This window comes from Pangasianodon hypophthalmus, chromosome 3 (assembly GCF_027358585.1).
Source record: "Pangasianodon hypophthalmus isolate fPanHyp1 chromosome 3, fPanHyp1.pri, whole genome shotgun sequence".
Taxonomy (NCBI): Eukaryota; Metazoa; Chordata; class Actinopteri; order Siluriformes; family Pangasiidae; genus Pangasianodon; species Pangasianodon hypophthalmus.
In genome coordinates, this window is record NC_069712.1 from 5202326 (window position 1) to 5274414 (window position 72089).

The window sequence follows — 72089 nt, forward strand, 5'->3', positions numbered from 1 at the left end:
GCTGTCAACTCCAATCAGCACCAAAGCATTCGATATTCTCTAAGGACCGCCCCCCTTTCCATTTTGTGTTCATGTTGATGTGTTTCTTATGTTCTGGTGTGTTTTTGGTTTGTTCATGTGATTTTGCACTTACATGCCACCGGACTAATGTTTTGTAACCTTCAGTACCAGTGGGATCATTAAACAACCAAGCACACTGACCAATTCTTACAGTCCTGTTATGTTTAATGGTATATAAATGATATGATATATCAAGGTATAATGTTATACGCTGTGCCAGACATCCGTGCTACCCCGATAACAGTAGCCAATAACAGAGGTGTACAGCTGTAAGACGATTACTCAGTGAATAATCATGTGTTGGACTCGGTTTCTGTTCTGCATCAAGCATCGGGAAAACGACACAAATGAAGACAGGAACGTCTGTCAGGCAGGTCCGAGAACATCTGTCTGATGGTGATTTAGCATCTTCATTTTTCCCCCAAGATCTCCCACGAATATAATTTGGATGTAAAGTCAGTTCTTTTCAAATTAAATTTTGCATTAATGTGCATATATATATATATAGATTATATAATTTTATATTATCTCTCATATTTTTATTACTTGGTAAACAAAACAAAAAGTAAAAGTACTGACTTCATTTCATTTCATCTTTCTCTATTAAAGCTTATGTTCTCATTTAATTCAACTTTCCCTCATTTTCACCCCAAAAGTCATCTACCAGCCAAGACATGCTTCCTATCCAAAATGTAATATTTATATTTCATTTGTACCAGAGCTACAAGGCTAATGTCACTAACAAGTAAACACTGGTGATTCAGTAATAACATTTGTACCAGAACTGTTTCATTAAATAGCAGAATAGTTCTGTATTTAATTAAATACTTAAGCTTAGTTAACATCCGAACCATGTCTGACACTTAACTCCGCCTTTATGCTGTAGACCACACCCCCTAACTGAGGCTGATGCTCACTTTCATACCAAACTTGGTCCTGAGACAGAAAGTCATTCATCTTCCAGACGATGCTACGGCTGTTTTTAGCTCTTTGGTGTCCTTTTGTATATTTTTCTGCCACTTCAGAATTTGGTTTGATTCTAGTGTTAGTCTGGAGGATATGCTTTCCTCAATCGCAGAGGTGCCGACACTGCTAACAAGAAAATTCAAGCAAGCAGAAAAATCAGCAATGCTAATTTCAAGTCCAGGGTTACGCTACTTAAATATAACAATCTCCTCCATTCTGTACTGGACCAAAAAGTCCACAGTCCCACCTTCTTGTTTTCTATTGCCTTGCATGACTGAGGTTGGCGAAAGTCAGTGCGGAGTGAAATTAACTGCTATCAGAAGCTATTGTGCATCTTTCACATCCATACATCCTTTCCCCTTCAGTGAATTGCTGTGCCTCCTGTATTGCTCTAGTACAGGGACAAAATTTGTAAATGCTACAGCTGAACTGCAAATTAGTTGTTAGCAACATTAACCTAGTAGCAAAGACACGTCTTGGCTAATCAGCTAAAAGGAACCTTTTCACTTTATAGCTGTACAAAAATTTCAGGTGTAAACTGCTTCATTTAAAATAAAACAAAAATTAAATAAATCAACCATAAAAATGCAAAGAATATAGACAGAATATCCCTCTAAGGTATTAGTATTTAAAAAAAGGAGCGTAACAGGAAATGAATGTGACACATTTGCTCAGAGGCTGAGAGAAAAAAAGCTTCATGCATTTCGAGTATATTGTGCACTTCATAAATGTCCTTTGCACATTGTTCAGCTTTTTCTCTGGCTTAAAAAAACAGAGCACTTTGGCACACTGTGTGTGTGTGTGTGTGTGTGTGTGTGTGTGTGTGTGTGTGTGTGTGTGTGTGTAATCAGCAAACACTGATTACATCATGACGTTTTCAGTCAACAGATTAACTGAGACACTAATGCCACAAGGACACAGGGTGACTGTTTAAAATATTAAAACATGCATTTCTGCAGAGGAAGGAACAGATAAATAGTGTGAATAAACTGTTTTGCAATTTACAAAAAAATTAATTTAGCTGTCTTAAAAGAACGGATGTTTTTTTTTTTTTTTTTTTTTTTTGCATGAGTCAATAGAAATGAAAAAATCATTAGATTTTCTTAAAATTGATAAAAACCGGGGTGAAACAGGCTGACTAAAATCCCCAGTGTGCCTTTTTAACCCGCCGCTCCCAGTGAATTAGTTACTGGGAATAACGTGAACAGCGTTCGCGTGTGTTAAGTGATTTTAGCGTACTGTGTGCGCGCCTGGTTTTTGGGATCCCCGGACAGCACGGTGGGGGTGATGTCGTCCACGTCGTCTACGTCTCCCACCCAGGGTGTGGAGCAGAGTTCGGCGGGGGCCGAGCGAGAGTGAGGGGGTCGGGTGTGTCCCAGACCCTGATAGTGGCCTGATGGAGACGGAGGAGTGGAGGAAGCCTCAGCGACGGCGGCGTCCTGAGAACCGGAGGACAGCAGCCCTCTGTGTTCGTCATGCTCTGCGTCACGGGCGAAGTAGCTCTTCCTGGGCCGGCCCATAACTGTTCGGCCTGCGAGAGAACAACCAGATGCACGATGAGATTAAAAACAGAAGGAAATATAATTTCCTATTAGATAACCTTATATGTTATTTCTTGTTTCATTCACTCTCTTGGTTGCTGTTGATTGTGGCTTTCATTGTACAACTAGATCCTTCCATCTTCCTTCTTTCACCCATCCATCCATCCATCCATCCACATGTGCCTATCTATTTACACACTTATCGACTTTGGACCACTTCTCTATTCATCCTTCTGTCCATAAATCTATACATCTATTATCCTGTCTTTCCATCCATATATCTATACACCCGACTATTTACGCTTCTGTCCTTCTAACTTTGTATCAATATGTTCATGAATTTATCCATCCACCACTTATTTTTCTGTCTATTACTTATCCTCCATCTTAATATATCCTCCATCTGTCCACTTAGTTACCCATCCATCCATCCATCGATCCATCCATCAATTTATTCAACAGCATCTATCCACTGTCTATCCACTTGTCCACACACATCCGCGCACCAGTCCATTTATCACTGTCATTACGACGTGCAGTTAATGTCCAGTTCCAAAAAGCTGCTGTCAGGAACAAATAACATTAAAACTGACTTTAATAACAAAGAAATAACAATTAAAACTAGGTCTGCACGATATATATCGAAATTATCAAAATGTCGCAAACGTAAATATCACGATAAGCACATCACAAGGGCTTGTGATAACTGAATGATTTTAATACTTCAGTCAAAGTCAAAGTAGCAGAGAATGCTTTCTTTTCCTCAATAAGAAATATGTATGTTACTTCTGTCATTTTCAGTTTTTAAATATATAAATATACATATAATTTAAATTGATTTTAGCATTATCATACCACATATCGCATTATTTAAGTTATCGCATATCGCATTTTTCTTCAATATCCTGCAGCCCTAATAAAAACAGAGACCTGCTCAACTGTTTACAACATCTGTCACTTAGACCTGAGGCAAATCAAAGCATATAAAGAATAAAACACGATGGAGAACTAAGTTAGTTTAAAACTGGTGCTATGTAACATTTCAGTCACTTTTCAGATAGTAAATAAGGAACAAAATGCTTGGACGTGTGCAGTTTTAGGAAAATAATCAGCAATGAGATGGTGCGCTGAAGTGTGGTTACTGTTCATTATTTAACATGTTGTATATTTTATCTGATTATAGTTACATTTAATGTTGTTAAGTGTCTGTGAAACAAGGTACTCTTTCCTTTTTTTCCTCTATCTCTATAAGTTAACAAGACAAAAAAAGGCCACTTGTTAGAGAGAAACCGCAATGCCTTGTGTCAAGAAGACCTTCCCTTTGGCAGAGAACTTTACAGCTTTAAATTCTGTTAAATTGCGCTGGCACTGGAGACTCCTTCCATAAATGTTAAATTCAATTCAATTTTATTTGTATAGCGGTTTTAACAATGGACATCGTCACAAAGCAGCTTTACAGAAATAAATGGATTCACAAAAATAACCATTAAATAACTGTCTCCTTCCAGAAAACATCACCATACCAACAATTACACTCAATTATGTTAAAGTCTGTGTGGATGATGTTACTATAGAAACAATAACGTATTAGAACGAGTGCATTAATAAACTGGTCAAAAAACTGTCAGAGCTGCTGTTATAGAAAATTAATCAACACCCTCTGATCAATCAGATTAGAGAATTCAACAGCGCTGTGGTATAAGACACTTTACGAAGCTCGTCAGTGACTCACCGACATTGCGCACTTGCTCGGAGATGTCGGCCCGGATGTCTGACATGTCCCACATGGCCAAAAAGGAGTCAAAGCATGAGCCTTCCTCTGCTTCCTGTATATATGGCTTGTAGGTGAAGCTGAAGTGATGAGCAATGGCTGCCAAAAACATCTCCACACAGATGATAAAGTCCTGGAACAGAACCACATCATGTTCAGGTTTATTTACGTAGATGTAATAGAGAGACTAATACATGGAAGAGAAATCATCGTGTACCTGCAGTCCAGTGGCCACGGCCTCCACGCTGTCCCAGTCCCAGGTGTGAGAGTCTGAAATCACTCCAACCTTCACAAGCAGAGCAATGAGCACCGCCTGCCTGTGTGTGTGTGAGTTATCAGTGTGTTCAACACACAAAGTGACAACGTAAATTTGAGCTGCACTCATGCATAGAATACAATCACACTCAGTCTACACTAGAGCTGCACAATAGATCACTTGTTCATCATGTACTGGTCATGTTGCAGGGTTGCGTCCTCTAACTAATCCATAAATTAATCCATAAACTTCGTGTGTGTGTGTGAGAGAGAGAGTGAGAGTGTTGTGACAATCTTAACCATCTCATCACAACCACTCCAGAGGTATCCACTGATTTGGTTTGTATAATGTGGGCCAGTTTTTAACATTATCACATGCATAAATAATAATAATAAATTATATTATGTAATAATAATAATAATAATAATAAATAATAATATTTTTTATTTAAATTAAAATATTTTTAATAATAATAATAATAACTAAAATAAAAATTATAACCAAAAATACAAATAGATAAAATGTTTTTTTATCAGTGTAATTAACAGGAAAATCAGTATTGTTGGTAGTTTCATTGCCAAAGATATTTAATACAACAAATTCGTTGATAAATCATTAAATCGTTGTCATTATGACGCAGCACATGATTTAGGTCACATGACTGTCTTTCAGGACTTTAACAACATTTGGGTGAATCTTGATTTGAATATTACATAGTGCATGACGTAGGGTGGAGAAACCACCTACCTACGTCATTGCCTACATTTGTATAGGGAGCAGGAAGGTAAAGATGAAACTTTTGAATTTCACATCATAACAAATGAATACTCGAGTACTCAAATTATTCCGGCCAATCCTAGTAAACCGTAGGTGATGCTAGAATCCTGCTAATGCCATCAGGCTCGTCCAAGGCTACGTTATGATAACACGTTTATGATGTGTGATGTAATCGTTTTTCTTACCAGAAGGACACGAACACAACGAGTTTGACGCAAAGGAATTTGCCCACAGGTTTGATAGGGCTGAGTTCTTCTCTTAACGTTTTGTAGAACAGCACCAGGCAGTACATGGCAAACTGAGAAAAAAAAAAAAAACAGTGAACACTGTAATACACTCAGGTGGCAGAAATGATTTTTTTTATCTTGTGCTAGCTGGCTGTGAGCTATAAATAACTATCAGGGATGCTGTGTAGACCTCAAGCCTAGTTTTATGCTTTTATAACAGTTTTATAACACTTTCAGAGTTTGAAAAGTGCTTTGGAGGGGTGGGGTAAGTTGAGGCAGTTCGGGAAAAGTTACTTTCTGAAACATGAACGTATGCTCACTTGTGCAGTATTAGGTGTCTGAAGTTTGCTTCTGTAGTTTTTTACTGAAAGCAACAAGAACGTGGAGATTATGCAAGCTGAAGTAGACACCATTCATGTCTGTCTGTGTCACTTTGCACAACATTTTTTTGCATATCTCCAGCTTGCACAGAGTCGTCTGTAAGGCAGGGTGGAAAAATGACTTTCCAAAACTTTCTAACCATACACTACTTCCACAGAAGTTGTGTTTTTATCTGTTACTACCACACTATTTGATCAACATCTTGCTGATATCTTACAAGAACGCTTACAAGAAACATTTCTGATAATGATCTGATAGTTGTGGATTTGTAGATCTGTGACTCTATGACAATATCTTACAAAGTGAAAACATCAAGATAAACGTGTCTAATATTTCCAGTTACATGTTTATAAATGGTTTGGACATTTTTATTCATTTAGAAGTGCTAAGAAGAAAATCCTGACAGGTAGAAAGCATAGAATTTTACCACAAAACCCTACACTATACGGCCAAATGTATGTGGACACTTGACCTTCACACCTACATGTGCACACAATTGTTTAGAATGTCTTTGTATACTGTAGCTTCAGCATTTCCCTTCACTGGAACTAAGAGATCCAAACCTGTTCCATCATGCCAATGCCCAGAGTGGAAGAACTCGAGTGTCCTGCACAGATCCCTGACCTCAACCCCACTGAACACCTTTGGGATGAACTGGAACACTGACTGCACCCCAACATCTCCTCTCCCAACATCAGTGCCTGATCTCACTAATGCTCTTGTAGCTGAATGAACACAAATTCCCACATCCACACTCCAAAATCTAGTGGAAAGACTTCGCACAAGAGTGGAGGTTATTATAACAGCAAAGGGGGAATAAATCTGGACAGGGATAATTCAACAAAACACATATGGGTGTGATGGTCAGGTGTCCACAAACTTCAGGCCATCACAGCTGATAAATACCATGTTCTACCATGAGCTTTTACTGACCTAAGAGACCACAGCCCCGCCTTATTGTTTTCTCTTGATCTACAAAACCGAAGTTTGCAAATTCACAGGGCAACGTTCACATAAATAAAGTTGGTGTGACCTGAAAGTAAGCACTACCAGGACCAATATGCATCTTTCCCCTTCAGTGAACATTATTCACATTTGCTTTGACCTCTGCATTAGCTTAAACAACAGAACGAATAGCCTTCAGGTGACTCCCATACCATGGCAAATGTTCAAGAACTGTAAATGATACGCTTAAACTGTAGACGCTGACATGTTTTCTTTCCGGCGTTAATTTCAATTCATCATTTCAAACTTTAAATATCTGCCCAAAAATCTCTAGAAATAGAAATCACAAATTTGTGTCAAGATATTTTCACTTGCCAGATATTTCTTTTTTGCAGTGAAGAGATAAAACTGATGGTTTCTGCCAAGACATTTTATTTACATGCAGGTTTACTCTGGTTCTGAGCCGAGTAGTTACAACTTCTACAATTACTCAGGATCTAGAAATAGTATAATAAACACACACTAAAAAAGATTTATTGTTGTACGTATCTGTGTATTCATTCTGATATTAAATTTGGAGCAACTCTGTCCTTATGCATCTTTCTGTATTTCAGAACACTACGAATGATGAATAAGGAGGTACATACGAGCTGGGAGAGATTGTTCATGATCACTAAATAGGTCCAGGCATTTTTGGAGCTGAAGTTGCCTTCATCGTAAACCCCACAAAGCTGACAGATCCTGAAGATACAAAAAAAAACAAAAAAAACATCAAAAATACTGGCACGCTCATAGTTCATCATGAGGTTTCTATTACTTGGTAACTACATTAGCCTCAAGCCTCCTGACTTGGGTAAAGAGCTATACTTTCCTACAAGAACATTTGTGTAAGTGGAATTTTTCCGCTAATGTTTTCTCTGAGGTGTTACTGGAGGAAGAGTATCTGGTGTGTAAATGGGACACTCACAATGCGATGACTGTGGTGACGGGTCGCACTACAGTGTACTGCAGAACACCCAGCTTACATCTCAGCAACAGCACCCTGCACACACAATTATCACCAATCACACACTGTACACACACATTAACACATCAGCCTCTACAATACTACCTACATATAATAAAACTCAAACATGACAAGTGTTTTAATACGGACTAAAACACTTCGGGGTGTTCTGTTATAGGAAAATAATCATCGGTGGAGTGGTGTGATGAAGCGAAGTCACTGTTACCACCCCAAAGTCCATTATTTTCCTACAACAGCACACCCCAAAGTATTTTACTTCTCTTATACAAGAGATATATTTTACTTCTGCAATTTTTTACAAACTTGTTACAATTTTTTTTTTGTATTAAAATACAACACGTCATACTTTGGATCCATTTATACTTACATCCCTTAAATAAGTTAGTCCCTTTCATCACTTATGTTAAAGTAGCTATAAACAGTCATTCTTGCACCAGTCTCACTTTTTTCCTCTTTAGAGGTTAAAAGGCAAAAAAAAACAATTCGTCATGTTACCAAGAAGCAGCAGAGTCCTCCATCGTCAAAACTTTCCTATGTCTTAAAACATAAAATTACAGCTTTACGTCTGACTGTTACAAAGTGCTGACACTGGAGACTCCTTCCATAAATGTTTCCTCACAGAAAATGTCACCCTTCCAATAATAATATTTTTTTTTTTTAAATTCAAGTCCCTGTATAAGCTGTTACTATACTCAGAAACCTGAACACCTTCTGACCAATTCAGAGTCGAGAACAGTACTTTGGCGCAGTTGGTTTTAATAATAAACACGTTTAAAACTGCACAGGTGCATCATGGAGCTGTGGCACCAAACAAATGGATAATGTTCTTTGTGTTCATCCTGAGTTTGATTCTCATCAAGGAGAAGGAAAGGAGAAAAGAAAAGAAGAAACACAGACGTAGATGACCCAGAATCTCTCAAACACACAGATCCAATCTGCTTTCAGTCAGACAAATGTTACACATTACGTTGTTGGCCTGACTGAAGCTCATTTCAACCTGGCTGCGCTGAAGTGCAGCTAAACGTAGCCAAATGAGCCTTCAGAGCTGTATTTATCATCTAATGGTGCACCTTTGCCCTGAAAACGCATTGGCCTGGCTCGAAATTAGGTAGCACCTTGCTGTTGGGTGGAAAATTAAAGTCTAATTGAAAGTTAAACAGAAAGTGGCAATGAGACTGTAATAAATACAGCTTGTACGTAAAAATAATACAAAAAGCTTTTCCTAGTTTGTAGTGCAATGTCACACTGTCTCAAACCTGTATACCCGGATTAATAAAAATTCCACACGTGTTTGAGCAGTTTTAGTATTAAAAAAAGAGTCTAGTTCTGTCCAGTACTGTTATCCCAGAGTGCCCACTAAAGATATATTCTGAATTGGTCTCGAAAGAAGTATGTTCAGCTGCAAGGTAAAAAAAAAAAAAAAAAAAAAAAAATGCAGAAATAAAGAGCTGTTGTTTCAAAATGTCACGAATGTACATGTACACAAACACACATGGTTCCACTTTATAACCCTTCTGCTGAGAAACATTACAGCTACGCGTTACACTGTTGGCCTGAATGAAGCTTATTTCAACCTGGCTGCAGTTCAGCTCAGCTAAAGACGTCTAAAAAGCACTGCTCTCACACGTGCTAGCGGCAGTCACCAAAGAAGGACTATCTGAAGTCTGTTCCTGCACTTCACATAGTCTTACCTGAGACACCAGACACACGAAAGTACTATTCGGAGAGGATCATGCTGTTGGAGGTCATCTGTAGTAATGATGATTGATGGGTGTGTCTTGGTTGTCACTCTACCACTACCATGTGAACTACGTACGAACTGGTTAACTCTCCTTTATTATGAATGGCTTGTTGTATGGGCGTGGCCATGTAGGTTACGCTTGATCACATGACCATGACAGGTATGTAGGTTTTACCTGAGCAGGAGCTCTATAAAACGTAGCGAAAACACTCACTCTCCCATGGGCCAGGGCGGGCAGCAGCAGAGCGGCGGCAGGTGTTTCTGCTGTTCCTGCACCTCCAGCATCTGCACCAGGCTGGGATACTGCTTCTCCAGGTAGTTCAGCAGGAAGATCATGAAGTTGTAAATGACGTAGGCTTCATAGCACTCTCTGCACGTGTCCACGTAGATTGCGATGTTCGGGTACTTCAGCGCAATCCACTACAGCCAGGAAGAGAAATTTGGTCAAGTTAACACCATGAAGTGAGGAATAATACACTTGGGGGTGTGCTGTTATAGGAAACTAATCAATGATGGGATGGTGTGATGCTGCCTGGTGCAAAGCAGAGTTACTGTTACCAGGTTTTGATTATTTTCCTCTAACAGCATGTCCTTGTATGTTTTATTGTTCTTGTACCACAGAGATTTGCTAACTATTACATTTTTATCATTTACAGTTTATAAGTCAACATATTACTCTAAAGTATTCTCAGTCTCAGAACTGAGAATTCAGGAGCGCTGTGGCATAAATTGTTTATCGGAACAAACAAAGAAGACTGTTTGGCTCCAACAAACAACAACGAGAAGCACGTGACTTTGATTTGACACTGAGATCGCAATTCAGGAAGTAGGACTGCAGACGATCCTAAGTGAAATCATGTGCTTCATGACATTAAGCCCTCAATCAATGCCTGCCTTGGAGACGATGGAAGAGACACGCAAGCAAAGCTAAAATAGCACAAACACAGCACTTACGAATTTTAAACAAAGATTCCAAAAAAATACTTACGCTATCCAAGCTATATATTGGAACCATCCATAATATCCTAAAAATAAACAGAAAGAACAGACATGAAGGAGTAACAGATCAGACGCTGCAATATGAACATTTACTGAGACTCTGGTCATAATGAGGAAAGGCTTAATGTGGGTCATGGTGGTGGTCGACGTTTAATATTTAACATTTAATAACTTTAATAATTTGAAGCGTTTAATGTTTAACTAGGCTGACATTGTGTCGTATTCACTGATTTGACTTAAGGACTCATACCTGACGCTTACAAAGCACATTCATTATTCAATACTGAGCGAGTTATCTTTAAGACAATGGCATTTCGATCAGACATTTGGTGTCAAAGACACACAGATTGTAACGGCATGAGTGAGAAAATATTTCATTTGCAACAAATTGTGTTTGAAGATCAATATGATGTTAAACATCCAGGAGTTTTATTCAGTAATGTATCTGAGCTTATGCTCTTAGCAAGCGACATACACAAAAACAGAACAGAAAAACGGTATAATCTAGTTTGTATTTGTTTTTACAATACATTTCAGCTAATGATATGGAAGATATAGCATGATATCTGAAGAAATCTGTGACAATATTTAGGTTTGCTGGCAAAATAATTAAGCCATATTATTATTTTTTAAAAAGTTCATATTTTTTATTCAATATTTATTTAAAAAAAAAAGATGATAAGATAAGAAAATGCTAAAAAAAAATCAAGTGGTACAAAAAATCTTTTAACATCCATTCAGGTTACTGTGACTAGTAACAGGGTTATGAAGCACCGATATCTAATGATACACATGATAGTTAGCGTGTGAAAATATAACCTAATATTGATAATATGTGATTAATCCTAACGCCTGAGGTCATATTTACCTGATTATGGGTTTCTGCAGCTCGGGCTGGGTGTAGTGCACTAGATGCTGAAGTATCCCCCACAGTGATATGGGGATTGTCATGAAGACAAAAATGCCTGCGATGAACCAGGCTTTGTTGTGAGTGCCAACCTGCAAAAAACCCAACAAGATCAGATCAGACCTTTACAGATCATCAAGAAGAACCAAGACATTGGGTTATTAACAGAAAAGTCCACTCTGACATGTACATCAATATCTATAATCACTATGTGATCTTCAACGGTCTTTCTTTGTCATGAAATTCCGAGTTGGCTTTGTTGGTCTATTTTCGCTTTAGTTAACAGTCTCCTACATTACCCACAATGCTGTTCTACCTGCTGATAGTGGTGCAGTGGGATTTAGCCCTCAATTCATCTAAGAGAGCGATGGGGCGGTGCTTTAGTCCTTTAGTCTGTCCAGCTCTCTCACTTCCTCATGTTTACACTCTGCTCAAACAGATCAGTTTCCAAAGCTTCAACTTTCATGCTAATACTGTCATCAACACTATCACGCTCATCATTTCGTAGATTATTAACTAGCCGAGTCTCTGCTGTGACTCAGCGTTGTATATATCTGCACTGCATTCTGGGACTTTAAGTCCCGCATTTGCACCAATGTGTCCACTATTTCTACACTGGAGTTCTCATTAATATGGTGTTGGAAAATGGTGACTGAGAAAAGAAGCCCCAGTCACGGAATCACCATTGTGTCCAGTGACCAATCACTGATCACCGTTTTGCCCAGTGACCAATCACTGAACATCACTGTTCCTGAACACTAATCACTGAAAATCATTGCTCCAAAAGAACAATCACAGATCACCATTGCTCCCCTACACCCAATCACTGATCACTATTGTTCCCCAACACCCAATCACTGAACACCATTGTTCCTAAAACCTAATTACTGAACTCCATTGTTCCCACCGACCAATCACTGATCACCGTTTTCCCATTGTTCCCAATGACCAATCACTGATCACCACTGTTCCCCAACACCCAATCACTGATCACCATTGTTCCCAACACCCAATCACTGATCACCATTGTTCCCACCGACCAATCGCTGAACATCACTGTTCCTGAAGATTAATCATTGATCACCATTGTTTGTCCCACGTGCACACTTCTTCATGTAATATGTAAAAAGTTGATTTGTGGTTCAGTGATTAAAGACGATTCCTTTCTATATGAAATATTTTTAAAACTATTTTTTTTTTATTCTATGTGTCTTCAGAAAATCTTCCTTCTCCACGTAACACGTGTTGACATGCAAACGATTGTGATAATTCTAGGAATATCTAGGAATATCTAGGAATATTAATCTGTGATGTCATCTGGGGACTTTCTGAGCATGCATTATCTACCCTCCCCTGAAAATTCACACCAACCAACAAATTAACACCCTAATCACTGACCCCATGGCAGATACTTCAGTATAAACATGTGTGTGTTTGAGGGTGGAGTTTCCCTTTACTAATGAATCAGACCTCTGATTTCTGCAGCTCCCATATGCACAGAGGAAGAACCACCAGCAGGAGCAGGATGTAGAGGAGCACCACCAGAGGTCTGATCCACCTCCTCCAGTTCCCACAGGTGCACGGCATCTTCTCCTGCTCAGTTCTCCTCTCCTTCCTCCTCTCCTTCTTCCTCTTCCTCCTCTCCTTCCTCACATTCAGCTAGAGAGCTGGGTGAAAGCTCCTAAAGGACGAGCAGCTCGTGCTGAACTATCACGCGAGCTTCTGAGGAACACTCACCCTAATCAGCTGATTCACTGTCAACAAACGCGGCTCGTGTCGCATTAGCGCTCATGCTAGCTCTCAAACACACACGATTTCTACCTCAATATCTACTCAGGAGGATTGTCTCGAAATCCAGACATGTGCTACAAACAAATATGAACACCATAACAGCGTAATTTGAGCGTTATAGCACGGAAGGACAGCAAACATCCCTCCTGTAAGATAAGACAGAACTTTAGTCAAACAATGCAGTCTTCAACTTCCTGTTTAGTGTCGACGAGAAGGGTTGCCAGATCTGCCGAAAAGCCCTCTCAACCCCACAAGCAAGCAAACAAGAAAGAAAGAAAGAAAGTCAAAGATTTGAACAAACTATATTTACTAAAAAGATCAGGCTGATCATATCATTAACAGAATACGAATAAAGTAATAAAGGTGATAAATATACAAGACACATATATACATACATATACACATTATATATAGATAGATAGTTATAGATATCAACACACACAAGATAAAAAAATATATATATAAAATAATATAAAGAGCTACATAAAATCTATTTGAAAAACAGTAAGATAGATAGATAGAGATCTTTTTAAGTGTTTAAAAAATTCCTCATGCAGCACAATTGAAATCTTATAAATATTATCTAATTACTCAACTCATTATTTATTAGGTGTGTAATAATAGTTTTGATTTTTATATATATATATATATATATATATATATATATATAAAAATCAAAACTATTATTACATATATATATTATATATTATTATATATTAAAACTATTATTTTATATATATATATATATATATATATATGATTACATATACACTATTTGGCCAAAAGTATGTGGACACCTGACCATCACACCCATATGTGGTTCTTCCCCACAAAGTTGGAAGCACACAATTGTATAGAATGTCTTTGTATGCTGTAGCATTACAATTTCCCTTCACTGGACCTAAAAGGCTCAAATCTGTCCCAGCATGACAATGCCCCTGTGCACAAAGCGAGCTCCATGAAGACATGGTGTGTGAAGGTTGGAGTGGAAGAACTCGAGTGTCCTGCACAGAGCCCTGACCTCAACCCCACTGAACACCTTTGGGATGAACTGGAACACCGACTGAACCCCAGACCTCCTCACCCAACATCAGCGCCTGATCTCACTAATGCTCTTGTAGCTGAATGAACACAAGTCCCCACAGCCACGCTCCAACATCTAGTGGAAAGACTTCGCAATAGTCTTGTTATAGCAGCAACAAGCTTGAAACTTATTATAACAGCAAAGGGAAATAACTCTGGAATAGGATTTTCAGTAAGCACACATGGCTTTAATGGTCCAGTGTCCACAAACGTTTGGCTATGTAGTGTAATTATTATTAAGTCCATGTAGTGTAATTATTATTAAGTCCATGTAGTGTAATTATTATTAACTGTTCATGCTGTTACAGGAAAATAATCAACGATAGGATGGATTTAGTGTTACTTCCCAGAGTTTGATTATTTTCCTATAACAGCATGACCTGAAGTGTTTTATTCATTTTATACCACAGCAATTTGCTGGCAAATCATAATGTTTAATTTATTCATGAATGATTTCATACTTCATCTATTTATAGTTACCTGATGTTTAATGTTGTCAAACATCCAAGTAAACTTCAGTTATCACTTACATTATAGCAGCTATAAACAGTCATTCCATCTCCAGCCTCTTTTTCTCTCTCTTGAAGTTAATAAGACAAAAAATAAATAAAATAAATAAATAAAAATAAAAAACCAGCAGCTTATCATGTTACCAATAAACCGCACAGCATAAGCTCCTCTGTCCTGAAAACCCTTTCTACATGAATTTCACGGATCTGGCAACATCCTCGCCACCGTTGCGTTGTTTTTATCGTCAGTATTCAAACAAATCCCGCCTCCTAACTGCGGATTGGCTAGTTAAAACCAACTGGATATTCAAAACATATTTTGTACGATATAGATACAACTTAAATGCAGAATTTTGAGATAAATTAGAATAAAATGTTGTGTATAAACTGTGTGATGTGTTTTAGATAAAGTTACGCCTCGTGCGTTGGATGCAAATAACGTCTCTATCCAATCAGGACCGAGTGTGTCAAATTACCAGCCAATCGTAGAGAGAAGCCGATAGTGTCGACCAATGACAGACAAGGAGGCGGGACTTAAGTTGCTATAGAAGTCAACAATTCGTGCATATTATACCTCTGTCAGATAGATAGATAGATAGATAGATAGTAAGGTATAATACTTGGGACGTGCTGTTATAGGAAAATAATCAACGATAGAGTGGTGTGATGAGGCCTGATGGGAAAAAAAAATTACTGTTGCCACACCAATGTGTTTTATTCCTGTTATACCACCTAATTATTATTATTATTATTATTATTATTATTATTATTATTATTAAAGAATGACACATGGTATTTTTTTTTACCCCATTATAGTTACATTTAATGTTCTGAATTTACATTATAGCAGCAATAAACAGTTGTTCCTTCACCAGCCTCTGTTAATGTTAAAAAAGAGACACACACAAAAAAAAGGCTTGTAATGTTACAGAGAAACTGGGAAGCACAAACTTCTCAATCCTAAAGAGTTTCTCTTATTTAGCATTTCCATAAATAACAACAGATAGCTAAAACCTAAAACATGGTAACAATGACACACAGATTTCCAGTTGAATGAACCTTCAGAGTAGTAAAGAGGGAAAGATGTCTGAAAGCATGTCAGCAGATCTCCTTAAGATGGCAGTGTGGACTCACAATCAGGCTGCTGTGCAGCTTACTCTGAGAAACTCAACACCTTTCTCATTTCTCTGATTTCTTCCATTATTATCTTCACCACCATCTTAAAAAAACATACAGAGTATAATAAAATGATCTGCCTTTTTGAGACAGGAATAGACTAATGTGCTGTTGAAAAATGAACTGAACAAAACAACAAGAACATTTTTCTTTAAAAAATAAAATCACATATTTCTTATTCAAAATATTATTATAAAAAGCACAAAGCCAACAGCAACTTCTTCTCCAGTTTCCATGCTGAAGTGTGCAGTCTGATTAGATGACAAGGTGCATGTGCAATTCTGATTCCTGTCACATTAAAGCAGAGACGTAGTATTTCATGTCAATTTATAATTTAAATCACAGCTGCAGCACAAATGAAGTCTAAGTGATGAGTTTGTTTTTTTTTGTTTTTTTATAAAATGTGTTTGTACAGAAAAGTCATGCAAACTACACAAGAATAATCACATGATGTGAAATTTACATTTAAACTCTTCATGTTATGTTTTATGTATTATGTTTTTATTTTCCCACGATTCTTCTCCCCACATGATTCAGTTACTTTAATTTATTTATTTATTAATTTATTTATAAATTGATTAATTTATTTCCACATGTGATTTTTTCCAATTAATTTATTTCCACATGTGATTTTTTTCACAATTAATTTATTTCTACGTGTGATTTTTTTCCAATTAACTTATTTCCACATATGATTTTTTTCACAATTTATTTATTTCCATATGTGATTTTTTTTCACATTTTATTTATTTCCACATGCGATTTTTTGATGATTAATTTATTTTTACATGATTTTTTTTTAAAAATATTCATTTACTTTCAGGATTCATTTATTTCTACATGATTCGTATCATATCACATACAGTATTAGTCACAAAGCATTTTCAGGGCCTAGCATGGTGAAATGCACTTTCACATGTTTTTCACATGAAATTTGAAATTTGAAGTTTTATTCTTAATTGTTTTCACATTCTTCAGTGGTCGCAAACTATCAACGTACATCACCTCATCTATAATTCCATTATAATTCTAACTGAATTGTTTAACAGTTGAAGAGAAAGTTGGTTTTAGAAGTTGCATGAAATCAGATTTATTATTAATTCTGGTTTTAGCTCCATCCCTAAGAAAATACATGACACTCATACAGCATGAGTTTACAGATAAGTTAACATCACATTAGTCCTAGTATACATAATTCCAAGTTTCACATGTTTTGGATGTTCTTACTGTTTAAAATGCTTTCTAAAGTCAGTTTTTCACAAATTTTGGCGCTTCCATGCTGTAACGCACCTAAGTTCAGCTTAGCAGCACATTAACAAGCCATCCATGAGTCTAATTTGCCGACATACAGCTTTACTACCTAATTCTGACCCTTTATTTCCCCTGTGCTGCATGTTTTTATTGCATTTCTCCTCTTAAATACACCCATTTTAGCCTTGTGAAGTATGAAATAGGTCTGTTAGAGAGTATTGCTTGCTTGAGTCACCATAATTTTAAACACATGAGGTGCATGGAGATGAGCTGATAAGTTGAGTCAGGTGTGTTAAATCAGGAAAAATAACAAAATGTGCATCTCATTGTGTGACTAAAGCAACAGGATGAAACAAAATTGTCCTGTTATCTAATTATAGAAATTGTAGTGTTTGTGATATCAGAGCAATCATACTAACAGCAGTGAATGTGTAAGGAATAAAACTCTCGGGGGCATGCTGTTATAGGAAAATAATCAATGATGGGGTGGTGCGAAGTGGAAGATGGATGTAGATTATTTTCCTACAAAATCACAAATAGTCTTGTTCAATTATCAGATATTTTTTGAACAACACGATTTCAAGCTTGAAGTGAGTAAAATTGTCTATAAATAGACTGAATGATCTCAAGTGCTGTTATAGGAAAATAATCAACAGCGGAGGTAATATTACCAATATTTTCCTATAAAAGCACAATCCCGAGTGTTTTATTCTTCTTACAGCACATCAGTTGACCTACGCTAACAAATTTTTATTCATTAAAGAATGACACGATACTTTTTATCCATTTATTTTTACATTTACATTTATTCATTTAGAAGACACATTTATCCAAAGTGACTTTAATGTTGTGGAGCATCTGCAGAGCAAGTTTCTGTTATCACTGATGTTATAGCAGCTGTAAACAGTAGTTTCCTAGGGTTTCCTCACCATCCTCTCTTTTTATCTTCTCTATAAGGCAAAACACCTGAAGTAACCTGATGTTACAGAGAAACTGGAAAGTTCTCCATCTTAAAGACTTTCTCTTGTCGGAAGACTTAAAGTTGTGGCTTTACACCTGACTGTTACTGAATTCAACATCTCTGTGGTATAATTTATTAGCAAGCAAACATCCAGCTGCCCCAGAACCTGACCCACATAGTCTAACAGCTGATATTTGAAATTCTAATCACTTTAAACAAACTGATGTAATTCGTTTGGCTGACATTTCTGTCACTAGGTCTGTCTTTTCTCCACGAGTCTGATTCGATGACCTCAGAGAGCTCGTAACACGTCTGCTATACTGCACCATTCCAGCCCGTCTCGATTACCCTCATTACCCTGCGAATGACAATCAAGAGTTTAATGGTGTTTTATGTGGAGAAGGATTGATTTTTTGGAAGCCGAGGCAGGCCGTAAAGCTAAATACCCAGCATATTTTTCTTCTTCCCTCGCTCTTGTTATTTTTCCTGAGAGGCTGGGGAATCAGCTCCAGCTCACTGCTCTGCCAGCAATTTGTTCTGCCACTTCTTAACATATTGCAGATCGGATTTTATATCCAAACAGCAGAAAAGCTGCCAGGATAGCACCGGGGTTGACTCGGCTATCTGAAAGATCAGTATTTGATTGCACAGAGGCATGTTTAAACTTTTTTCTCTTTGTGTCGTTGCTTGGTTATTACACTGCCCCCAAGTCTCAGAAATGACTGGCTCTGGTGGGACAGATTGTGCATGAATATTGAATCGATCCTTTTGGCTTTTATAAATTAGACATGACTCTTGCCACAGCCATTTCGAGCGCAGTGCTGAATGGCTGCTAGCAATTGCTGTGCAAAATGGCACAAGTGGCGCTGCTATGTTAGGGCAGGGATAGACAAACAGCTGCTCTGTCTGAAAAAACAGGAGACATATTTAAAGATTAAGCACATTTTGAGGTCTGCAATTAATCCCTCGTCAGGCATACAAGATTTAACTCAGGCCTCTGTGACTGAAAAATAAATTAGATGGCTGATAAAACATATTTATGGCTGATAACAAATTTGTTCGTCATAGTTCCACTGGGATTTCTACAAATACAGGCAACTTTGCTGTGAATAGACGAGCACGTGAGCTCTTATACTTCTCAAAAACATCTTCAATGGAAAGGATTTTCAACAAACTACCATTTAAAAATCTTCAAGAGAATATTGAAATGATGTTTTACTTAACTTTAATGGGATTTAGCCTAATAGTATCCAGCAAACATCTTTCCATCAGTATGTAATGAAAACAGTTTCCAAGAGTCCACTTATTTTTAAATTGGTTACAGATCAAGGATATATTCATTCACTTGCAGTAAGCGCTTTATCCTGGTCAGCGTTGTGGTGGATCCAGAGCCTAACGCTGTGTGTAAGGCAGGAATACACCCTGGATGGTATTCCTGGAAGGTACCTTGCACACACTCATTCCCAACTAGAGGCAATCTTGAATCGCAAATCCACCTACCCACAATGTGTTTTTGGAACGTGGCAGGAAACTGGAGAACCTAGAAGAAACCCACAAAGGTACACCAACCTGAACTCAGGATCGAACCTGGGATCCTGGAGCTGTGAGGTGACAATGCTACCACCATAATATCTCAAAAATATAGCTAATGAAAATTGAACAGAATTCTTGTATCTCATTTTCTCCCCAATTTGGTCAGTTCCCACCCACTAGCCTGCTCTCCCATATCATCCGAGAGCTACCAGCCATGGAGGGTGAAGCAAACTAGTGCTTCCTCCAAGACCTTTTTGAACTACTGCTCATGCTGTGTCACAGGGCAGCGTAACATAGTCGGAGGAAAAATGCAATCTGTCCTCTTCCGCATACACAAGCTCATCCATGATTGGCTAGTGTCACTCTTATGGTTAGTAATGGCTAGTAATGCCATTCCTCCCACCCAGAGAGTACAGTCAATTTTGCTCCCTTGGACTCTTGACTATGGAAGGCTGTAACACTGCCAGGATTTAAACTAGCGTTCTCCCAACAGTAAGACAAACTTTTTTTTTTTCGTGCCACTCAGGGACCCAAATTCTTGTATCTGTGATGTTGGCCAATGTTATGCAGATAACACTGAATGCCAAAGATCTCTCAGTGTTTTCTTTTTTCCATCGCAGACGTCCATTAGATTCTTTAAGCTATAACCTAAAACCACAAGGTCACCATCAGAGACTGCCTGACTCCTGTATGTCTCATGAAAAACACTAGGAACTGGGAGACATTTTATCCAGTCTAAAGAAATGTAGGTTTATATTCTGTGTCTGAGTCTTGATCGAGCGAATGTGACCAAAAAACATACCACATGACACATATAATATTCACGTCTGATAAAACAGATTTGTTAGTCATATTTCTACTCAAACCCATCCATAATCAGTTACACATTATTTTTAAACCATTATGACCCTTGGGGTTAACTAAAAAATGATTCACTGGCACCCGAATGCGTTCTTTGGCTTTCCCATTGGGAACCCTTACAGGTTTTATGTAGAATCCTGCCACAGGTACTTTTTTTTTTCAGAAAAGGTTCTAAGCATAAGCTAGAACACTTAATCATTCAAAGAGCCCTTAAAGATCTCACTTTTCGGAATAAGAGCACACTTTATTTGCTAATACATGATGTGGTCCGACTTGCACAGACATGTACTGAAATCTCTCCTGGTGTAATTTGCTGCCCTGGACATCTAACATACAGTGTAAGTGACAAGGGCAGAATCTGTTGTGCTGATGAGCTCTTGTAGTGCATATGGTTCGCTAGCACCTGGATGTGGGGTTATTAGTTTTTTCTAGCCATATATCCTTGCTCTGATGGTGAACATTTCATTGATGGGGATGATTTATAGCATCCGATGATCTTCTTAACAGTATGGATTAATCATTGTAATAGTTTCCTGGGTTGAAAAGAGGAAGAGGAGAACCACGTTGTGATGGAGATGCTCACGTGAAGATGCTCTCAATCATAGTTCTATATGAAAATTGAACCAATATTGAGTTTCCTCAACTGCCTCAGAAAGAACATCTTCAGTTATGCCTTTTAGGCGTGTAATGTTCTCACTTTTAATCATCCCACGTGGAAAACACAAAATCTGCCAGATTAACCATTACAAAATCAGTACGAACCAACAGAAAGCTATAAACAATTCCACATTTTTTCCATTGTTCCAGTCTAACTTTGAGTTGTGCTAGGTTGCTTCTCAATCTGCTCACACAGAACATCTTTGCAACACACTGAATACTGTGTGTCTTTACTCTTCTATACCTGAATACTCTAATGATTTATAAATCCACTATTACTATTTTGAGTCTGGCTCCTCTCAAAGTTTCTTCCTCGTCAATGCCGCTGTCACCTAAATCTCCATCCAGATCCACCCTTAGATGCTTTCCTTGAGTAGAAAATCCACCCTGAGTGATTCTCATACACCAGGGCTTTATAAGAAAAAAAAAAACACACTTTATTTTGTGCCTGGATAATCTTTGTGTTGGACTTTCTTTCAACCTTTTCATAAGGTGATTCTATCACTCATATACTAAGTATTGTTTCCAAGTGCTGAAAATGGAGGTCTTTATAGCTGCACTTTCACATAGCCGAACCTCCATCATAGCAGTGTATGAAAACTACGCCAATACCACAACAGCAAACTGTATTACACCATGTTATACAGTATGTCTATCCTGCCAAAAAAAAAAAAAAGCGTTTTGGTTCTTTCAGCCTACATCGTCATACTTGCTTTATGTAGGAAATATTTATGCGTCAAAGCAGAAATGAGTCATACATTACTCACTCTCTGAGAGAGTGAGTACTGCAATGTCTTTTATGACTAATTTGACAATTAGTATTGAGCAACTTTCTTGTAAAGCAAGAATTTCACATGGAATTAGAAATGAGCTATTTGTTCTTTCCATGATGGAGACACCATGCATGAAGAAGAGGAATGGATAAAATATGCTTACTTATAAGAATGTATTGTAATGAAAATACAATATGCTAATAGAATAGGGGTGTAACACAATGTCACGATCTGTATCAAGCTCCAAATATACATATCTGTATCTATATTCAAAGTTAAACCCAAACTGGGAGTGGATTAAGCCTGAAGTGCCCAGAGAAACACTGAAAAACCCTGGAAAAACCCAGATGTTGAAATGCCAGAGGTATGAGCATGGTGTGTGAATTCAGGGTCTGACAATTCCTCAACCTCAGCTACATCACTCCAGTTCATAATCGGTCTAGAGTCTAGAGATGTGTGCAGGAAATCTCACTTGCACAGTTATTATTTTTGTTTGTACCTGCCCATGATATATTCTAACATCTATTTAGTTGGTTCTATTTCCTAAAATATAAACTTAATTTAAACCACTATGATCTTCACCAGGTATTTACTAAAGAGAAATGAATGAAGCAAATGCATCATGTAACGTGGTTATTGTTTGCCCCGCCAGCTTCATATCTGACTACAAATAAAAAATAAAGACTTCTTGCTCGTGCAACTTTTCTGTTGTGTCCTGCTGGATCCTAGGCTCAACTAGATGCCCTCTGAACCTTTCAGGCTCAGAGGATGCAGATCTTATACATATCTGTATTTGTATGTGTTTAGAACATATTAACTGTTCATTCCAAATAATGTATTCATATTCAGTTACGTCTCCAACTTGACATACCAATGACACAGAAAAACATCATGTGTTGGAATTACACTACATCGCCAAAAGTATGTGGACGCCTGACCATCACACCCATGTGTGGTTCTTCCCCAAACTGTTGCCACAAAGTTGGAAGCACACAATTGTATAGAATGTCTTTGTATGCTGTAGCATTACAATTTCTTTTCACTGGAACTAAGAGGCTCAAACCTGTTCCAGCATGACAATGCCCCTGTGCACAAAGCGAGCTCCATGAAGACATGGTGTGTGAAGGTTGGAGTGGAAGAACTCGAGTGTCCTGCACAGAGCCCTGACCTCAACCCCACTGAACACCTTTGGGATGAACTGTTACACCGACTGCACCCCAGACCTCCTCACCAATATCAGTGCCTGATCTCACTAATGCTCTTGTAGCTGAATGAACACAAATCCCCACAGCCACGCCCCAAAATCTAGTGGAAAGCCTTCCCAGAAGAGTGGAGCTTATTATAACAGCAAAGGGGGAATAAATCTGGAATAGGACAATCAAAAATTGCATATTTGTGGTCAGGTGTCCATAAACTCTTGGCCATAAGGTGTATCACAAACTTTGGTCATTGGAAAAATAATTAGAGTTTACTGTGAATCCTGATGCCTTGAATCTGATAAGAATTGAGGGAAAATGGCGTCGACAGACTGGAGGTGGGCATGTCATTTACCAGTGGAGCCACACATACTGGTGTAAAACCACTCCAAAGTGGCAGGAGTGATCAGCATCCAAAGTCTGGTCACACTCTAATGATCTTTGACTCCATGATACACATTAAGTCCTGGATCTCAATATCTCTAGTCAATCTATTGACTGAAGCAGCCAAATCCAAAATGACAAACCAAAACCAAAAGTCAACAAAGAGGCAAAGTATCAGGAGATCGGCAGACAGATTTTTAACTATGTTAAGTAGAATTTGATAAACACAGGGTCAAGTTTAGAAAACCACGCACACAAACAAAAAGCTCAGTACCATCACAAGCAGGAAGCTAGGAGCAAGAATTCACAATGACTCAGCAAAAATTCAAGTTATTTATGAGGAATGTGCTGATTGTGAACAGGTGGTAATGATTAGAAATCCAGGGAACTGGAACGAGTTAGCAGATCATTTGATGTGTCATGTGGGTCGCTGTTTGGATGAGGATTCTGGGAAATTGAGTTCATTTTTGTCATTCGACAGCTGATGGTAATGATGAGCAAGTTGTTATTGCTTTTCTTAATTCTTCTTCTTCTTCTAATTTTCTATTTTAATTGTTGTCATTAAAATGATCGGAATTTCAGATCATTTTGAATTCCATTAGCATGCTATTTATACAAAAATTGTGTTAAGTTCTATGTAAACCTGCTGTAATGGGAAATCCAATCCTTGGATGAATCATAAGGTTTCAAAACATTAAAACCACAATATAACTCTGACTCTCATTTACTTGATGATATTTCCAAGAACATTGACGCATCAGAACCCTCATCATAACGGTGTATGAAAACTACACTAAAACCACAGCAGCAAAGTCTTACACCAGGATTTAAATAGTACTTCCTTCCTGCCAATAATCAAGCCTGTGTTTTGGTTCGTTCAGCCCACATTGCCATACCTGCTTCATTTTGAACACAGGTTTGTATTTCAAATCAGAAATAAGTCATACATTAATGCTTTTTTTTTTTCAGGGCACTCAGAATAGTGGCTTTTTGAGATTTGTACTATGAAAACAATCATGGATGCCACAGCTCCAGCCACCACTTAGTCATCATTATACCACACTGCTGTTAAATTCTGGATTCTGAGTGATCAGAAGGTGTTGGTTAATTTTCAAAAACATCAAAACAAACAGCTCTGCAAAGGAGAAGTTGTAACTTTAAAATTTTCACCACAGGAAAGTCTTCAGGGCGAGTGTCTTTGTAGTTTCTCTGTAACACGATGCTGCAAACATTCTACAATATTAAATGTAACTCTAAACAGATAAAAAGCATCATAGAAAAATGATAATTATTGGCAAGTTGCTGTGGTGTAAGAGGAATAAAACACTTAATCATAAATGAGTAAATCACACCACCCCATCGTTGATTATTTTCCTACAACATCACACCAAGTGTTTTATTCCTTACTTAAATAATAATGTAATGTCCAACAAAGTAAATTTCAATATCAGAGACCTCATGTATAATCTTCACAGGATGTTTGTTAAAGCATTAGGAGAACCCTAAATAGTTTTTCTGGTTTGTTCCTGTGGGATAAAGGCTGTATAAAGAACCCTACAGCAATGGGTTTCCTTTTCAAAAATGGTTCAGAGTTGGACCTCTTTTGCAAGATACAAACCTTAACCACTTGAGGAGTCTTTAAGAAGTCTAATTTTTCTAAGAGTTTCTCAGCTACATATTTGTATAAGTTGTTACAAAATTAAATATCCCCAAATTAAATGTAAAGGAGTGTCCTGTTGGATGTTAGCATGTGACTGTGTGACAGAATTTATGGTCTGGTAGGATGATTGCAGCGTCCTGTGAGACATTTTCTGTGTTGGTCTGTAACTCAGATTCAGGGCTGGCCCTAGGCAAGGTTTTGAAAAACTCCTACAAAGCTGCTTTGTGCTTTCCTTTCTTTTTGGATTTTCTTCTTCTTTTTTTTTTTTTTTTAAAGCATCTTACAGCAGCCAACATGCACGTGCCAAAGTTACCAACTAATATCTCTCTCATTTCATACCCAGTCAGGTGATTGGCTGGTTTAAATAGAAGAAGAATTCTATATTGTACGTTTATTTGAAATTTACTTAAAATGTATCCACCTTTGGAGAATATAGGTAGGTATTTGTGAGAAACTAAAAAAGTAATCATTAAAAGTAATTTCCACAAACAAACAAATAAGCAAAATAAAAATAAATTAAAATTAAAAATATGTTTGGGCCCTAAGCAATTGCTTATATGGCCTAATGAACCAGACATCTATAATCAAGTTAAAGGTGCAATAGTCTATTTTTTTCTTACTTGTAGAAGTTACCTGCAAAATATGTAAAATATGTTTAAAAAATAATTGTTTATGCCATGGCCTCAGCACGAGTATATTATGTGGCTAAGAAAACCCATTTGGAAAAGTGTGTTAAAGCACAGAATGCTTTGTGTTTGTGTTTGGATAGACCTTGTGTCAGTAATTTTATATACACTACCCAATGCCCATTCGCCCCCATCTCAGTCTGAATTTGGCAAGCGCTCTGAGCAGCCAAATAATTCTCCTGTGAGCACAAAAAGTCACTCTGTGTTTGAAACACCCCCCAAAAACAACAAGATTACAAGAACCACAATAAACCCAGAATAAAAACTGGCTGTGATTTTCCATGATGGACAGAAAAGGCACCCTTGACCATTCTCATGAATCAGTATGAGCTGAATTTTGCTTGTTTACAGTGTTATAACTTGGCTTTCAGCAGCTCAATGGCTGAAAAATCTTGAAAGTTATGTCATACCGTAGGTTCAGGGGCGGAGCTTTATGTACATTCAAGGAGTTCATTCAAATATTATTCAACTTTGTTAAGAGTTAGACAAATCTTATCTAATGCTTCTTGAAGTGCTAAAGATTTTTGAGTATGTCATTATATATAGTTTTAAATCTCTTTATGTCCCTAAACCTGACATATAATATTTTGATAGAACTTTTTATATTTTCTATAACTATATTTTTATATTTTACATTGTTATATATTTTATACTTTTCTCTTTTTGAATATTTTATGTATTTGTTAGGCATTTTTAAATTTACATTCCCGAGGTCATGGTGTCAAAGTAAGAGAAACACAGCACAGATAAATCACAGGCTTGAGAATGACACAGTGATCACTCTTCTTCTCTGTGATCTTTGCAGAGTGAAAAACCTTCAACTTTTAACAAGTGGTAATTAAAAAGAGTCTGAACGATGCTGTAGAAAATGACGTCCTCGGCTGCTCTGTGTCCTCTGAGGTGCACTCAGTTCCTCTCTGGCAAGCACAAACTTTTCCCACCGAATTCCTCCTTCCTCAAACCATCCTCCCTTCTCCCAAAAGGATTTTACTTTTTTTTTTTTTTCTTTTGAGAGCCTTCATAAGCCCATGAGGGAGAAAATTTCCAAAAACTGACCAGGAGTCTTCTGAGACTTGTACAGGTCCATCTAAATCACAGCTGCCTGCATGATAAATCCTGGTTTTTGTCCTTGAATGATTAATTTCACGTTTCACTTGGCTTGAAGTTTTAACTGGAATGTAAAAGCAAACTTAAATATTATTAATTGTGTACACTGTAATGACTTCAGAATCGAAAATAGCCCTGCTATCACTTAAGGCCTTAATCATAAATTTTATTGATCATTTCTAATCTGACTTAAATGCACAAATGCAAAACAGACTATATAAAGGAACTTATAATGAAATTAATCATTTCAGACCCAAATCAGGACAAAGCCAGGATTTATCAAGAAGATAGGGCCTCTTTATATAGACTAGTGCAGGGGTTCCCATGCAAATGGAGGTCATGAGAGAACCAGAAAAAAAAAAAATTGCTCTACCTGTGAAGGCAAATTTTGTGTGCTCCTACTTTGAAATATTACGGGGAGTTACTTTCAAACAAACTATATTTAAATTAATAGCGTACATGCTATTTTAGTCTTTTTCGGTAGAGCTCTGCAATAATAAAAAACAAAAAGGACTAATTTCTCTGTCCATCTACCTCCACTAGATCCTCAACAGCATCGAGTAACTCCAACTCAGTGGAATAACAAAAGTCAAGAATCATGAAAATATTCCTAAGCATTTATTGAATATGGACTCAATTGAGAAACAAGTGCTCAATTATAACTCTGGAATAAAAACATTTTGGATGGTCAAGGCTTGGGGTGGCACAAAAGCTTGGGAACTCCTGGACTAGACCAAGTCTCAAAAGACTCCTCAAAAGTGTTTGTGAGTATTTTCTCTTGTGGTCTTCGAAAAAAACAAGCAGTCTTATCTTTTGCAGAAAAAAAAACCACATACTGGTCATCATATTTCACATGATTACGTGAGTAATATGTAATCATTCCACTGTAAAGGTGCATTTCACCATGTTATACCCTGACATTACATGAATATATGATAATGTGAAAAATAAAACCACAAGATCTATGTGTAAAAAAATAAATTACATGTGGAAAATAAAACCCAAGCAATACATGTGCAAATTTAATGAATTACGTGAGAAAATCACATGTAGAAAAAATACTACACATGAACTACATGTGAAAAATGAATGAAATTCAAAAATGAAAAATAAATGAATGTTAGAAATATCATATGTGGAAAAATAAAAAATGCCTTACACATGAAAAATGTGTGCAACATACCATAATAAAAATGTGTCTAAAAACCACATGTAAATGTGACTTTTCTGTAATATGGACAAAACAAATGTTTTATATTGTATAAGATTTTTATTTTACTGAAAAAAAAAATTACAAACTATACATAAACACTCTGAAACACATAAAATAACACTGAGACATGCAGATACCAGGCCAATAATGAGCAAAAATATTATCTGAATAACAACTTAATGAGTCTGTCATATATTAATATTCATTTCTAGGTCTCAGTGAGGAATGAATCCTCAGGTGGCACTCACATGACCTTGGGTAGGTCAGAGGTTAACTCTGATGTGACCTGGATTGGAAATGAATCAGAAACGAGTTTTCCTGAAGTGGTTTGATCAATTCTGTGACAGGACTATATCCAAAAATAATAATATAAAATTAAAATAAAAAGCTAATATGTTTAGTGGACACTAAAACACTGGCACTGGTTTGCATAGTGTAAAAGTGTGTACAATGTTGTACAATATAGACCTAAATCTAAATAATCTAAATAATCTTTTATGAAAAGTGCAATTATTCTTCATGTACAATGCAACAGCTGAACAAAAAGATCATTTCTCGTTCCTCGTCTCGCTCCAAACAACTTCATGAATTTAAACATCCAAATAAATTCCAGCTGTCCCTGATGCTATTTACTGCAAAGTTTCATAGACGCTGGTTTATTTAACTTTCAAACGAGGAATCCATAACTGCTGCTAAATTTCAGAATATATTCATATACTTATATACTTCAGCGTAAATATATACAAAAGAAATAATACAACATGTCTACACAGTGAGTAATAGGTAAGCATAAGGATTCACAGTGTTATAAGTAAAGAGACATTTTTAGACCTCTTGGCTGTTTTTCACTTTATGCAGAGGCCTCTTCGTTCCCAAGCCCTCGCTCTGAACTTAGGAATGATCTTTTTTGTTTTTTTCAACATTATTACCAAGGGTTTGTTGAAGTTGGCTAGCCTCTGTGAGCTAATTCTAAAATCTGAAGAGGGTCAAAAGTCATTATCCTCTGTATTTCTAACTGAATGGCTAGACCAGACAAGTTAACCCAGCTGGAAGACTTCAGGAAGCAATCACCCACTGTGTGTGTTCCTTCAACAATTAATCACGCGTCGGAGCACCTTCTCATTTCGGTTATGTGTTCACAGAGAATTTCTGAACACTTATATAGGATTATATGAAGCGGTATTAAAACATGGAAGCACTTTTATACAGAAATACCTCAATTCGTGTACAGTGCAATGAAAAAGTGAATATTTTCACCATCTCTGATTTTCTGCATTTCAGCACATTGTCCATAATAAGGTCTTTTGATAATGAATGGTGATCTCTGAATTAATTTGAAAAGGAAATTTAGAATACTGGTACATTTTGGGATTAGAAAAAAATAATTGCAGTTGTAAATGAAGAGCAAATTTGTATGATTACCAGATTAGTAATACTGGCATACATCTTTTGGAGGATCACTGGTTCACAGAATCATGAGGCCACCCCAAACAAAACTTGCTTGTTGGATGTTTAATATTCAAAACACTTTGTCCATATCATGTGAACAAATCTGTTCCTAAACAATGTGAGGCCATATCTCAACAACGGATTGATGTATTTACTAGTGCTAATGTTCCCAGTGGTACCTAGTTCCAGTGGCATCTGGTCTTCCTCCACTGCAAACGGGTGGGACCAGAAAGTGCTTGGTCCCTTAATTGCTTCTTGTAGCTATATTTCTAATTTGGATTTGGTAAGCAATGTACAAAGAACAGGGCTTTTAAAAATAGGGACAAATTCAAACAAAAATGGGCAAAGTGGCTGGATTTTGATCAATGTCATATGTAAGAAAGGTATAAATGGAAAAAACAAGTTGTCTGTCTGAATTTATCAGAATATATTAGAGTTCATGACCCTGCTTGTAAAAAAAAAAAAAAAAAAAACAAATTTCCGGAAAAATGCAGTGTTTGGTGGAGCAGCAGGACATAAAGAACATGAGTATTTGTTTAGCTTTGGAATAAAACACTTGGATGATCATCAAAAGATCCGGAAGTTTTTTATAAAACTATAAACAGATGGGTGAAAGTTTGATCTTTCTGGTTACTAGCAGAAACCAGAACACTGTGTGCAGTCTATGCTCATTTGGTCTCATCCATCTAACATGACAGTAATAGCAGACACTTGGAAGGGCAGAATTTTGACTACATGTGTTTGACATACACACTACAGTTTTTGGTACTCAATAGTCGAAGAAACAAGTCACCTTCTAATTTGGATGAAAATGCCTCTGTGTTCTGTAGATTTGTATTCTCTAAATACAGGCATTGTAGAAGTCTATTAAAAAATTTCATATAATTGTTAATGTCCATTATTGGTCATCATATTTTTTACTAACTATCTAGCTAGGTTGGATGCTAGGTGTTGAGTTGAATGCTAGTTGGCAGGCAAAGCTGCTATGATCTTGTAGCTTTGATACACTCTCTCCAACACACAAGAGACATGACTGTCAATGACAGGCTGCATGAATCTACAGTCTAGGCTAGAAAGAAATCAGCCCCAGTCTCTCTTCTTGCTTCTTCATACCATTCTGTGTATTTTTCTTATCACCGCTGGCGGTGCTGTTGAGCTTGCGTCCACAAAAATCCAACAGCAAAAAATCTGATCTGGATGCTAAAAATTGATGTCTTGATATCCATGCCCAAAAATGCAGAAAATCTGTGATTGTGAAAATGTTTTTCCATTGCACTGTACAAAACGGACTTATCCCTTTCAAAGCAACCTATCGTAAAAATCTATTTAAAATGTTTAGACAGTCTGAAGTGAGGGATGCGAGTAATGAAAGTAAAGTCTTCCTGGATCTGAATAGATCTGAAATTAGAAAGCACTCATAAGCAGCAATGGGAAGGAAGAGGGAGGTTTTTTTGTTAGTGTAGTCCATATTTACACCCATATACAGGATTTGTAAAACACTACTCAACTCTTCCTTCCTCCAGTTTCCTGTCCCTTGAGAAAGTCTACACATAGCTTATGCATGTATTTGTGTAGCCTAGTTATTGTGTGTTCTTGGGCCTCTGATTGGATTCATTTATAGTTGACGTTCAGCTGCATCCTGCTGACCCCCCTCCACCCTTGCCCTGTCTCTCACGGCAAAACATCCCCGCAGAAGATTCTGGGAATGTTTGCTCTGGGAGAAGGACTTTGCATACATCAGCTCCATTGTGTAGTGTGCAGCCAAATATATACAGTATACAGTATAAGCAGCTTCGGTCACTCTGTGTCCAGCACAGAATATCACTAATTTCCTCTGAACGCCTAACTTCAGACATCATAGATTACTGGGCGGTGTCTTCCATCCTGGCAGCATATCTTGGTTCTGACAAAATTCACTTGGTCTTCCAGACCAGAGGTGGCACTATGAGTGGGAAGTGGTGACTCGGTGGTTAGGGGCTCTGGACTACGTATCGGACAGTTGTGAGTTTGAATCCCAGGATCATCAAGCTGTCACTCTACGTCTGCTCAGCTCAATTCTAAGTCACTTTAGATTTAAAAACACATCTGCCAAAATAAGTAAATGTAATGCAGTATAGATCATCAATTTGTTCAATAGCTGTACTTCCGGATGGCACGATCAATCTGGAGGTTTTTGGGGTCTTGGGTTTTGCCCTGGATACTTGTGCCATTCATCTGCCCCATGCTGGTGACTTGGTTCTTTGAGCTGCGCCAACAACACAAGCAAGACTACAAGGGTAGAAAGAATAAGACCAAGGAAAAATTATTAAAAAATATTCAACATTACTTACAGAGTTTAGACTCAAATCACATTTGAGCTAACAAATCTTAGCTAAATATGGCATAATATATCATATACCACCACAACCTTTTGATTTAGAGAAAGGGGCATGGTTTAGTTCTTTAATATGATTTTTGACACTAATTACATGACATCCATTATTATCCTTCTTTCCATAAACCTCTTCTGCTTATCTCTACGTGTGCCTTGTGATGGATAAGGTACTGGTAAGGGTCCAAGCGATTCCAGGAATCAAGCATTGCTTTTTTTCTGTAGAAGAATTTCAGGCCCACAGCTTTCAGATTGCAGAGGCCCATAGAAAGGGAACAGTGGTAATGCTTAGCATGTGTTAGGAAGCTCATGTTAGCATGTATAGTTTGACTCACCTTAAAGCAATTCTTGAACTTCTTGCTGACAAAGTAGAGGACGATGGGATTGATGCAGGAGTTGACAGTGGCCAGGTTTATGGCAAGATAGTCCAGGACCAAGAGGAAGCTAAAAAAAGTGATTTCATTTATCAATTATTACCAGCTTTCCAAATATACAGCTTCTAGAATGTCACTGTGAATATATTAATTTCATTCTTAGGATAACATGCAAGCTGAAATTGTTCCCAGATACTATCTACTGCTTAACAACTGGTGTAAGGTATACTGATTTGCTCAACAATGTGACCAGAAGGGGGATTTAGGATCCGCTTGTTCCAAGGTACTACCCAAAACTCAACAACTGGTGTAGGGAACAACGATTTGCTCAACAATGTGATGAGTCTCTCAAGAAGGGACATTTAGAATCACAATGTATGGAAATGGATTATCACTCACCTGTACAGGTCACAGCGGTTTTCATCAAGAGGATTGGGCACCATTTTCTTCAGGATTCTGCTGAGGTGCAGGGGGATCCAGCAGAGCGCAAAGATCAAAACCAGACAGAAAACTGCCTTGGCCACCTCTCGCCTCTGCAAAACAGAAAGAGGCCAACATTCCAGGATTGTTTGTACAAACAGACTCTTTGACATACATTGGACCTCATTTATCAAACATTCATGTCTTACAGGAGAGCTCCTGAATTTGTTTACATTTATTTTTGAGAAGACTCACGAATGTGAAGCTCTATTGATAGGCTTCAAGTTTTATAACTGGCACTCTATATTAGGAGACACTCTTTTACCATTTAGATGCCATTTTGTAGTTTTCAGCTGTCTGTGAATTTTACCTTTTATGGAGCTGTGTGGACATTGCTAAACGTAAATCAGCTGTGCTGCGAACACATGACCTGATTGGCATTTATCCACATACAGCATTACCAAAACTTATAAAGGTCAGAATTTTTAGTTCAGTTTGGCCTACGAAAACATTTATATACAACTGTACTAAAAGATTGATAAATAAGGCCCATCGTACACAGTGATCTATGTTATTTCAAGGATTGTTTTGTTATAATACTAACTCAAATAATTTTTAAGCAGGCATCTTGGCTAAAACAGGCTAAAACCCATCACATATACACATATGTACTAAAGGTAGTAAACAGTACCAATTCTTGTCATTGGGGTGGGACCTCAAGGGTAAACCCCTTGTACCTTTGGTCTGCATGTTTCACCCTGGAAAAGTGAATACTGTGTACCTTTAAAACCTGCATTCAATCATTCATATTTAGTAAGTGCTTTACCCAGGTTAGGATTGCGGTGGATCCAGAACCAATCCCAGGAACAATGAGCATGACCCTGGATTGGATGCTGGTCCATTACAGGACACGATTCACACCAAAGAGCAATGGGAACCCTGGAGCTGTGAAAGCTGTGAAACCCTGGCAAAGCTACCCACCGCACCACCCCCCCTATTAAAACATAAGGGACATAATTAGACCCTAAAAACCATGGTTGTATTTTAAATAGGTTTTAAAAGTACACTGCATTCACTTAAGAGCATACCCAGAGAGTCCCACCCTGTGAAAAGCACATAAACAGTGCTTAATCATTAACATTGTTTACCTGTTTGAGGTGGTCACTTAGGGCAATCCGGAGAGCTCCGTTCCTGTGGCTGAGCATCTTGAAGGTCATGAGGGTGTAAAAAACTGCTGTGCAGGCCAGTGGCATACAGAAATAAAATCCAAACAGCCACCAGTCCTTTGCGATTACATATTGCTGGAGGTAGGAGAGATTTCATGCATAAATTATAACAAAACAAAAATAAAATGCAAACACTGTACATACACTACACATGAACTACAGTTCTATAGCTGGGTTAAGGTTCCTTTAAACAAAAACTTCCCAAACTGAATTTACAAAGATCTATATTCTCATAAATAGGCAAAAAATTATATATAGATGTCTATCACATCTTAGACATTTCTGAATACCCAGTGTTCCATGCAAAGCTATCTTAATCAGCCATGGAAGATGGGATGATGGACATGACCTGCACAGGAATATTAATGTCTAGTAATGAAAACACTAATAGCTTTCTGTAATGACTCAGAGTTTTATGGCTGATGTTATGCAAGAGAAAGTCCATTCCTGCTCCACACATGTGGCTCAGCTTTCTGCTTCCAACTGCACACTGTTAAGGTCTGTCATCAATTAACTGCTCCAGATTCGTGAGCAAGACAGTCCAACTCTGTGCTTTCTTTGTGTCCATCTTATTTTACTTTTAAATGTGTCTTTGTTCTCATTTTCACACTTTTTTGAGTTCATCGAGGCTTTGAGACAGAGTGTTCTGTAACAAACTCTGGAAACAGAAAAATAGCTTTTTTCCTTTTATTTTTGTGAGTTTGACAGATTCTCTGCATAACTCTACATAAAAGAACTCAAACAAAGAACAGACAAACAAGTACAGTTAAGGCTTATGCTCTGCTCATCAAACATCAGAAGTACTAAAAAATATTTTGTACTATAACCATTTAACAGGCAGCCAATGAAATACTTGTGTAAAAATGATTTGTATGTTAATTCTTACTAATTGGATCACATTCAACAGAATTTCATTTTTTTTCTCAAATTCACCCTTTCGATTAGGAGTTATGGACGTCTACTGGCTGGCTGAGTTGCCCATTTAAGGTAACAGTAGAAGCACCTATTGGGCACAGTGGACCAGTAGTATCGTTTTAATTTTACAGCTACAAATTCAATTAATTTTAATTGTAAACTTTTCCAAGTGCTTACATATAAAATTTCAATCAAATGTTTTTAGGTATTTAGTCTCTCACACACACTAGACAGGAAAAGACCATGACTATCACCTTCTATAAGAGTATGACCTTCAATAAAAAAAAAACAAATACAACAAAATAAAATATACTTCATATCCTACGCACACAGTTGGAAACTTTATTCTACATATTTTAGTAAAAAGCTCACAGAATAGCTGCTCAGTTTGTGAGCTTGCCTAGTTTGCCATGTTTTGCTTTTTGGTAAATATGGGAAATAAACCCTAAGGACTGTGGTTCATGAGTGTGCGTTTCTTGTTTATTAATATTTTTGATGCATTGTCTTTCATTGTGAAATAAGTTATCTCGATAAAATGTTATGCTGTGAAATTATCTCGATAAAATGTAATATGGCAGTGAACTCCTGCTAAGTCACTTCAGTTTAGCGACTTAGTGACCGTGTGGTAACAGGTTTTAACACAACTGGTACATAAATATATAGCTTCTTATATTTTTATAGCTTCATAATGTCAAGAGTGGAAAGTCAAAAACAAGGTTTGTGTTTTATCTTTTTACTAACTTTTAATTTTTTAGCTTGGTAACTTGATGAATGAAGAGTAGTGCTGATGATATCAACATCTGGTTTTCATTCCAATTTCAAAGCTGTATTTCAAAAACTGAAAGCATCCCCTTGTGAAGTTGTTATGTCAAAAACACTCATTGTTATCCCTTGAGATAAAGGGGACGAGTTTATGATCACTATATATTGGAATTTCAATGACAAATATGTGTGGCAGTGTGGTTGAGCTGCCTGTTAAAGGGATAAAAGTACTGTACTATAAGATATTAGACTAAAAAATCCTACTTGTTCAGAGCAACAAGGTGCAATAATTTGTTTTAAATGCAAATGATTTAGCTAGTTTTAAAATTTATTCTCAATGTATGGTGTAGGTCAACTCTGCGGGATTATGATTGAAGTTCAACTGCTGCTATTGGTACTAGCTATGTTCAGAGCAACTATGTGGACTGAAAGGTTGTAAAAAGGCAGAAATTCTATATAGCGCTAGTTTTAATAAAAAAAAAAAGTTGTAACTATAGTTAATTATCGAACGTAAGTTCGGCTGGTTTTATAGTTACCAGTTAGGTTCGCACAACATGGTAATATACAAGGTTTTAAAGAAATTCTATGTAACACTCTACATAGTACTATTTTAAGTTAAAAAAGTTTTTAACTATTTAATGAACTTAAGTTTAATTTATGACACTGGTGCTAGTTATGTTCAGAGCAACTAGGTGGAATAAAAGTTTTTTTTAAAAAGTGACTAAAAATCTACATAGTGCTAGTTTTAAATTTTGCAATCTAGTTTTATCCAGTTTTCAAAATAACTCTTAATATATCATTTAGGAAAAATTTTAAGAACTGGCTTATGTTTGAACTTAAGTTTACTGGTGCTGTTGGTAACAGTTAGTTTATTCAGAGCAACAAGATTTTAAATTAATTCTATATAACACTACAAAGTACTAGTTTCAAGTTTGTAAAATTAGTTTTAACTAGTTTAAAAATTACACTTAATATATGGTTTAGGAAAGATTTTATATGCTGGCTTATGATTCAAATTAAGTTTACTACTGGTACCAGTTATATTAAGAGTAACAAGGTTGAACAAAAAGTTTGTTAAAAAAAAGTTTTCTTCTATTTCTTTTCTCCATAAACTGCCACAATAATAAGGGGCTTTAGGGGTTTATTCCATCACATCGAAAATAATAGCTCTAGCACTTAAAGGACAACTCTAGTACTTAATCTCTAGTACTTAAAGGCTAGATAAGATACTTGATATTGTCCCAAGCACTGCATTGTGTGTATTGTATTGCTGTATTTCTGTAGTGAATATTCTACCTGCATGAATTTGGACTCAGAAACATTGAGCATGCAGGTACGCATAGTCATGTTGCGGTATGTGAAGGTCACCACGTCAAACCCGATAGCCTCAGGCACGGCCAGAATGACTGACAGCACCCAGATAACCACAATTTCAACAGCGGTGAGTAAAGGAATGCCAACTCCCTGAACACGACTCCATGAGGCAACAGCCCTGTACCTGTAATGGAGAGAAACAGAAACACACTGAGCAGGACACACTCATCTTGAACTGTGAGAAACGTATACACTCAGAAAACACTTATTGCAGTTCTGATTAACATTATTTAACTGTACTTATCATACTTAATCAACAGCATAGAGCCATCGACAGTTAGGTATGTTGGACTTAAGGCACTTTCATGGTGCTCGACTGTCATGTTTAAACCTGTCAACTCATCAAACACACACTATTATTTATCATCAAATAACTCCTATTAGACGCATTTATTGTAAAGAAAAATATTAGGGGAAGTATCAGGGTCAAGTGAAATTGCCAAAACAACAGAAGAAAAATAATGGGTGGTGATTGCTGTTTAACATAAGTTTGTCTTATTTTCCATTCACTTACATGGGAATGGGCAGGGTTAAAAATTATACTGCAGCCAGCCATTAGAGGGCTTTAGAGACATTTTGGCTTCACTTTTCCTTCCCTCTTATGCCGTTCAGACATATCATTCAAGTGAATTGGCTTTTAGGTTTAGTCCTAGCACTGTGGTAAATTTATTTTCAGTACAGCGGGGTTCAAAAGTCTGAAAATCTGGGATTTTTTAAATTATTTAAAATTATTTAAAACTGGAAATAAGCAGAAAGTTTTAGAATTTTGAAATATCTAAAACAAAAAAAGGAAATGTGCACCATCTTGACTATGAATACTCAAGATTCTGCACAATTTCTAGGTAACTATTTAAGTGTAAGCAAATTTGTGATATTAAATCCTCTGTACGAAAGGTCAGATTTTGAGTCTTATCCCTTCCATTGAAGCATGTGTTCCGATGACACACCGATGGATTTGGTCTAACATGGATCATGAGGTTTTACACAAACCTGTGGATTCCTTGCTAGCTTGAGCACACACTGTCATTAAAGCAAAAAGGGGACATACTAAATACTAAGAAACTCTAAAATTCATGTAAATATTTCTATTATTTTATTTTTCACTCGAGTTAATGCTGATAGTATCATTTGTAATGAAAACCTTTGTGTTTAGTTGAAAAAAAAAAAGCCAAACTGAAGCATTTTCACTAGTGCTCTCAGAATTTTGGACTCCACTGTATATACTTTGGTAAACCTCAAGGGAAACTGGCTTTTCACATGGAATGAAGTTGGTGTCAGAGCACGGGGTCAACCATTGTATTACACCCTTGGGACTGTAAAGGGTTAAGGGCTGTTGCTCAAGGGCCTAGTAGTGGCATTACTCCACGTTTACAACTGATATTATTTCAAACAGGTCGCTATCATCTTTCTGAAGATTAAATCTAGTTTTTCAGTTTGTCCCTATGGGTGAACTCCTGTGGACTCTGTAGAACCCTAAAATAGACAGTTTCTCAATAAAAGTTTCCAAATAGAACCTATCTAGGAAGCTTGAATGGGCCAAAGAACTCTTGGTTGAATGTTATCTTAGCTCATAAACAGGAACTTAAACAGGACACACCACATAATCTAAGGCTAATAAACAAATTTTCAAAAAAAGGTTTTTACAAAAGAAAAACGTATAATTGTTATGGTGAGGCTTTTTTTGTGAGGAAACATTTATTTAATGTTCATAGAAGGAGTCTCCAGTGTCAGCGCTTTTTCAGACACAGGTCAAGCTGTTATTTTTTTGTCTTATTAACTTCAAGAAAATTAAAAAAGAGAGACTGGTGAAGGAAAGACTGTTATAGCTACGATAATGTAAGTGAGAGCAGGAAATAACTTGTCTTGTGGATGGCCCATAACAATAAATGTAAAAAGTGTCATTTATTTAATTAATTTATTTAATACTTTAAAATTGAAATACCAGGCAGATCACTGTGGTACACGGGGAATAAAGCATGGTGTTATAGGAAAAAAAATCCATTTTGGGCCATATCACACCAGCCTGGCATGGATTATTTTCCTAAAACAGCACAAAACGTAATGTGTTATTCCTTCCATAATGTGATATCCACCAATTCCAGAACAATCTGCAGTTATAGCAGAAAGACGTTAATATAAGTAGAATGAAAGCCAGTGTTCTGTGTGTTAATATTAAAGAACTGTTGATTGTGGTTAAGCTTGTTTTTTCCTTCTTCAAACCCGTGTTTGCTTGTGTGTTGCATTAATAACTCCTCTCTCGGGTGTGTTTCCTGTAAAATGGCGCATCAAGATTTTATGCTTAACTATATTTTTCATGACTCGTTTGTACATTCCTGTTTAACAATGTTGGGCCATTACTATTTCACCAAGTGGTGTTGTATCTACCTTTCAGATGCTTAAACAGAGAGACACAGGGATGTGAATCAGATGAGATGAGACATTTCCTCAAAGCTGGCTAGATAGAAATCAAACACAGCTGTGCTCTGAGTCTGCACTGTAGTTTTTTCCTGTAAAGTTGCTAACACTTACGTATGTGTCAGAAACCATGGAGGCCAGTGCACGTCTCATAACCTCTATATCAAATTTACCCACTACATATATATATATATATATATATATGTAAAGATGTGAATGTGAAGTTTTCTTTGTAGTTTTACTGAAAAAGTCGAACTTGTGTATGATTTCTTTGTCTCAGGCAGCAAACAGTGACCATTATAGCCAACCCTAAACCCTTTGGGGACGTCTCTGGCCTCAGTAACCCACATCTGGGTTTTTTTTTCTTTTTTCTTCCAGACGCCACCCCAAATGAGCGAATCCATTAATCTTTCCTGTTGAGTGTTTCATGGGAACTGATTTTACAGACACTGCAGGGTGTGACTGCACCCTGAATCATATCACTTCTATCGCTGTGAGAAAACATAAGACTCCTTAATTAATTTATACCACACCACAAATGTCATATTATTATTACTGAATGTAACACAGTAGCTAATGGGTTATACTATTTTGCATGCAGTGTGATATTCCCAAATATTTTTGAGTCAAGGGACATGAATTCCTTCCCTCAGTTTGAGAAAACAATCTTCAGTGCCATATGTTCCTGAGTTGATGGTGGATATGGAGAGCTAATGACAAAGCACAAGCTATAACCCATGTAATATTCAAATATGAAATAGGACTGCTTTATCTCTGACAGATGTATGTAGAGCTCTGTCCTAAACAGTGCATAAAAAAACACTCTTCAGACATTTTGTGTAACACAAACCCTCACTTTTCAGCTCTTGCCCTGACTCTGACCCCAAACATAAATCCACTTTTTCCTCAGCTGAGCCTCAGGGTTAAAGGTCTAACCAGTGAAAATGTCGAGCGCTAAACTGAACTGAAAAAAATCACAGCTCTACACAGCATTCTTATGAATCTCATGAGCAATCAGAAGTCTGGTTAATTCTAACAGATGCTGGAAGTATTGGGAAATGTGATAGGAGGAAATTTTAACAGTTAACAGAAGAAATCCTAATAGAATGTGAAATAATATCTGAAAAGATTTCTGGCAACATTTCAGTATAGGGGGGTCCTGTATTAAATATTAAAACTGTACATTGCTAACATTAAGCATATATGTAGTGAAAACACCAGTTGGTAAGTTGGTTATTAGTGTTTTATTTGGTGTTCTCATATTTATATCTTATATTGTACATGTTACATGCTTCTCCATAATATCTACTCTTTCTGGAAAAGTATAAACCCATAGCAATAGTTTGTAATTGTTTGAGAAATCGAAAACTATTTGAATCTTCTGTTTACACAACATTAGCTTAATTTTTGGTAATGTCACAGCGTGCCATAAAATACACACCACAAGAACAACGCAGTCAAAACTAGGACGTACCTGTCCACGCTGAGTGCACACAGGTTCAGCACTGTGATGCCCACCGATGCTTTTTGAAGGAAGGGAACCAGTTTACACAGGAAGACTCCAAAATTGGTGTCATCCAGCGGCCATTTTCCCATCAGAAGCTGCAAGAGAAACAAAGCGAGATTGTCTTTCATTGTTTATCATTAGGGCAGGTGAACACTGTGTGATATTTGCCCAACTCATGAGATCCTAAAGTTTTTTTTGTTTGTTTGTTAGTTTCCCCCCCGGCTTGGACAGCATTATCAGAATGCTGTTGAAGTTTATGATGGAACTACTTCATTCCATGATGTGATCTTGTGATCTAATCTTGACCAATCAGGACGTGGCTTTGCAGTTTGCTTTTGTGAATATAGCTGCTAGTGGAATTATGACAGGAGAATTGCAACTTTTCTTCTGAATAAATATCATAAAGGGATTCACAAGCTGCATGTTTGATATTTTAGGAGACAGAAAGCCAGGAGACTACAACTTCACTCCAAATTGTATACTTCAGTACCAAACAGTTTGTTATAAATAGGGCACCGCCACTACATAATGTATTGGATGTGGTTCAGGAAGAGACCCAACAGTCAGCCATGTAAAGGGACTCAAATATTTTTAATGGTTTGAGAAATACTTATATGAAATATGTCCCATATAGGGTCATCTTCACTATTGAGGACTTAAGTTCAAAAATTACTATATTTTTAAGTGGGGAAGGTTTGCTGTATTCAGAGTGAAGAAATAATTAATTAAATAAATTGAGAAAAAAAAAAAAAAAAAAATATATATATATATATATATATATACAACAATAATCAGCAAAAAAAAGAGAATAAAGTGTATTAGATTGGCACTGGCATGAATAAAAATTCATTCAAAGCTAAGCAGAAGTGTTTAATCTCCTCTTAAAAGTATCCAAATCACTGGCATGTAGTTCATGCCTTCAAAGTTTTCCCTGAGTAGAGATGTCTGAGGTGGGATTTTTGAAAATAAAGAGGTTTAAGTTCAAAGTCAAACTTGCTCATAACGAAACTCTGGTTTCAGTTTGTGAGTGAACTTTGGGAGGCCTAGTCTTCATATAGTACAATCATATAGTGTATGAGTTCCTTTGTATGACAGGTAAATAGGTCCTGCCAGCTGGATTCCCATCTCTCCTGAATAACACATTTGCTGGCTCTGAATACAGTGAGTAAATCCTTCTAGTAAAGTCTGTCCACTCGGTGGCCATCTTGGCAAGACTCCCGGGCAGTTATTTTCAGTCATACAGGACCAGACTCCTATCTATGTGAAAGAAATGCATCTACAAAATGATGTTTCACAGACAGATTTGAAACGGCTGTTAAAATTGGACAAAAATTGCATAATTAATGTGTGGACTCCAATAAATACAAAAATATGGACACACAAATATATATATATATATATATTTCTTCAGGTTACTGTGTTATTGTGCATATACACCAAACAGCCATAACATTAAAACCACCTGCCTAATATTGTGTAGGTCCCCCTTGTCCTGCCAAAACAGCTCTGACCCGTCAAGGGATGGACTCCACAAGACCTCTGAAGGTGTGCTGTGGTATCTGGCACCAAGACATCAGCAGTAGATTGTTTAAGTCCTGTAAGAGGCCTCCATGGATCAGACTTGTTTGTCCAGCACATCCCACAGATGCTCAATTGGATGATCTGGGGAATTTGGAGGCCAAGTCAACACCTTGAACTCTTTGTCAAGTTCCTCAAACCATTCCTGAACAGTTTTTGCAATGTGGCAGGGTGCATTATCCTGATGAAAGAGGCCACTGCCATTAGGGAATACCGTTTCCATGAAGGGGTGTACTCAGTCTGCAACAGTGTTCAGGTAGGTGGTACATGTCAAAGTAACATCCACATGAATGCCAGGACCCAAGGTTTCCCAGCAGAACCTGTCAGTAGTTTTAATATTATGGCTGATCAGTGTATGCCTTTGCATTACTAATCTGGTGATATCTGTGTCAGAGTCTGATAAGCCAACAAGGTCTTATTTACTAGCAAGACAATGGGCTCTTTGCACACTTACTTGCAATTTCTTCTTAACATGGCTCTTGTGTTTCTGGTTCTTTTACTGTATTCTTAATAGCGGTATTTTATAGTCTGTGTCTGCAAGAGCTCCTGAAGATGAACACATGACACTCATCAGATATGTAACAATATCATGATATGCAAAGCCCCTTCACGGAAGCGGAAGAGAGGCTTCAAATTGTATGTATGAATATTTAGAGTAACGTGAAGGACAAATCGTTGCCTCACAGTCCTGACGAATGTAAACAAAGCTGCCAGAAACTACGCTTTTCCTATTTCAAAATGGAAATGCGTCATAGCACTGAATGCAAGTAACACATTGGCTATTTTAACTGCGGGGCAGGATGTACGTAATACAGCCGTAATATAACAGTGGTCTGTCTATCATTATACAGTCTTTAGGGATTCATTTTCTGAAACTGCATTAGTTTCTGTGTTAAAGATTTTAAATCCTAGCAGTCTAGACCATCATTTCTTTTCTTCTTTATTTAAAGAACTAAACTGAAATGAAATATGATGCACCTTTTTTCTCTAATGTTTTCTATAAACCTATTTTTGTGCTTTGAGGTCAAACATCTTGCATTGATTTTGTTATTCTGCCACTTCTAAGCTTTTGAAATGTCTCCCTCTGTATGGCTTAAGGCAGTGGCATGGTCCATGGTCCATATGCCAGCTAATCTAATCCTGATTCTGCACTCTGGCTGTTTGGTAAAGAAATAAACCGCTGCGCTCCCATTAGTGCATGTGTATCACATCCTTCAGACTGTGATCTATTACAGGAACCCAAGAAGGACAAAGAGATCTTATGCTACTCCGAGTTCCTGTGGTCTGGTGGTCTGAAATGCTGTAGTGGCCTTGGCAGGACTCTTGTGTATAGGAACTGGCTTTTGTTAAACAGGAGGAAGGAGGATTATGTATGATGTAGTGGAGGAAACTCTTCACGGGTGCATCCTGACTACATTAACACACACCACTGTATGTGTGTGTATGTGTGTGTGTGTGTGTATGTGTGCGTGTGTGTTTGTTTGTGTGTGTGTGTATGAGTAGGTGCAGGTGTGCATGTAAAACACGAGGCGCTGTCATAAAGTATAATGCAGGTCAGGCGTACCAGGCCACTATCAAAACAAACACAGCAAATACGTTTACATTTTTACATTTCTCTTCTGAAAAATCTCACTAATGGATTACTCGAGTTTATTCCACAGCATTTCTGAATGCTTGATTCTGATCGATCAGGAGGTGTTGATTAATTTTCTATAACAGAAGCTCTGGCTACAGTACAAGGTTTATATTAATGCACTTTTTTGGATGATACATTATCATTTCTATAGTAACAACTTATACACGGACTTGTATGATTAACGCTTCACATAAACAGATTTTAAAAATGTGTGTAACTCTTTCCTGTGAGGAAATATTTATTTAGCCTTCTTGAAGGAGTCTCCAGTGTCAGCACTTTGTAACAATTAGAGATAAAGCTGTAATTAGAGATAAAGCTTTTGGTTTTATTTTTGCCAGAGGAAAGACTTCAGGACCAAACACTTTGCACTTCAAAGTGTCTTGGTAACAGGACAAACTACATTTTTTGTCTTATTAAGAGCAAAGAGAAGCTGGTGAGGGAAGAACTGTTTATAGCTGCTATAATGTAAGTGATAACGGGAACTAAGTTGTTTTACGGATGTTTTCACAACTTTAAATGTAACTATAAATGGATAAGATGCACGGCATGATGCTCTTTAATTCATGAAAAAGTGTAATCATTGTTAAATCGGTGTAATATAAGAGGAACAAATCACTTTTATTATTGCAAAATGATTGATTTCAGGGTGGTGACAATAACGATTCATCACAAAACCCCGTCATTAATTATTTTCGTATAACAGCACATCCTCAAGTGTTTTATTCCTTACTTATTTGCTCTCAGATCTCCAGTTGTATTAAATCATCAACCTCATTGTAGACATTATGCTTTAGATTAGGCTCATATGGCCTGCGTAAGTGGATATTTGACCCTGTTGAATTTTTTAGTGTTGTTTAACACTGCCCTTAAGGATCAGAGGAGATAAGAGAGCAGAGTTTAATGGGTGATAACACACCGTGCCGTGGAAGGCTAATACTCTTTGTGTTTGTTTTAGCTGGCCTGATTCCTGCTTCCCTCATCATTACACACTCTCCGACCTTCAGTACACTGTTCTGGGAGATCGAACTCTGTGTGGCTGTCTCATTTTACTGCCTTATCACTGCTTTTTTCCACTACAACCTTTTTTTTTACTACTCTGTCACATATTGAATTCAAAGAATTTAGTTAATATAATATTCTAATACAGTGAAAATAGTTTACTAAAGATTTCATAGGCAATTTCTTGAATTTCCTCTACGGAGGATCAATAAAGGCACGTTTTATCTTATCTTATTAAGTGCAAAGTTGAGAAAACCTACAAAAACATACAAAAAAATACATTCTATTTAATATTCACCACTCATTAACACTTTCAGAGCCTAAAAAAGATTTAGATTTACTTTATGAATATAATACACACTCACGTCTACACTCATTTTACATTTTGAAAAAAATTTTAAAACGCTACTGCCTATAATTGGTGTTATACTTGACTTGTAATTATGTACATGTGGCAAATCCATCCATCCATTCTCTGTACTGCTTATCCTACACAAGGTAATGGGGTAACCTGGAGCCTGTCCCAGGAGAATCAGGGCACAAGGCGGGGGACTCCCTGGACGGGGTGCCAACCCAACACAGGGCACATTCACACACCCATTCACACACTACAGATAATTTGGAAATGCCAATCAGCCTACAATGCATGGCTTTGGACTGGGGGAGGAAACCCGGAAGCACAGAGGTGCGAGGCAACAGTGCTAACGACTAAGCCACCGTGCCCCCACTTGTGGCAAATATCAACTATAAAAACAAATTTCTTGCTGTAATAAAGTCATGTTTATATCTATTTTGTCATATTTTAAAAGACTACATTATTGAATTCAATAGTGAACAGATTTTTTTTTTTTAAACTGAACTTGAGTATCAAAAAAAAAAATACTCATAACAGACGTTTCTTAGTTTATTTTGCAGTATATGTTAATATACTAATTTTTACTAATTTCCTATTTTTCTTCTTTGTGTGTGTGTGTGTGTGTATATATATATATATATATATATATATATATATATATATATATATATATATATATATATATATACACCTACATATACACTCACCATGGCTATTAACTACTATTAGCACATCCAAAACCCTAATTTAAGCATTGTTTTTAATCCCTTTTTTACGCGCTGTTATTAAAACAATTATACTTTGTAAAATCACTTGGAACATGTAGCAATCTCTATTTGGATTCTTAGTAAATCAGGACTTCGAAGTATAAGTCATTAACAAAATCTCCTTCGTGCAATGAGTAATTGATTTAGATTTAGATTATTTTGGCTTGATTCTTTTAGAAAAACAGGTTCCATTAAACACCCTTGAGGGTTTTTCTGTTTTTAATTTTTGAGTGATCTATGTATGATTTCCATCTCATAAAGTCCTGCAAGTAGAAATCTAAGAACTCTTTGCTATCCAAAGAACCATGAGGAATAAGCATTTTTTGTAAAAAAAAAAAAAAAAAAAAATCAAGCAAATCATGGCTTCTCAGCTGCTTCTTGGTCAGCTTTGTGCTCTTCATCATTAGCTCACACTTGAGCAAACAAAGTGTGTAGCTTTGAACTGAGATGGACAGTGCACCTGAAATCCATCGCTGTTGTTTCTCAACATGATCAGCAGACCATCATGTTTGTTAAAAATCAAGGTAAATCAATCAGACGGAGTCATAACAGTGACTGTGAGAAAATCAATGGATGCAAGCAGGTGATTGTTAGGAAGCATGAACACACTGGTGAGCTCAGCATTTTCAAACAGTCTATAAGACCACAATAGTGCAAAACAAAATAATATGTTTAATTGTGAAGGAACCGTGTTGAACAGATTCAGCATTTTCCACAATATTTGAAAAGACTAAACTGAAGAGTGCACCAACATCTCAGGGTTTAAACTCAACCGCTGATAGACCTCAAGAAAAGAAAACACAGTTCTCAGATAAAATCTTATGGCCAGATGAAGCTGTACCAGACTGGACTTCTGATCAAATCCAGTCAAATGCATCCAAACTTAGCAGAAGTCACTTCACCTTGTAGGAAGAGAATGATGTTCCAACCATGGTGTTTTTCATGGAATATTATTGACTGATTAGATCAATCCCTCAACCTGAAATCCACTGAGCACTCACTGAACACAATACAGAAGGCAAAATGCCTCTCAAACAACCAGGAACTAAAAATAGCTGCATGATATTACAGACCTGGCAAAGCATCAGCAGGTTAGATATCCAGCCTTGGGTGATATCTGTCTACTGCAAAGGATTTGAAAACATGTACACTCTTAGAAAAAAGATTTCTTAAGGGTTCTTTGGGATAGCTAAGAGATCTTCCAACTGTGATATGAAACCCGTCTGTTGTAGGGTTTTATATTGAACGTGTATGGATTGCCCCAGTGGGATAAACTGAAGAACACTTAAGGGTCTTAATCGTTAAGTATTGTGTTACTTGGTCAACTTCTTTGTCAATGAAGATGTAAAAAAATGTGAAAGTGTTGTGAAAAAGATGCATCTTCATTTCAAGCCAAAACGTTTTACACTTTTTTAGGACTGAAAGACTGAATGTGCTTGGAATAAAATGCTAACTCATCTATATGCATGAACTAGCAGATAATTGGCTATATGCAGTTAAGAGAGGACAGTGGAAGGCTACTTCTCTCTGAGACTCAAACTCAAACGTACAGACTACCAGAGACAGGGTGAACAATTTTACCATTTGGGAAATAGATGTGTTGTATACAAGATCTCATCTGAACATCAACCTAAATAGTATGTGTATTTAGGGGACAGACTAAGATAGACCAGGATAACTTAAACTGTACCAATAATAATGTCCATTTTGGCTAAATGTATCAGGGCAGCATGACCAAAACATGGGCATCCAGGAGTGTCTCTGGACGTCTCCAACTTAGTGACTAGAGATGGTGAATTTTTAAACTCCTTTAGTGACTTTCTTTCAAAAAAAGATCCTAGCAACAAACTATTTGAGCAGACCTTGGCGACTGTCCTGCGCTCAGTACAGCTCCCCAGCTCACATTACAGCTGCTGGTTATACAAGTTGAGAGAGCAGATCACTATTGTTCCCTATTACTGATTACTATTACTATATGTGGGCAGTGGTAGCTCAGAAGGTCATGAGTTCAATCCCCAGCACCGCCAAGCTGCCACTGCTGGGCCCTTGAGCAAGGCCCTTAACCCTCAACTGCTCAGATGTATGAAAAATGAGATTAAATGTAAGTCACTCTGGATAAGGTTGTCTGCCAAATGCCATAAATGTAAATGTAAATCTATAGTTCCCAGTGTCCAATTACTTAACCCATTGTTCCTAATGACCAACCAGTGATCACCATTTTTCCCAACAACCAATCAATGATCACCATTGTTCCCAGCATCTAATCACTGATCACCTTTGTTTCCGACAACCAATTATTGATCACCATAGTTTCCAGTGACAAATCACTGATCACCTTTGTTCCCAACAACAAATCACTGATCATGATTGTTCCCAACAACCAATCACTGACCGCTATTGTTTCCAATGACCAATCACAGATCATTATTATTTGTCCCACCCTTGTACATCTTTGTTTTTTGGGGTAAACTCTCTTCTTGGTGATATTTACATTAATATAATTGAGTCATTCCATCTGTAACCATTTCATTTTCCTGATTCCTCATTACCCCTGCTTCATTTAGTCTGTGTTCTAAAAGTTATAATATTTTATAAATATGTAAATAGTTTTTTTTTTAATTTGTAAATTTGTTAATTTGTGGTGTCATGACCAAAGATTTCTTCTTTCTATAAGAAAGTGAAAATCTATTATATTCAATTCTGATTATATTCTGTTTTATTTCTTCTTAGTGAATAAAGATGTATCCTTGTCAATTACTTCTCGTATATGGTAAATTAGTCTCTCTTTTATGGAGCTGGAGTGTCCAACCTGAACCATGTAGAAGTTGATGGAGCATCATAGAGATCTTTGGGAGTTCAAGGCTAGATCTTTGGAAGAACTATGGGAGTTGAGGACATGGCCCTACCTTGTACACGGTGATGGGAATGTCTATGGTGATGTAGATGAGGTCCCCCAGTGCCAGGCTTGCTATCAGAGCATTAGGTCCATTTCTCATGCACTTGTGCTGGTAGATAATCCTCAGCACTGTGGCATTTCCCACCAAGCCCACCACAAATACCACACACGAGATGAAGGTATTGATGACCTTGAAGGTATCTGTAATGGAAGTTTGTTCTTTACAGAAGGGAAAGGATTTGTTGCGATTGTTTCCTAAATGGCTCCGAGAGCCTGGGAGATTTCCCGCTTGGCTGATGGGTCCCATGGGATTGATGGTGGAGATGGGAAAGAGGGTGCTAGTGACCTCCTCAGTGATGTTTGCTTGAGTCAGTCCACTGGAGGCCATGATGGCTGTTAGCAAGAATGTGCGTAGGGTCAGAGGGACCATTGCTGAATGTGTTACGTTGTTTGATTCACAGATAAGACAATTCCAATTACGTACATGCCAGGGCTGACAAGAGAAAAACAAACAGAGGAAAGAGCATTAATTTTAGTGCGTAAGTTCATTTTATGACCACAGATTATGACTGAAGTTAGCAAGTATTTATTTTCACATTTCGTTGTTGCAATTCAAAACAGTACACATGTTGGCGCTGCTGGTAAACCTTAGAATACAGCCAAAAATATCAAAGAGAATTGCTTAAACGTACAACAACAGATCTGTGAAACTTCCTCACTACTTCAAAAGAGATTTAGTGAAGCAGCACAGATGGAGCGTGCCACTACGACTTACTATCACGCTACGGGACGAGATGTCGCCTCTCCCATCAGAGATGGCATGGCGCTAATGGCACAAAGCGCCGCACGAGACCTTTTGGGCTGTCTTTTTGATTTATTTATTGTCTTCTTGATGCGTTTCTTGCGTGCACTGTTTCCACGAATGTGGTTTTCTCAACACACATTTCTCCCTCTGGTTCTGATTTAAGATTCAGAGTGGCGGTTTCCCAAACAAAGAGCCACTTCAACATGAAAGAAGCAAACTTTTTGGACCCCTTCACAAGCAGTTGCACAACACTGGCTTTTTGTCTGGATAAGAGTGTTTGTGAGTGCAGAAACTGCAAATCTATCACAGTTGCAAGTCACGTCACTGATTGATACAAAATAATAAACAAGCAAATGTCAGTGCAAAAATGCCTGTGGGTCCAGTTTGAAAGGGCTGTGATAAGTTGGAGTAGAATAAGACTTTTTGGTGCTCTTTGAGAATTAATTTCTGATTTTTTTTATCTCTTTGAGAACAACGTTTTTAAACAAGAAATTTCTGTCATTTACAGTTATGGTGCATTTTCTTTTCTATCTAGTGCTTACTGATATTAAAGATAATCGTAATAATCTCAGTTATACCAAGAGGACTAGATTGCAGTACAGACTAGTGTTAGATTTATAATATTTTTTTTTTGTCATTGTCAGTGTACGAACAAATATGTCTGTGTGTGTATTTGGTTTTAAAAAAATTGTAAATTGGACTTGAGCTGGACTTGTGTTGGGTTTTATTTGAAAAATAATTTTTAAATCATTTTGAGAAGAAAGTTGAAAATTTTTTTCCCCAAAATTCAAGAAATTTCTGTCATATACAGTTATTCCACATTTTGATTTCTATCCAAATTTCTTTGACATTCAAAGTAATTTTAGAAACCTCAATTATAGCAAGACATACTGTGTATATATATGATATATATTTTATATATATAATGTATATCTATATATATATATATATATATATATATATATAGATATACATTATATATATACATTTCAGAAATCTTTTCTTTTAATCTATTTGAGGTAAAGACAGTATTTTAAAGAAAGTAATGTTTTTTTAAAATTCATAACTTGACAGTTATGGCACATCTCGATTGTTTCTTGCTTTTAAGATTATTTTAATAATGTTAACTATATCAAAGATATTAGATCACAATAAAGACAAGTGTGTGAAAAAAAATCTTTTTTTGAGAAGTAATTTTGGAAACAGTTTTTATCTCTTTGACAAGAAAGTTAATTCTTTCAAATTTTAAGAAAGTTCTACGATGCACTCTTATACTGCATTTTGATTTCTATCCAACGATTGTTGCAATTCCATATCATTTTAATGTTCTCAATTCTAACAAGATTACTACATGACAATTATATAAAAAAGATCAGTTTGCACAACCCCAACAAGCAAATATTCACAAATAGAAAGTTAATCAAGTCCTATCTCCTTCCTAACACTTTCTCCTTTCATAATCATGACAGCAGAGCAACACTTCAGAAGCGAGATGTGTTTCCTGTTCAAAGTCCCTGCCGCCACCTGGTACACAAAGAACTATTTAGCCGACAGCCCTTCAAGTAGCATCATGGTTTAGCATCATCCCATTGCTACAGGGACGCTGCGTGACAGCCCATAAACTGCTCCGCTGATGAATTATAAATAGTCCTGGTTTTGCACCTACCGCTCCTTAAACGTCTGCCTCCCCTCGGATCCTGTCACTCAGTCAGTCAGCGAGTTATTCAGGAGAACTTTGAGCTGGAGCATCCCAGACATCTGCCTGCCATCACATGAGTAATTAAGCAACTATCAAAGTAGAGGAGGATCCCGTTTGGGCCGCCGAGCCGCACTGAGGCTGCTGTGTGAGGTGCTGTGGAGACTGTCTCCAGCTTTTCCTGTGTGTATGTGTGTGTGTATGTGTGTGTGTGTGTGTGTGTGAGAAAAAGCACTTGGACTGGGTGGGATTGTGATTCTCCACCTCCCCCCGGCTGGCTGGGAGGGGGCCCTCAAAGGAAACAGCAGCAATTTTCCGTAAAGCACAGCCTGCTGGTGATGATCACTGGAGATGTGCTTTGTATACACAGGCCATGTTGGTCTACTCCTCTTTCTCCATCCTTTCTTTCTTCACTTTCTCTTGTTGGATCACAAGAATCACATACATTTCACATATGAGCCTATGTTTTTCACGTCAGCCCATGTGAGTAATATGTGGTCACATGTGAAAGTGCATTTCTTCATGTTAGGCCCTGAGATTACAAGTAATATGTGATAATTTATAGTTTAGTTTTCCTTATAGTTTAGCTACATCTTCTCCTTTAAACTATCAGCTTTTTTTTTGTTATTCCTTAGGTTGCTCTGTAAATCGACGTTGGGTTTTTGAAAGGAGCTAGATAAATAATAATAATAATAATAATAATAATAATTATTATTATTATTATTATAAATGAAAATTTGACAGTGTAGTGTATATAAATGAATTATATAAAAAAATGTAAAATGTAATAATAAAAGAATCATATGAAAAAAATTCACATGAAAATAAATAATATAAATACATGTAAAATTAATAATTTTGGGAAAAAAATCAGGTGAAAATAAATGAATCATATGTAAAAATTATTCATGTGAAAAGAATGACATAAACATAAATGAATCCTGTAAAAAATGAATCATTTGTAAAGAATCATATGTGAAAATGAACTGTGTCAATATGAATAAACTGTGAAAAAAATATGTTAAAATAAATGAATCATCTAAAAATCATATGAATTATGAATGAACATAAATGAAACAAATAAATTATTCATGTGGAAAAAAAGTCATGTGGAAAAATAAAAATACGGACAAAGTCCTCAAGTGAAAATGTGTGAATGATAACATGTGAAGTGACTAAAAACATGTGTAAATTTCACACGTGAATCATGTTGAAGTTTGTGTGACTTTTGTGTAATGAGGTACTGGGTTAGGAGTGAGCAGTAAACTAGCTCAGAACCTGAACTTTCCCTTAAAAATTCCCTATCTAAAATTATCCTACTGTGGGTGGTCAAGCTTGAGGGAAAATCCTCTTCCTGTTCTGTCATATACTGTGTGAATGTATGCGACCAAACGGTTTCATAAAACTTTATTTTCGTTATATTTTCTTGTTAGTCCAAGCTGAAATGATCCTGAGCTCAGCATTATGCAAACATGATCATACATAAGCTCAGCGCCTTCATGAGTGAATCTCTGACCATTACACAAGCTTGTGCATTAATCCTTAACAGAAAATGACCCATTATCAGTGAGCTAAGTGCAGGAAGAGAAGGCAGCTGTATACACAGCGAGCACACACACAGCTCAGGACTGCTGAGAAGCTGAGACAGAAGCAGCAGCAGCAGCAGAAGCAGCTTAAACCTGAACCCCATACATCACTGTGCACTCAGCATTAACAGCATTTTTCCTCGTTGTGCTTTCGATGCTGGTATTGGGCATCTTTATCTACACGGAGCTAGCTCCATTACCTGTTATTTATTCATAAGGCCTTATTGCAGACATTACCACTTTACATTCCATCTTTATTACCAGTCAGGAATGAGGTTTATTTTATTGGCGTAGTAGGTTATATGCCATAAACAGGGCACGGCTGGAAATGAGACACCACCCACAGCTCATTCTCTTTATTCTTTTTGTTACATGAAATGCATTTTTGGCTAAAAGACAACATTTCATTTTATTCTTTTATTTTTCTCATTTGTTTTTTTTTCTTATACTCTATGGATTGTTCACTGTTTTATTCTTTTTTGCTCAAAATTCACATTATTCACACATTATTCAGACTACAAATGTAACTACAGACTTAAGATCTATTCTAAAGCTACATAAGAGTTACACATGGGACAGAGTTATCCTAAAACAGAGCGGTGTCTCAGTTACATACAAAACTGACCTTGGACATGGACATTTTTGTTGCACGAGCAAGGAGCAGTATTAAGTCCAGCAGTACTATCTGATAGTTTGACGCACCCACAATATGTCATGCTGAAATTTTATTTTGAGACAGTATCTTAATCAGAGTTATTGCTTAATCTTGAAGACATAATGTTTTATTGATAAATTTATGAATAACTACTAGAGCACACTATAAACAAACAAAATGAAAAATAATAGGGTGTCCTGGATCAAGTGCTATTTTATCAGATAATAAGAGTGGAAGTCATTTTCTTAAATGAAACCAAATTTGCTGTGATAAATGTGATAATTACAACTTGGACTATTTATGCAGCAATGTACTAGGCTCCTCTCAGATGGTTATTTCAATTATTATCATCTCATTCATTTAATCTATAAGTCTTTTTATTTTTAAATCATTTTTTAAAATCGTCTCTTGTTTTCGCTTACAGTGTATTACATTTGACGGCAAAGAAAATAAACGCTATTTTCTTCTTCAGTCCATTTTCTATCTCTGACTTTTTTTTTCAAGCTTAAAGGTAAGTTTAAAGGTGATGGTTTAAACACTAAAGAAAAATCTGGCAACATCAGAAGTGTGAACTACATGAAGGTGATTTGTATGATTGAATGTGAAGCGCAGAATATTAATTTAAGTAGGTGCATAATCTGAGTCTGAGTATGCACAATAATTGTGTTTTGTTTGCATATCAAACAGCAATTGGAAAATATTAATAAATCTGTGTCTAACATTTTATTATATATAGTTTTGAAAACAACACATTATCTTGATCAGCCTCAGCTGGGTCATCTGGGTGAGGGTGTCTGACGATGAAAGGCTTAAAACACCTTGTCACCCCAGGAACATCACTGATAATGTGTCTGAGAGCATCGGAAGATGTGTTAAACAATGTTTTACCTGGCTAGCTCAGTGACCTCCAGGAAAAGACTGGATGATGACTATGAAAGTGCAGTGATGATCGGAGATATGGTTGACAGCTCGGAAAGGGTTAGCTACCCAAGGTGCATCTTCAGTGAGGAAGAACCCAAAGCCTACTATGTCAGTTCCCAAGAAACAATACACCCAGGGGAGCCTGAGAGGGGGGAGGATGAGAACCCTGGCCAGATGGACCCTACAATGATGACCTATGTTAATGAATGGCCACAAGTTGCTTCAGGCCATGATGAGGTGCTTGAACAAGGAGCAAGGGTAGCAGCACACAGGGGAAAACCCTGGTGAGATGCAGGAAGAACCAGGCCTGGAGTCAACCCACATAGCCAAATTCGAAGCCCAAGCATGACTTTGAGCAGCAACAAGTGAAGTGGTCTTCAGTTAGACGAGGATGGGGACAGGATTCTTGAGACATCAAGCGGAGATGATAAAAAGATAAAGTTCATGTCCAGCATCATCATAAGTCTAGCGGCAGAGAGATTTGGATTACAGGAGAAGAACCTATGTGCCCTATGTGAAGAACCATAGCGCCAAAAAAAAAAAAAAAAAATCAGTCAGCTGTGGCACAAGCTGAACTCACTGAATTAACAGTTCAAGCATGCTGAGGAGGTGGAGACACAAACCTTGGCAGAGTTACATAACGTCACCAGGAAGAAGCTCCTGACTTTCTGTAGGGCAGAATGGCACAGGCGGCAAGGCAGGGACAGGGTAAGTAGGAGAGCTGCATTCATGGCTGATCCATTCAACTTCACCAAGAAGCTACTTGGTCAGAAATGGAGTGGGAAGCTAGCCTGCCCTTCCAAGGAGATGGACCCAGACAAAAAGAGACAGCTGGAGCTTGGTGAGTGCAAAACATTGATCTGTCCTCTGAATCTGACAATAGAGCACCCACCTGGCAAGAGATGTCCAACATCGTTAGAGTGGCAAGATCAAGCTCAACATCAGGACCAAGTGGTATCCTTTACAAGGTGTACAAGAGATACCCCAGACTGCTGCAAAGACTTTGGAAGATCCTCCAGGCTATCTGGAAGAGGGGGAAGGTAGTCCAGCAATGGAGATTTGCAGAAGGTTCTGGATTCTGAAAGAGGAGAACTCCGAAAACATCCAGCAATCCAGAGTCATCTCATTGCTGAGCGTGGGGAAAGATATTTTTCAGTATCCTTGCCTGGCATCTTACTGAATATCTCCTCAGGAATGCTTACATCAACAACTCTGTGCAGAAAGAGGGTGGGGGTGGGGGGGGGGGGGGGGGGTCAACCCACGTTCCAGGTTGCTTGGAGCATAGAGGTGTGCTCAACCAGCTGATCAGAGAGGCAAGAGAGAACAGAGGGGATCTCTCAGTGTTATGGTTGGATCTTAAAAACACACAAGGGTCAATACCCCATAAGCTGGTCTGAATTACCCTGGAATGACACCGTGTCCCAAGTAACATCAGGAACTTCATTCTAGATTACTACTCACACTTTATGCTGAGAGTATCCTCAAGGACAGCTTCATCTTCATGGCATTGTTTGGAGAAGGTAATTATCACAGGATGCACTGTCTCGTTTGTCCTCTTCTCCCTAGGAATGAACATGGTGGCAAAGTTAGCTGAGGTAAAGTGCAGGGAACCTGTGACCAAATCTGCTGTCCAACAACCACCAGTCACAACTAAGACATCTCCAGGATGTAGATGAATTCTGCAGGAACTGGAGCAACTCATTGCGTGGACAAGGATGAATTTCAACCCCAAGAAATCTAGTTCCCTTGTGCTCAGAGGTGGTAAGGTGGTCGATCAGGGCCAGTTCATGGTGGGAGGAACCTCCATACCAAGCCTGATGGAGAAGCCTGTGAAGAGCATTGGCAAAATGTTTAACAGCCTTGTACAGGAAGAAGAACAGGCTGAAACTCCCTCTTAGTTCAACCACAGAGGAGTTCATGGTCACCCATGCAAGGGAAGTGCTGCAATATGGAGAGTCCAGTGACCTCAAGGTCTCTCAAGCCGGCACTGTGATGAAGACAGGCAGGAAGTGGAAGGCCAAGGATGCAGTGGAGCAGGCAGAGGCAAGACTGTGCCAAAGAGTACTGGTAGGCTCAGTGAGTACCAGACGAGCGGGATTGGGGTTGTTCCCCAAGCCCCACTATGACAAAGTCCATGGAAAGTAGAGGCAGCAGATGATCCAACAGGAGACGAGAGTGGCAGTAGACGAGGTCCGTGCCAGTAAGTCAGCTGGAATGCAGCAGCAGGGAGCAAGGTAGGATCACACAGTCGAGCATAACATTACATGGGGGGACTTATGGTGTGCAGAACCCGAGCAAATTAAGCTCTTCATTTGATCAGTCTATGATGTTTTACCCAGACTTGCAAACCTGCACCTCTGGGGGAAGGCCAAGGCACCTTTTTGCAGCCTGTGCAAAGGCAAGGGGACTGTAGAGCACATCCTGAGTAGCTGCCCAAAAGCCCTGGGAGAAGGTCATTATTGCTGGTGCCATGACTATGTGCTGAAGGCAGTGGCTGAGACCGTTTGCACAGCTATCCCCTACATAGGCAGGGGAGAGGCCTCAGACCCTAAGTCAAGCTCCAACAGACCTCCTCAGCATGGCTACCGACAGGCAGTTAAGTGTCGACCTAGGGCGGTAGCTCAAGTTCCAGGCCCACATAGTCATGACCTCTTTGAGGTGAGATGTAATACTGCTGTCTGAGTCAGCTAGACAGGTGATTATCTTGGAACTAACTGTCCCCTGGGAAGACAGGATGGAGGAGGCATATAAGAGGAAGAGGGCCAAATACCAGGCCCTTGTCGATGATTGCCACAGAGCAGACTGGAAGGCAAAATGTTTGCCCATTGAGGTAGGCAGCTGTGTCGAACAAATGAAATGAAATCTGTTGTTCATTTGTAAAGTTCTAGCATTTTAAAGTTTGAGTAACCCTACAAATGGGGAAAAGAAGAAAATTGGATTTAAAGAACATTCAATTGCAGTTCCAGTGAAAGTCATCAACACACTGTCTAAAATGAATGACTATTTATTGATTTCATTTGCATTTGTAAAATTGACTGTTTACAATGGAAAATGAGTAATTACTTTAATGATAAGCATTATACATCATTTTTCAAAGTAAAAACTTCTCTTTGGTCAGATTTTTTTTGTCTTTTTGGTTCTGATTGGTTTTCCCACAGTGTCACACAAAGGTCATGCATTATCTAAAAACCCTACCTATGTAAACCCAAATCTCTTTTTTTTGTCAGTTTGTAATTTAATTTCTTTTTTTAAATTTTGGCACACATTTTACCACTGGGCCTGAAAAATTTCCCATTTTCTCAGAGCTCTTACTCATTGACTTATTCATTTATTTATTAAAGATATTACACTGTCCTTGTATAATCTTACAAATACCAGACACATGCAGTCTTGTATCCAGTTTTCCTGAAAAATCAAGTTTTAAAGACTTTCCTGCATATTTTCACTGATGCGCTAAAAGATGACCTAGATAATAATGACAACAAACACAATAACATGCACAAATCTCTCAATCTAATCTCAAGTCTTATTCCTTGAACCATTTTATTGGAATGCACATCAGTAGATAATCTTCTTTATAAATATCCGTATTGTGACTTAATTGGGTAATGCTAAAATTTACCACCAATTAATTTTAAAATGATTGTGTTTTCCATAAATGTAAGCATAAATATGTAATGGCTCTTGAATAAGTCATGGTCAACAGTGGCATATATTTTATTCATTGGGATGTGATTTGATGACTTGTTTTTTTTTTTTTCCTGCAAAGTCCTTCAACTCTGCCAGCAGTTCCATTGGCATCGTAACTTTTGGAGGTGCTGGTGGTTGAGTTTTTGAGTCTTTGTTAATCAAGCCATTAATATATAAAATGATGAAACCTTTACCTGGTCCCAGTGGTTTTGGGCTTTCATGTTGTTGTGCTGTTGTTGTTTTGGGCTCTTCATCCCATATTAATGCCATTCCGTGTGAACTCAGAGATGGCAGCCTGCCTGGTAACTCATATGCTTGTTCTCTGATGGCATCTGTCGAAATATGCTCCCTGAATATCGGTACATACCCTGTGGGAAAAACACAGGAGCTCAAACTTCTTACTGAGAGGGGCGTAAGCGGTTTCCTAACTGGGGCACTTGCTCGGAAAATGGGGGATTTGCGGGTGGAGGCAGAGAGAGAGCAGGATAGAAATGAACGGCCATTTTGATTGTCTGCATGTACTGTATACTGTGATTAGCATACACACTCACTCTGAGCACTTCTAATCGCCCATTCACTTTAAGACTCAGCGACGTAAGTATTATATTTATTTAAGTATTAAATATTTATACTGGGAAAGTTAAGCATATTCAGAGTCGGATTATAAGCTTTTTGGTCCTTTATTTTGATTTGTATAATTAATAAAACAGTGCCAAAATTTTTGTTAATTCAGTGTGCTTTCTTATAAAGAAAACATGCCCATGGATTGAAGGATAATCTGACCAAGCACTCATCTGCCATGTTTACAGCTCAATTTAAGTTAATTAATACCTTTATCCATAAAATTGTTGGTCCTTGAGAAAGTATCTCAGATAAAGATGTGTCTTCTTCAACACAACTTAAAACTGTTTTAAGCAAACTCCAGTGCCATTTGTGTCTTATCATGATTGTTTTTTGTGAAAAGAAGCGGAAATGTACGGATCTTGGCTTGTATGTTCTACTGTATGTATGAAAGTTCATAGCTTTACAATTCAGTACGAAAGTTATCATCTCCGTGATCTCTTTGTGAAACCCTGGGAGAATCCTGCAACAAGATAACAATCCAGCCATGAGGCAAAATTAACAGAAGATTTTTTTTTGGAAGGAAGCAAAATAAAGAATGACAAACACATTCTCCAGAACACATTTGCAAAAGGTTGACTGTGGCAGACTGAACATGTGGCTGTGTTATGAAACAGAGATGTCTGAAAATATTACAGTTGAATAAATCTAAAAGATGTTCAAAGGATATGAATGAGGATGGAGGCAGTTATGAAGGCGAAGGGTGGGTGTCCAAGTTTTTAGACAATATTTCAGTCTTTTCTTTTTAGCAGTGATAAGCCGGCATTTGCTAACCAGGTTCTTTTTTCTGCTAGACAACAATAAGACAAAAAATACAGCTTGTCATGTTAGTGAGAAACCAGAAAACAAAAACTTTTCTGTCCTGAAGACTTGCCAGAAGCAGAAAGCATATGACCACTACAAAGCATAGACACCTTTCAACACCCTGCAGACTCCTTCCATAAATGTTAAATAAACTACATCTACTTATATAAAATTTCAACTAAAGTTTAAGAGAAGACATGTGATAGATGCAGTATATCCAAAAACTTGTAGTGTCTTGTCTTAAATAAAAAAAAGAGACTTTTAATTGACCTTTACCTATACACAGTGGTATATTATATATCTTACATCGTTATTGAATTTCTCACTATATTTATTATGTTTGGGAAAATCAATATAATGTTCACTCAAAAATAGCTGAAAGTGCCAGTAAACCCGTTTAAAATGGATTCCTGGCTTCAGGCCACCAAACCAGCTGGGTAGTGTTAAGAGAATTCACTGCTCATATTACTTCCCGACGTCAGGTTTTGTTAGGTTTTACTCCCGGAGCCGTGCTATAAGAAGATACTGTGGTGTACGTTTGTTACATTAGTGTTTGCTATTATCTTGCTGCGAGACACAGCAGGTCAAAGGTCATGAGAAGTGTTGCTGCTATCTCTTCTACAGTGCAGGGGAGAGGTTATGTTCAAGACGCCAGACTGACATCCTTATCTGCTTTGTGATTTAGAATAAAGACATTTTAATTCATTTGGCAGCTAGAGTTTGTGGTAAAAATCATTTCATGGCACACTCTTGACAGCTGATTCTTTAAAAATTCTTTAAATAATTATATAGTGAAGTTTTCTGTAAGGAGATATTTATTGGTTTGTGGAAGGAGTCTCCAGTGTCAGCGATTTGTAACGGTCAGTAAGTTTTCCACCATGGGAAAGTCTTCACGTTTTGGATTGTCTGTAACATGACACAAGCTGTTTTTTTTTTTTTTGTCATATTGACTTCAAGAGAGAGAGACAGAAGAGAGGCTGGTGAGGGACCAACATTCCACACCATTAAACATAACTATAAAGGGACAAAAAGTACAACGTGTCATTCTTTAATACAATAAAATTTGTAACTGTTGGAAAGTTGCTGTGGTACAAGAGGAATAAAACACTTCAGGAGGTGCTGATATTGGACAATAATCAACTTCAGGGTGGGAAGTTAATTATTGTATAACAAGTTTGTATAACATCACATCCTGTAGTGTTTTATTCCTTAATTAGCAATGCAAGAGCAAAGAAAAACGTCTTTATTGGAGTAATATGTAGCTAAAGATTTTGTAATATTCACTCAAAAATGTTCTCTTTACCATTTAGTAATTTCTTTTTGTCCCGAAATGGCAGAAACAAGTTTCCACAGATGTAATACCTGCCCTTCAGTCATAATAATAATAATTTACACACAATTGACTTTCAAAGCTGCAGTAAATCACACAGCTGGTGCCAAATCAATCTATCAGCCCTGTATTTTTCACTTTTACATAAAAACGCCTCAAATTGCATATCTATAAAAGCAAAACAGACTAGACGTGCCATTTTGTCGATTTGAAAGATGTGCTGTCCTCTGGTAGTAAATCAAATTGGACATATTTTGCAGGTGTTCTCAGGTTCTGAGGGGTTTTTTTTACACACAGGCAAGCCTTCGGTAAATCAGAGCCTGCTGGCTCCTAACCTCACATGTTTTAAAAGCCCTGTCAGCCTCTTAAAGATAGTGGGAGTGTAATTAGACCCAACACACATTCCTGCAGCACTCCACCCTCTTGTCAGACATGTTCAGCGCTGGAGCTGATAAGAGCTGAGTGCATGTCCATATCTGGAGTGCGGGATCTGCGTCATTACTAAAATAAACATCGAGCAGACACCTCAGGCTGTACATCCTCCAGGAAATAATTTCTACAATCATGACTACCACTGACATCAGGCAGACACTGTACTGACTTTTTTTTTTTTTTTTTTTTTTTTACTACAGCACATTTACGGCAAACTGAGTCTCTTGGCTGAAAGCTTAATGATGTTCCTCAGAGAACAGGGCCTCTGGCATGCCTGCAGAAATCTGGACTGTTTGGACCTCAGCTTTCATAGACAATACTCTCTGTACAAGGAAATGTAATTAAAGCCTATCTGATGTAAAAGGGAAAATATTTGACAGATTTGTAGTCACAAATGTAGATTTACAGTGATGCCTGGATTCTATATTAATTTGGAGGATTAACATCTATCAGTGGAAACTTAAAAAATGGAACTATTTGGGTTGATGCATTAAGTCTCATTGGGGCAAACGCACACACACACACACACACACACTTAAAGGCATCTGTTTTTCATGCCCATAAGGCACTACTGGCTTCATGATGTGTTTCTTCTGAATTGGAAATCAAACCAAAAAACACTAAACTTATGGTTCTGTACTTTGTTTGGACAATGTGTGTGCTCAGTATATCTAGTTTTAGTTTCTCCTCCAAAAGCATTTTGGGAAAATAAAGGATGGCAGAGTAAATAACCCACCTTGTTCATGTTCATGACACATCAGTATTTCTTCTCAATCACTACTGATTAGTTTCACAAATTAGAAGCTGATGAATGTAAGCACTTTAATCTTTTAATCTTTATTAAAATCCAAAACAATAAGCAGAATCATGTTCAGAAAATAGGCAGAAGTTAGAAAAAGCGATGTGTAAACACCAGAAAAAAAAAAGCACTGGAAAAAAACACCGGAAAACAATCCAAAAGTAACACTCGGAGAAAATTGCTAAACCTCACAAAGAGTGCATATGTGAATGCGTATTTTAAATAAGTAGAGTGATTGAGAGAAAACTGAAAGCAGGAGTGTTAGAGGTCAGGTGAGTGTGAGCACTGGAAATTCTGGACTGGATTGTGAATGGAGTGATGACGTGTTAAGGATGCGTTTGAAAAAAATATCAGCCCAAGTAGAGATCAAATCTAGGGGGCGTGTCACTCTGCTGAATCACCTGATAAGACTGTGACTGATAGGCTGCACGAATCTACGGTCTGAGATAGAAGGAAATCAGCCCCAGCCCCACTTCTCACTTCTTCATACCATTCTCTGTGCTTTTCTTATGATGGTTAGTGGTGCTGTTGTGCTCAATTTTACAAAAATCCAAACTACTCCACTTTAAGCTATTTATTAACAGCAAATAATCTAAAGTGGATGCCAAAAAAATCAATCTTATATTGATCTGTTTTTATCTTTGAAAGACAGGAGGGTCTTAGCCCTGCTGAAACATTTATAGCAGCCTACTGGCCTACTCATTTTGGTCAAACATTCTTAGCATAAGTTTTATTGACATTTCCCTGCAATATTTCTCATGACAGCATAATGTTCTCTAAAGATGTTTCCATGACCTCTCTTAGCTCCATAAAACCACATGCCATTAGGACAACCACGTTTCTACCATGACCTCCTTCACTTTCTATGAAGCACATGTTCATAAGTCATTATCACTGTGTTAATAATTCTTTGTAGGTTTTAAGCATTTTGTAAATGCTAATATCAACTCTAAGAATGTACTAATGTAATATAATAATTTCTTGATAACTTATAAAAAGGTATAATTCTAAATTATGTCACTGTTCATTATAATAACAAGTGCTACAAAACAAAACACCAAGCCTTTTTTTTTATTTTAACTTTTTAAACTACAATAATGTGTCCATATGTGTTTTTGTAATTAATCTGGAATTAAATGTTTCCATATTCCATTACAGGAATAAAGTTAATTGTGTCGAATTATACTGTTTCTTAAGATTATCATTTAACTTATGATTCACTTGTTTATATATATCACCTCTGTGGTTGGGGGTTCGAACTCTGTATGTTCTCCCTGTGCTTTGGGGGTTTCCTCCAGGTACTCTGGTTTCCTCCCCCAGAACAAAGACATCCGTTGTAGGCTGATTAGCATTTCCAAATTGTCCGTAGTGTGTGATTGTGCCCTGCAATGGGTTGGCACCCCTTCCAGGGTGTCCCCTGTCTTGTGCCCCGAGTTCCCTGGGATGGGCTCCAGGCTCCCCACAACACTGTGTAGGATAAGCATGGATCTATCTATCTATCTATCTATCTATCTATCTATATATATATCTATATATATATATATATAATAATTATTATTTTTCTTCACTGGTCATTATAAAGGTTATGAAGTCCATCACATGGTATTATAATGAATGAATGAAAGTAATGAATTATAATGAATATTGTATTACAACTAGGGATGCAACAATACCATTGTTTTCAGACTGAGCACACATATGAGGACACATATATTAGTACTCGTCAATACTGATACTGATACTGACATGAGTAACCTACTTTGTATTAATAAATAAGCCACTTCACAGAACATTTTATTTAGCTCTGTTTATGATTTGCCAGGTTAAATAGTGGCCATGAAAAATGCACATGTGCATGGTCATGCACTAAGGCTACTAGTTACAGTAGCTAGTTGATTTTAAATGCAGTACACTGTATTAGCTAGCTACATTAGTTATCTTGGATCGAGTAAGCTTGCAGCTGTACAGCTGTAAGTAAAGTATATTTTTGTCTTAAATGCATCAGAATCCCTTGTTGTCAACAACCAATAGCAGTAGATGGTCAAGAACAACATACTGGGTAAGAGCTGTTATTTTCACTCACCTAGCGTTGTGTGTAGACATTTTTTTTTCTTGCAGGAGTAATGAACTCCTTGTGCTGAGTTTTAGGTTTAATATGTGTTATCAGGTTACTTGTATTGTAGGAAGATGCTGTAGTTCCTCTTTTGATTTTTTCACAGAGCATGGTTTGCAGGCTGCTTTGCTTTGATTGCTATCATTAATCATGAAATAGGTTCAGATTGCAGTCATTTTGTGTCGTCTGTTCATTAGCGTGACAAGGTACAGTAGGCTTATTTTGCGTAGTGTCACGTGATAGAGCAAAATTGTTAACGCGTAATGTATCGATGCATCACTAGTTACGAGGAATTATTTACAGCACATTATTAGAGTTTATGAAGCTTTTTTTAGAGTTTGTAAAAATGCTTAAATGAATCATTACCAACTTACAAACAATTAAAATGATTTACGATGAATATGGACTTCATAGAAAGCTTTACTGAACAAATGTGATGACGGATGCTGTGATGTTGAAACATAGTCAGTATAGCAGAGAGAGTGCAATGTCCTAATGCTGTGAGGTTTTAGAACTAGGAGAGGTCATGGAAATGTTTTGATGATGATGATAGAAAGTGTTCTTTTGCTTGAAGCAAGATGAGTTCAATCACCCCGAGTAATCGCTATCCACTGGGGCCAATAAATAACTGCCTTTTCTCCAACAGATGTCTGATTGGTCACATCTTATTGACTCATATGTGAGTTATCAACACAGCTGCTGAACACTAGCAAAGAGAGTGGAGGACACGGCAAGAGCACAAAGACAAACGCATGGAGCATTTTACACTCCAGGCCCAGCTTCAATTGCATCCATCTGGTTCACAAAGATACTGGTAAACAGAAGAAAGAGAAAAGAGGAAGGCCTAGGAGATTAACATTAGATAGGATATAATACTCTCCTTTCTCATTCATTTCCCTTTTTCCGTTGAAGGATCTGGTAGCAGGTATCTCAACCGGTTCCAGATGTCAGTGTGTGACGATGCCACACAACAGCAGCTCAAAGCGGAAACTTTTTCCGCCCCTAAAAATTTACAGCGAATTGTTGAAGGACAATTTTGTAATCGAGCCATCAGCAGGTGTCTAGACGTAAATTACACTACCGCTTTGCTTTGACCTACTGCGGCAGTGTTAAATGAGCGTAATCAGTCAGCAAGGCCTGGATCTTTGACTGAACCACTGGAAGGAATCTCGTGTTCCTCTTGTATTCTGCTTTCCTTCCGCAGATCTCCAGTCATGCATTTTATCCAGCTGTTTCCCATTTTCCCACGAAAATGCCACTGCCTGCTGAGCGGTTCTCTTTTCACCCAAGAACATTTTATTCACTATATTCTGTCTTGAACCTGATTGCAAACAGTGAAGAATTATACTTTGATGTTTACCACATGGCCCATTAACATGGAATCATTAAAGGCCTGCTATGAAAGCTTTTCCAATGACTTTATCAGCCTCCGGCACTTTGTATTACAGCACCAAATGTTTACCAACGATGGCCATGTTCGGCTCCTGCTGCTGGATCTATGCTTCGCTGAAATGACGGCAATTCGGAGCGATCTGAACCGAGTGCGGGAAAGCTTCTTTCACTCCAAAACTTTATTCCTGTTTTATGACTACAGAGCTAAACTGCCTGTTGTTTCAAGGAAATTCCAGGACTCCAAGGAAAACAATATTTCCATCAGGTTACTGAACTCTTTCCTGACATCAGTGTGGCTTTAGATAGTCTTGACATTAAGGAGTTGCTCATTGCCAGTCCAAACATCTCACAGGCAGAACGTGACTAGTTTAAGTGAAAGAAATATTTCAGTACATGGCAATGACCCTTTTATAACGGGAAGCATTAGGCATAATTGTGGAGCTCTACTTGAACGAAGTGCTCTAAAATCACCACACAACACAGTTAAGTGTTTTCCCTGCTCTTAACAGAGTACTTAGATAGGTTAGAGATGGATTAGGACTAATATGTCTAGTTTTTGAGACCGACACATACAATAGCAATGGTTCATAATCAGTTGAATTTAAAGTGTGTAGTGATGATTGATTGCCAAAATTGTGCACATTGGTATTCAGACATAACTATAGACTTAAGCACTACTCAGATGGTTGCACAAGATTTGTGTACTTGAGACTTGAGAGTTTCCCGAAAACAGAGGCATGTCTAAGCTACGTGTAATTCTGATCCTGAACTTAAGTGCATTTTTCTTATGTGATATCAGCTGAGCAAGGAGCTGTGTTAAGTCCAGCTCCACTGTCTGACAGTTTGATATAATCACAATATGTCATACTGAAATGTATATTTTGGCTGTAAATGCACTAATAAACACATAAATATGACACTATTACACTGAACAAGATGCATCACAAGAGACATTGCTTATCTCAAAGACTGAACTTTTTCATTCCCTCAGATAAGACAAAATTATGTTTTAATTTAAAGTGAGCTGTAAGAGTACTTGGTCAGAGTATCCTTCAAAACATGGTCATGTTTCCTTTAAAGAAGAACGTGTCATATTAACCAAAATACTGGCATTATTTTATTAATTTGACAACTCAAAATAGGTAATTAAAAGCATGATCAAATCACCAACATCTCACACATACATTATAATTTCATGACCTCCATTTTGTATCTCATAGCATCATTAAATTGTGTGGATGAATAACTGCAAGAGCACATTATAAAAAAAATAAAATGCAAGATAATAAGATGTGCTGGAGCATGTGCTATTTTACAAGCTGTCGAATAACGACGTGGGAAGCCATATAGTAAAATGAAAACATATTTGCAGTGATTAATGCAATAAGTACAACTAGGACGATTCACGCAGCAAGATTCTTTTCAGGAGATATTTTATCAAGATTCTCTGACTCTGATTAGACGTTTATTTTAAAGCTTGCCATCTTCTCATTCATATATCATCATCTTAGTTGTTTTTCAGTTTTCATTTTTGAATTGTCTATTGTTCTTACGTTACAGCCTGTTACATTTGACAGCAAAAGATTAAAAAAAAAAGCGATCTGATTCTTCACTCTGCATTTTCAATTCCCTGGCAACCTTGGAGGCATGAACTACACACATGCAATTTTGCATCATCTGAATGGGTTGCTTGGAAAATTGACTTGAATATGAGCAACTTTCCTCACATAATTGTTGTAACTTATGGATTCATACTCTGTCCCACGTCTGGTCTGCTTTACCGTCTACTTTCCTTATATGGTCAGTGCTTCCTGCTCCATTTACCCTGCTGCCATAGTAGTTAATTGTTGTTGCAAAGTATTTTTTATTTCCTGTGCAATTCCAATCTTATTCTTGTTTCTTGTTTTTCTTTTCCCCTGATTTTGGCCTTTAACTTTTTGTATTTTTTTAATAAGCCTAATAGTACTTAGCAATAAATTTGCATTTAATATTTTAAAATATTCCCAACATACTGCATTCAATTTGTACTGTTGAATCTGTGAAATTATTTAACTATTAGTCCACGGAAATGCAATCAGTTATCAGGAACAGGCATTAGCATTGACCTCTGACCTCTGAGTCAGAATTCAACACCCCATTAACCCTTAAATCCCTAGGTACTCATCAAGTAATGTTTTTTCAGGAGGTGAACTGCAGGAGAGCTGTAACACCAGACTTCGACTTTTAAAAATTGCTAAAGGGTATGATGAAGAATGTAGTGAAGCATATGGCATGGATCTGCACAGACAGGTGTTTGTAAATGGCTGCTAGTCAGCAACAAATTGATTCACTGGGAGTAATAAATGACATCACTGGCGAGGCAAACACAGATTTATTAAATCAGACAAGCTGTTGAGTGTCCAAAATAGAAGATCTGAGTATAAAGGTTAATCTTATCCATATCCATTGAAGCGTATGATATCCAAGAGAACTTTCTTTTATTTACAACAAGATTATTTTCTCAGAGACTGTAAAAGCGGAAGATTTCAAATTGAATAATACAGAACAGAGTTCAGAGAGTGCAACTGTAAACTGAGCAGGAAAGAAACTAGGCTAATAATAATAATAATAATAATAATAATAATAGGATAAAAACACACGCAATTTTCAACATATTTGGATCATGATGCACCAGTATGGGCAATTAAGAAATTTTATATATATATTTTTTTAACTCAAACTAATGGCCTTTTTAAGGTCCAGTTTATGTTCATAAATCATAAATAACGATTGTGTTCAACCACAGCAGTCCCTGTTCTACGGTATGTGACGTTAGCATTGGGAATAGCAGCACTATAATTAAATAAACACTGCATTTTCCCATGGAATTAACAATTACATTTACTGATATTTTAGTTCTTTTTTACTGATTTTGTTTTAGTTCTTACAATCCAATCCCAACATAACACATCATAAACTGTTTAGTTTGCTAAGCTGTTTTTCTCATGAGTGCAGCGCAACAACAAACAGGCTACTAATGCCTACTTTAACATAATGCTAGGAAAACATTTACAGTAAGTTCTACTTTAAAACAAGTTTACATTGTTTTTCCTCCATGAACCCATGTCTGTGCTGCAAAATGCACTTAAAATGATATACTGAACTGAATCACGTCATATATGATGTAAGATGTGAAGGTAAGACACAAATACTAGGCTACAATTTAAAAAAAATGATTACATTTTCAGTTGTGTTCCTCTCTAAATACCATTTATTTATTTTACAGTGTAGTACACAATAGTTTATTTTGTGCTAGATAATTTGGTGGAATGACCACTAATGTAATTAACTTGCAAGCTGCCAATATTGTCAGTATTTTAGCTCATTACAAAACCACGAACAAACATTTATAATCAATATTCATTATGTATGGTCAATATTTCTTACTTGCTAGTTCTAAATGTACAAATATCTGATGAGCAAGTTGAAACCTAGTTGTTGCACCAATGATCAAAGCAAGTGTATGTAAATGAAAAAATAAACCAAAACTAGTTAGCCAGATTAGCTAACAAAGTATGATCCATGTGTCAGGTGATTGCACAGGGTTTGGATACGAATACAAGTTTATAAAAGGATTAAGCAAAACAATCCAGAGAGTCAAGCAAACTCTGGCTGGCGATTGGTGAACAGAGTAGACTAGGCTAGGGCAAAACTGGTAAACTACACAGAACAATGTCCATAATGTCAATCAGACAAAAGGCTCAGACACTGGCAGAAATCAGGAGCAATACTTTGGACTGACCAGGTGATTACTGTGATTGGGAATGTGTATATGATTAGTAATCAGGGGACTGAATGGTTTCTGTCTAGGACGTGGTACAGAGATTTTGTCAATGACAAATCCCAGGAAACTTACTTTAGCTTAGACACATGAAAATAAAAAACTTGCTCTCTTCTTGCTCTCTTCAAACTTGCTCTCTTCTGCTCTCTTCTTTAGAACCACTCTTGCATCAGTAAGTCAGTACACTATTTTGTTTTTGTCTGCATTTCACCTGATTAGCACAAACTTTGCTCAGTAGAATGAGATGTAATGGAATGTAAACTGGCTAACTACTGTACTAATATGGACAAACAGTGCTAGTCACTGTAATTTCTGAGAAGTGGCGTTTCATGTTCATGGCCATGGTTCAATAAACCAATAATTCCAGTGTTTTTGTAGTTTCCTTTGAAGCCACTTCCTTTGCAGAGCCCAAATTCGAACAATGCATCATTAATAGACATTAAATGTAAGCTTGGATTACTGAGGTATAATATTATAAAATGAATTATAAATAGTCAATCTACGAGGGACTGCAGATTATATTTGAGCCAAGAAGCTAATCTTAGCAGAATTGGTGCAGCTAGCCAGCCAAATTCCACTCAAATCACCCATTCCAGTAAGGGAAAACAACAGCTTCTGCCCTGAAACTGCTCATATCACAACATGTTATTTCAAGGAAGCCCATTTCTACCATTTCTACCAGGCTTATCTTTGAATTTTGCTAAGGAGCATCCACAAATTAAATTGTTTCAAGTCCCCAGAAGGCTAGGGACAGCCGTAAACATTGATCTGAACGGCATTGTTTATTTTGCTCTTTCTAATGACTGTACTATAACTGTGCCAATATTATCTTGTTTTCCATCTCTGAAATGGCAGAAATCTCTCAAACAGAGGCTCACTCTTATCAAATGGGCTTGGAGATCAAAAGCCTGGCAGAGGATGCATCTGTGGCAGTAAAGAGAGTTCAGCGGTGGTCATTAACACTGTCTGGGACAGGCTGAACACAGTTTTCTACTGTACACACTAATCTCGTTGGCTGGCGGTGTTTTCCTCACATAGCTTTGTATAGGTTTACCTGAGAAACTGCATAACAGTTTATTGGTTAAGGTGGTAAAATCAAATTTTCTTCTGAACACTAATATTCTGTTGACTTAACACTGGAAGCCCCATTGACCCAGGCTATCTCTTTACATTTTATAGCAACAGTTATAAAATACAGTTTAAAAGACCTAGTAGAATCCATAAAATCATGCAGATGCAGGTTTCAGTTCACATCAAACATCAGAATGAGGAAAAAAATGTGATCTTAGTGACTGTGGCATGGTTGTTGATGCCAGACGGGCTGGTTTGAGTATTTTAGAAATTGCCGATCTCCTGGGATTTTCACCCACAACACTCTCTCGAGTTTACACAGAGTGGTGTAAAAACATCCAGTGAGCAGGAGTTCTGGGTGTGGAAAAAGTGCCTTGTTGATATGGTGATGGTTCACTGAAATCGGGCAGTTAAAGATTAAAAAAACAAAAAGACTAGCTGATGTTTTTTCTTATATTCAACTGTCCAGTTTCTATGACCCCTTGTAACCTCAGATTTGTATTCTAGTCTCACAGAAGTGAAACCTGATGTGACCTTCTGTTGTTGTAGCCCATCCACATGAAGTTCCAGCATGTTGTGAGATGCTTTTCTGCTCACCACAGTTGTAAAAAATGGTTATTTGAGTTACAGTTGCCTTCGTGTCAGCTCAAACCAATCTGGTCATTTTCCTCTCTCATCAACAAGGAGGTACTGCCTGCAGAACTGGAAATTTTTTTTTGTGCCATTCTGTAAGACTGTAAGTTCTGTAAATCCCAGGAGAAAATCCCAGTTTCTGAAATACTAAAACCAACAACCATGACATGGTCAAAGTCACTGAGATCACAGATATTTTTTCCCCATTCTGATGTGTCATGTGAACTAAAGCTGTATC

The 72089-nt window shown here is 37.3% G+C and overlaps 3 protein-coding genes and 1 pseudogene across 3 annotated transcripts in view; 2 read left to right on the forward strand and 2 right to left on the reverse strand.

Moving 5' to 3' along the window:
* Positions 1–205, forward strand: part of prmt9 (protein arginine methyltransferase 9) — an 11224-nt gene extending 11019 nt beyond the window's left edge. The window contains exon 12 of the mRNA XM_053232630.1: positions 1–205. This exon is cut by the window's left edge and continues 1024 nt beyond it. The gene's annotated coding sequence lies outside the window, so the exon portion shown is untranslated.
* A 1515-nt stretch (positions 206–1720) lies between these two features.
* tmem184c (transmembrane protein 184C) lies at positions 1721–13612 on the reverse strand. The gene is made up of 10 exons (XM_053232631.1): positions 13069–13612; positions 11560–11690; positions 10681–10717; positions 9907–10112; positions 7892–7966; positions 7572–7665; positions 5557–5669; positions 4556–4655; positions 4300–4471; positions 1721–2557 (listed from the first exon to the last, which is right to left on the reverse strand). The coding sequence occupies exons 1-10, from the start codon at positions 13183–13185 to the stop codon at positions 2247–2249; spliced, it is 1356 nt and encodes a 451-aa protein (XP_053088606.1). The 5' UTR covers positions 13186–13612; the 3' UTR covers positions 1721–2246.
* Positions 13613–28476: 14864 nt separating this feature from the next.
* On the reverse strand, positions 28477–52190 carry ednraa (endothelin receptor type Aa). The gene is made up of 8 exons (XM_026939751.3): positions 51955–52190; positions 49494–49976; positions 41220–41347; positions 37253–37454; positions 34202–34354; positions 33033–33166; positions 32595–32703; positions 28477–32156 (listed from the first exon to the last, which is right to left on the reverse strand). The coding sequence occupies exons 2-8, from the start codon at positions 49911–49913 to the stop codon at positions 32019–32021; spliced, it is 1284 nt and encodes a 427-aa protein (XP_026795552.3). The 5' UTR covers positions 49914–49976; positions 51955–52190; the 3' UTR covers positions 28477–32018.
* Positions 52191–55104: 2914 nt separating this feature from the next.
* LOC113541274 (uncharacterized) lies at positions 55105–58006 on the forward strand (annotated as a pseudogene).
* The last annotated feature ends 14083 nt before the right edge of the window (positions 58007–72089 follow it).

Coding starts and splice junctions, on each gene's coding strand:
- ednraa (XM_026939751.3), bottom strand. CDS start 49,913: ATGGTCCCTCTGACCCTACGCACATTCTTGCTAACAGCCATCATGGCC. Junction 41,348..49,493: donor TTCCCATCACCGTGTACAAG/GTAGGGCCATGT, acceptor TTTCTCTTGCAG/CTTCTGATGGGAAAATGGCC. Junction 37,455..41,219: donor TGTGCACTCAGCGTGGACAG/GTACGTCCTAGT, acceptor TCTCCATTACAG/GTACAGGGCTGTTGCCTCAT.
- tmem184c (XM_053232631.1), bottom strand. CDS start 13,185: ATGCCGTGCACCTGTGGGAACTGGAGGAGGTGGATCAGACCTCTGGTG. Junction 5,670..7,571: donor TGAACAATCTCTCCCAGCTC/GTATGTACCTCC, acceptor TTTTTTTCTCAG/TTTGCCATGTACTGCCTGGT. Junction 4,656..5,556: donor GTTGTGTTCGTGTCCTTCTG/GTAAGAAAAACG, acceptor ACACACACACAG/GCAGGCGGTGCTCATTGCTC.